Below are 71,076 nucleotides of genomic sequence, written 5' to 3'. Positions count from 1 at the left end.
GTAAATCTCTGACAAATTAATTTATTACTATGATTGTAATTTTTTGGTAACATTATTTATCTTTTGAAACTGAAACAAAAAACATGCAACTTGGACGATCTAGTCAGCATCTTTCTGTTACTTTTTTTAAAAAAATTAAGTTTAATTTTTATTTTAAATTCTTAATTACTCAACACCATTAATGAGTTAAATTTTAAAATCGAGAACTCTAATTAAAAAAACATATAAATAAATTAGAAGGTAAAAAAATGAGTGTATCCAGCTCACCAACAATAAGCACAAAAATGTTTCTTAAGTTTTCACTCCTTTAAACATGTTTAACATACTATCGAAAAGCTAAGTTTTTGAAAGAACTTGAGATGGACAAACTTAATTAATTAACTATATAGTCTTTTATTTTGGAAAATCGTAAAATTGAGTTGTCAACCAAAAATGCACTAATTTTTACAACAGAAGTAAAAACAGAGCAGTATCTATGTCACTCTGTGAACTTTAGTGGGGTAAGCAGTATTTAAGCTCTTCTTTTTCTGTTGGAAAAGCGAAAAAGATGGGGATTTTGGATTGATTTATAGATCTGAACACTGAAAGTGGTATGAAAAAAAATCACGTGAGTGACCTCTCTCATTAATTCACACAATTAAGAGTAGGGGGGACGTTGACCCTGTAAGAGATTAACTATTGTAATGAGTATGATTAGTGCACAGATCCCAAGTAAAGTAAACACTAATAAATCTACATTACTGTAATTTGATTTGATATTTATTTTGAAGGAGTGAATAGTGAGGAAGCAAAGTACAAAAAAAAAATCAAGAGGATGGGAGTGAGCAGAGGGATGTTGGTAAGGAAGGAGAAAAAGTCACGTGATTGGCAGCACTTACTCACTCACTCACTCAGTGCCCTTTCAGCTCTACCGGGGAACGCGGTGCTTCTCTCTTTATCTCTCTCTTCTAATTTTTAACATCCATGTGCTACCCAGATTCTCTCTCTCTTCCTCTCCGTACGGATCAAAAAAAATATGATTTATTCTCCTTTCGTTTAAAAAAAAATGATAATAATTCTATTTTATATAAAAATTAATAAATCTTTTCAGTGAAATGATGTTGATTAACATTCTTTCATTAATGTCCATTTGTTCTTAGGTGCTTTGTTGTCTTTGCCTTTGAATTTGTCTAATCTCATCAATAATAATATTATGTAATTTTACAAGTAAAAAAGTGAATAAATAATATTTTCTCTAACTTATACGAGTGAGTTTTTGAATTGTAACATATTAAGAAAATAATTATTTAATGAATTAAAAATTTCTTTCTATTATTACTTTTTTAATTATTTTTAAACTAGTTTACTAGAAAACGTAAATGTAGTACTTAATCACATTAAATATAAGGCAATAAAAGAAAATTAAAATATATATATATAACTTTAACTAATTTACTTATATTGATAAAACCAATTCACTTAATGAACCAGAAGAGTATTGACATATGCGTTATGACTCGCTGTGCCAATAACTACTGATAGTTTGTTCTTTTATTTTAATTCAAAATCTTTAATATATCTCGAAGAAATTAAAGTCTTTATTACAAATTTAATTTTCCGAATGTTATATTTCTTCAGAGAAAAGGTATATGCAGTAAAAAAAAAAGTTAAAAGAGTTAATATGCTCAGTAGTGTTCACTATATATATCTATTTTGTACTATACATGCATCACAAGTCAATTGGACTAATATAAACAAAATAAAAATATATATTTGATAATTACAAGAGTACATCAACTAGGCAACTAATCCATCACATCAAAATAAGTTGTTTGCTTGTAATTTTTAGATTAGGGATTCTGAAATATTTATTTAAGAAAAAATAATGATAGATAGTTCAAAAATGGTTGTTTAGTTCCGACAATCAAGGCAAAAGCATTCACATTAAGATTAAGGTGCACACCTACAACCGAACAGGTTGTCATTATCATACAACTAATTATATAAGTACTAACTAATCCAATTAATTTAAGCTGTATAAATAATGTCTCTTTTTGCATATTAATTAGTTAATTAATAATTATCCCTTTTCGAAAAAGTATAAGAACATGGCTCCTCTATTTTTAAACTAAAACTACCTTTAAGTAGCTTCCATGCCCTCACAGGTTGTATAGTAGCACTATATAAATTCTGTAATTTGGACGTATCTAAACATGAATTAGTTCATTTTTTATTAGATAATCCATTACATTAGTGTTTGTGTCTGGCTTCCACAATCCATTATGTCATTCATCATTTCATTTCTTTTATTTTTTCTATTGTATTATACTAACATATGTTCATCGATACTTAATTATATTCAATACACGTAGTAAATAATAATAATAAATATATTTATTATAAATCAAATCGTGGTAAAAAAGAATGTTACATTTTTATAAATAATTAATTTAATTTTAAAATTTTAATTATCTAAGCACCATTTATTTTTTTAAAAAAATAAATTTTATTATATCAATTCATAAAATGCCGCATAAATTAAAACAGAAGGAATATAATATTCTCATTTCGCGAAAGAAAACGCCCTTAGCTTTTGATATCTATAGCCTAGGGTAACATGCAGCATCGTTAGGTACTTAAAGTGCAATGTTGTATATATTAAAATTTTAAAAAAAAATCCTAAATTTATATAAGCCTATATCACAACAAATCATGTGATCTCAACAGTAACTTATGGGCTGGCATTAGGAATAGACCGTACCTTCTTATGTGCTTTCATCTCTTTTAGGTACATTCTTAACCTCTATTGTGCAACTCATTGTTCACTCCACTTCTTTTTATCGCTACGTAATATCATCGTGCACTTCAATTATTAATCAAATATTTTTATTCATATTAGATCTAATCAACCGTCCATTTTATTATCTCAATATTAATTTTTTCTTCAGCATAGCGTGTTTTGATCATCTTTTCACCTATATACTGAAAGTTAGTCATTCATTGAAGATTTTACATTTTTATTCAGCTTTATTCCCCTTTAATTTCATTCATTGAAATAAAAGGATGGTACTATTAATTAGCAGGTAAGTGGGCAGTTGTGATGGACAAATATAAATACTATGTGGTCACGTATAAAAGTAAGGCATGTGAGTTAAACACTACAACTCACGTGCTCACGCACAATATATACGACAAAGCGGCTACTTGTTCTAAATTGTACTGCCACTCCCCCACTTCTACTGGTCGGAAGAATCGATAACAAAATTAGTTCGTGAAAATATAATCAACATTTAAATTAGCTTATAAAAATCTATGAATAATCAATCAGCGATTCATTCCGTAATGTATAGTAATATCCGAGTCTCATAACATTTTAAATCATTAAATGCGTGTAACAACATATATTTAACTATAGTACTTTCTAAGTATATTTTTAAAAATATAATATTTTTTCTATTCATTTTTACCTGTAAATGTTTGACTTGACACACTCATGAAAAAATTTATCAAATTATCTTAAATCTAAAGTCATTTCTTAATATATTTTTAAAAATAGGGAAAATCAACAAGTACTCCAACAATATATACCCGAAATTCTAGAGACATACTTATACTATACTAAGATCTAATTACTCATTGAACCTATTCTATAGGTAATTTTCTATTCCTTTTCGACCTACGTGGCACTAGCTTGAAAAAAAAGACAATCAGCATTGGACCCATATGATAGTACCACGTAGACCGAAAAAAAATAGAAAATTATTAATAAAACAAGTTCATGAGGGTAATAGGATCTTAGTATAGTATAAGTATGTCTTCGAAATTTCGGACATAAGTTGAAGGTATACTTATGCGTTATTCCTTTAAAATATAATATTTTTCCTGTTTATTTTTACTTATTATTGTTTTACTTGACCTATCCAATAAAAAACAATTATGTTATACGAAACAACAAGTAGTAAACTTAATTTAATTTAGCGTTAAAAAATTATCAAATAGAAAAGAAATTATTTTTAAAAAAATATTACAAGTATTTTAGGAAAGAAAGAGTGTATCAGCAATCTTATTACAAAACTCAGTCATGCACAGTAGAGTTACTTAATTATCTACCAACTGCTTGTCGATTTAAAACCAAGGATTAAGACTTTACTTAGTCAATGGAAATACAATAAGCTAAGCTAACGTGATTTAATTAAATTAATTATTAGAGCTGAAGATTACATTTATTTATTCATATTGTCTAACTAAAAAAAATAAAAAGTTTAGATTCCAATAGTACGCGAAGGCCACAAAGGTTCATGAACACAGCAACGTCAATTACTTTTTTTCCAAAAAATAAAAAAACGGAAATTCTTTATGTAGGTCTAGGTCCTATGAATAATATATGCTCAACTCCTTTTTAAGATAATTTTTTTTGTTTTTTTTTTAATAAATAAATTATTTAATATAGTAAAGAGATTCAATGATTAGTTTTATGATTTACTCTTTCAAAATGAATTGAAATAAAAATTATTACTCGTACTAATAATAATTAAAGTAATTGTAAATAAGAAGCTTCCCTGTAGCGTGGACATTCTTTACTTAAGGTATCATTATAGGGATCAGTTAAATATTGTTTTAGTAGTGTCGGAGGATTAGGATAATCCTTATTATAAACACACTTCTTTTTCTTATATTGACGATTTAGATTTTTAATTATTTGTGGGATAATTAAAGTTCGCGTTACGGTACACGTGTCGAACTGACCGTAAAATCCGGTGGAGTCACGTGATTTTAAAAATGCCTAGTTGATACATCGTCCGCCTCCCAAAATCACGTGGCCAACTCACGCGGTGATGTGCTGGTCCCACACAATATACGCGAATCTCATCTCCTTTTCATTGTTATTGTTAGAGTCTAACAAAAAAATAAAGAAAAAGGCAAAACTAGTGTTTAATACAAATAACTAGGTTGAAAAAGGAATGTCACCTATAAAATTACCCCATTAAATTTTTCTTCCATTTCGTTTAAATTCTTCTATTCCCTTTAGTTTTAAAAAAGAAAATATATTTCTTTTTACTTTGTTTTAAAAATAAATGACTTTTTCTTTTTTGTTAATATCTTAATTTTAACTTTTCACGTAACATGTTTAGGACCACAAGATTAAAGGACATTTTGGTACATTTGACATAATTTTAATTTAGAACCACAAGATTAAAAAGTTTTCTTTTTTTTCTTAAATTCTGTTCCAAATCAAACTAAGTAATCCTTTTTGAAACAAAGAGTTTTATTTACTCTACCATCTTTTTATTAGTGTCTGCATCAGTGGGAGTGTTTCACTTTTAACCAAAGCTATCAGGTTCAAGCCCTGATTATGGAAAAAATTTTGTTGGGAGCGCCATCTCTTAATTGAGCCCTGCAGTGCGCGATCCTAATTTAGTCAAAGCTTCATTAAAGACTTCGAACATCCAACGAAAAAACAAAAAATAATAAAAAAAATTTGATATATTTATTTATTTATTAAAAATATTATTTCAATCTTATCTTATGTAATTTTATTCTTAAACTTATCTCTCCTGATATGACAAAAATCGTACGAATCATACTCAATATTTGTGGTACATAATCTTCTGAACATGTGATTTTGATGAGGCAACACCATGTCCTGTACAACATAGTAGGTTTAGACATTGGTATATAAAATTATCACTAAGCTTGTTAATATATTTTTAAGGAAAATGATATATAATAGCAAATTAATAATCTAAAATAAATGAAATAGTTAGGGTTTGATTTAATTGTGCTCCATATCAAACGTTTGCAAAAAAAAAGCCAGACGCCTCTATCCCAAATATTTCGTTTGGCACTCTCCTCCAATCTCTCGCTCGCTTCCTCACTTTTTATACAAACACAAGTGTATAAAAAGTTGTTTCTAATTGTATAAAGCAGAGAAAATTGTATAAATACATATATTTTTGTTTCCCTCTTCCAGATCTCGCTCGTCACTCTCTCAAATCTCGTTGTCCACCCTCGCCTTTCTCACTTATACAAACAGAAGCAAAATGTATAAATTGTGTTTTTGTTTGTATAAACCGTGAGAAAATTGTATATACAAATGCAAGTACATATATTTTCGTCCTACACTTTTATAATCATACAATAAAAATACTCCCCTGCCCAGTTTCTTTTGTTTTTTTCTCTTTCTCGTTTAATACAATTTTCAAATTGTATCTAATTTCTCTCTTTCTCGTTTTATACAATTCGATTCAATTGTATATTCCTTGTCAAGTCTCTTTTGTCTTTCTCTCTTTCTCATTTTATACAAATTAAGATTGTATATAATCGTTCCATGCACTTATAATAATACAGTTCGTTTTATACACTTCGTTTTTATACATTTCTCTGTCCAAATGTCTTTCTCTTTCTTGTTTTATACACTTCGTTTTATATAATTTCCTTCAACTGTTCATATGTAGCGAATTATACAATTTTTATATATTTTTTATAAAGCGCAATTATGCAAACTTTGCTATAGCATACAAATATGAATATTTTATTTGCTATATGTGAAAGTTGCCATATTTTTATCACATAATATTCTAACAGCGATGGATCATCTCACAGTCAAATTGTCTATTTCCTTAAATTATAGACTCAAGAATATTAGAAAAAGTTTTTTTGAATATTACATGTGCATCGATGTTTACTTGTACATTCTCTTTACGTGTAATATCACCAAACTTCCCTTCAAAGATATTATGTTATAATCATTTTTAACCTAAAATTTTTAGAATTTCAAAAACGATTTACAAATTTTAAATCTACCATTAACTTCACATATATGGCATTCAAAATTACAAAACCATAAAATCAATTTTTAAAATTTTAAGTTAAAATAAAAATAAACAAATAAATTAAACGAAATAACTTTTAGTTTGGATGGTGACGATCTTATTGTAAGATAGGGGAAACAAGGAAATAGACTGATGTTGGACATACACTAATATTGACTGGACTTAGGAAGATGGGCCCATCAAAGATGAAATGGGGCCCAATACTAAAACGGTAGGGGCCGAAATCGTGATGCAGAATTAAGGGGATACGTGGTAGGGTAAAAAAAATATGTCACGTGAGCTGAGAGAGTGTGTCCCAGCCGCTCACGTGCGCCCATTCCCTGCCGTGTTTCCCAGCTCGCGTGCGGTGGGGACCGCCGTATACCTTTTTTCTCTCAACGGAACGGCGTTACTGCGCCGTTAAGTCGACGTTACTTGCTACGGATATTTAGTGAAGTCGTTATGGTTAGTTCAGATGTCTTAATTATCAATTACCCTTCTGAACACGATAATACAATAAACAAAAACAAAATAAGTATAAGAAAAATATAACTTCGTTGTTTAACAACAAAAATTTATTGGTTAAATTTATATTAACTTCGTTGCTTAGATTTGTTTTTGCTCACTAGTGCCCCTTTGTTGAACTTCTAGCAAATATATTTATTCATATTGTTTACAAAGTAGTTTAATATTTCTCTTTTTTGTGAATAGAATATTTAGAAAACAAAAGATAAATATGAAAATGGTCAAAAAATGTCTGTTCGATTTTGGTTTTTCACTAAGGGCTCCATTTTGAACTTTATTTTATGTTGTTACCAAAAAAAAAAATAATCTGGTTATATTAACACCACAAACCAATACTTTTTCACTGAGAGATGATTATTTTAATTCTAATTATCACTACGTGAACTTTTCTAGCGGCTGCCCATAGGCCATGGCAAATATGGATAAGCACCTGTGGTGTAGCGAATATGTTTGCATTTCTCTTAATTATTAAAGTTTTCGAGTTTCAAGTTTGAATTTAAAATAATTTTTTTTTATGAAAAATAATTTTAATGTCGATATAAAACGAAATGCATACATAAGCACGATTACAACGAAAAAAAACATTGCCGGGTCAATATATAGTTGGAACTTGAAGTGTCATGAAACAATAGTGGCATTGTCACTCATGACCTCGGTGTGTAAGTCATATGATATGATATATAGGGGTACTTTTGGAATCACATATGAAGAAGCAACCAAAAAGTGAGGTGTTTGGACATGAATTGGTTGAGATTCGAAAAGAAATTGTACATTGAAATTGAAAGAAAAGGGATACATGGAAGTTTAATACGTGACATGAAAATATGACTTAATAAGTAAAAAATTGAATTATCTTAAAATTTTTTTACATATTTTTAAATTTTGTATTTTTTGAGTTTGAAATTGAAATAATGAGTTAAAAAAATACATATGTGTAAATTATATGCCTCTTCTCAAAGTAAATCACAAAAACTTTATGACTATATGACAACTTTTAATTCTTTTCAATCATCCATGATATTATGTGAATTAATATAATATATTCAATATTATTTTCTTTTAACTCGAATATAAAAGTATTGTACTTAAAAAAATTTTCAGATCTTTTTATAATTAGTTCTCTTGTAATTGTTACGGAGTATATTATTCTTTTAGTAGATGTGTCTAATGTATATTCGAATTAATTACGCATTAGATTTAATAATTCAACTATTAAAATGAAATAGAGATTAAGAAATCAAAAGGATATGAACAACATGAATTAAAATGACAAATACATTGCTTATATAAAAAAGAAATAGAAAAATATCAATAATACATTCAATTTATTATAGATTTAAATGGATAAGATAAACCAACTAAACAATGTTATTTCATTACTTTCTATTATGGAAAAGAAAAAGTAAAAAATCATTTCATATTTGATCCAATTATAAATAACTATAAATCAAATGGAAAAAAAAGCATATATTATGGGCATAATTTGGGAGATACATGAAAAACAACATTACACCAACAACAACACAAATAAAGGTACGTGATAGCACGTGCTTCTACTCTTCTTTGGCGGTGCGTCGTTCTCATTCTCGTGACGGTGTCACGTGGGGAGTAACATTACGAGATTGCGGGTCCCACCATTTTATGTTTTTCTTTGATAAATAAAAATAAAATTTGGTGTAGAATAGGTCCCACCATTTCATTTCACCAACGAAAAGAAAACACCAAAAAAGTTATCAAAAATACTTTTCGTTTTTTTTTTTCTTTTACAAGTTGGGGCATGTGCGTTTTCTTTCGGAAGTGACCTGTCGTTTCTGGGGTCCACATTTTTAATATTCTTGATGACGTGTCTACCTCACGTGTTTAATGTCTCGTGCTTTTCAACTGCTTCTAATAGCACTGACGTGGCCCCACGACATCTGTCAATCCTATTTTAGGCTTCATCAGTATTTGGGCTGGTTAACAATGGGCCCATGTTATAGGTCACTATTAAAAAAGGCCCACGAGAGGGAGATTATGGATAAGCGTAAACAACACAAATTTCATTAGCTTAAGTTTAATTATGTATCCTCTCGTGAGTTTTCAAAATTATCATTCGTATCAGATTTGGGTCCTCAAACACATATATACGATGCATTAAAATAAATGTATCTTCACATATATAAAGTCAAAGTTATGTATGATTTGTTCCTAATACACTGTATATAAATTCATCCATATATATGTTTTTCAAAATGTACTCTAAAATGCCAGATACATATACAATGCGTTATTTGCATGTATTTCGGATATATCAACTCTCTCGATTGTCTTCCTCCTATCTCACTCGCCTCTCTCTCTATGTATTTTTATTTTAAAAAGTATATGATAGCTAAATTTTATATATTCATGTATGTCTAACTTGAAATCTGGTATGAAATTAATAATTAGTCAAATAATATATAATTATTTTGAACTATAAAGATAATTAATAAAGGGAAACTTTCACATATAACAAATATAAAATTTTTAATTTTATGCGATGACAAACTTTTCAAAATTGCATTTTGTAGAAAAGTTATAGTTTGCTGCGGATGAATAGTTGTTTGATGAATTGTATAATTAGTATATTTATATAGCGCAGAAGAAACTGTATAAAGTAAAGAGAAAAGTGAAAACATTTGTTTGTAAACTATGAATGAATCGTTGTTTGGTGAATTGTATAATTAGTATATTTATACAATGCATGAGAAATTGTATAAAGCAAAGAGAAAAGAGATAACATATGTTTGTGTATTTATTTAGTGAAGATTCGTCCTTAGTTTGGATGTATGATATGCACAAACAAATTTCAATTTATGTATGTGTATGCGTTTGTGCAATTGTATATGTCTAAATGAACATTATACAAAAGTATCCTTATACAAATGCAAAAACTTATACAAATCAATTGTGTAATTTGTTTGTGTATAAAATGGGAAAGAGAGCAAGACAATAGAAAATTAGGCAGGGAAATATTTGTATTGTATAATTATAAGTGTATAGGACGAAGATATATATGTGTTTGTATGTATATATATAATTTCTTCTCGCTTTATACAATTTTCGCTCTATTGTATAAAACGAGAGAGGCGAGCGACCGAGAGCGAGCGAGAGAGGGAGAGTGGCGAGCGAGAATATGAGGGAGAGAGGCGACTGACAAACAGTTTGCTATGGAACAAAAATAAATCAAGCGATAGCTACTATATTTATTTCACATAATTAGTTTGTCATTTTATTTATCCCATTAATAAACATGATAAAATATTTGTATAATTAGATAGTTTTTTTTGTAGTCAAAACTGATATATCTGGCTGAGTTACGAAATATCACCTTTTAAGTCTTCGTTCATATTTTTGTCCATGTTCTTTAAAATTTATGTAAATATGAATCTCTAAAACTGACAAAATATTAACTTACCATCTAAAATCTGTAAAATTTTAGATTGTGAAATAAAGTTTTCTTATAAGTTTGTTAGCTTGATCAAAAGCGATCTTTAGGCCGTAAAATGTCCTTAAATTAAATTGGGTTTAGTAAGCCATGTGATGGTCTAATTTAGCAGGCCCAATTCCAGAGGTTTTCAAGCACAATATTTTTCAAAGTTTTGCTTAATCAGAACCAAATCCTAATCCTTCGTAATATCAATTAGTTAGAAATCAGTTTAATTAAATGTGCCCGAGGTTTAGTTGGGCAAGGGAGATTATTGATGATTAGTTGGTGTTATTTATTTGTATTTACTTCATGAAAGTACTATAGATGTTTTGCAGACATAATTTGTTGGAATGAGCTGAACTATGTAAATAATTGTGATTCAACTGATTAATTATTGTTGGCTCTTTGAATTCTTGTTAGTACATGCTAATAGTAGTTTTTTTTTAAAAAAAAATTTATTCAAAAAACATAATACTCAACGTTCTAGCCTAAATTTGACTGTTTGTTCTCAAAATTCATATTGTGTCACAATAGCTTTTGCATGTGTTTTTTGAATGACAAATAAGTCACTTCAAATCCTCTGGAGGTTGAGGATGAGAAAGTGATGGGAACGACGATGCTAGTTCAAAATAAGATGACGACTGACTCATTTATTGAACCAACAAACAATTTGATATTACTCGTTTAAATAAAATATTACTCGCGTAATTTAGTTAAGTCACAATAAATATCGTTAATGCGCCTGGGATGGAGTAATAATGTTGATAGAAATTGTGGGCGCAAATAAGTTTTGCTTGTTCCCTTAATTAAGTTTTCTCTTGTTTACACAATCAAGAAGAAACTTCACTATTGTGTCCTTGAATGAACAATTATCGTAGCCGTGATTGATGGTTAAGGTGAATTTATTGTTCGAGTATATATATAATTAGGTATTGAAATTTACCACAATAACAAAAAATGTGATGATTAGTGTGCTACTTACTATCATTAAATTGATTTGTTATCTTCGTTGCCTTTTTTAATTAATAAGTACGCATTATTACCTTTTTCGTGTATGTCCTTGTGGAAACAATTTTTTCCACCCTAATTATAATCAATTTGATGTAGACGAATGTGGAACTTATTAAAATTTACTATATTGTGATATAATTGACTTGAGATAAAGTTTTGGTAGTATCAAAAGACACTGTCATATTTCGAAATCATTTTTAGAAAATGTATCTTTATTGATTATTTTGTCAAATATGTGATATGAATAAAATATTAATAGTATCATTAAATATTCATCAAAATGCATACATTATTTTTTAGAAATTAATCTTAGAAGATGTATGGTATTAATTAGAACTTGATAGATTTTTAAGGCTACTAGATCATTGACATCTATATTAAAACAGAAGAATACTTAGTAGGCGTTTGGCCATGCGACCGTTTGTACATGTCATTTTATGCGGATTTCATTTTATGATTTCGTATTATAAGATGTGATATCATATTCTCTAAAAATCATAATATGGAATTACATGGTGATACCATATCATGATTCGAGATGTTTTAATATAAAAATTGATTTACGAATTTATATTTTGTTAAAATAATCCACATTTCGGATTTCATTTTATGATTTCGTATCATAAGATGTGATATCATATTCTCTAAAAACCATAATATGGAATTACATGGTGATACCATATCATGATTTGAGATGTTTTAATGTAAAAATTGATTTACGAATTTATATTTTGTTAAAATAACCCACATTTATAACTACTAACCATTTATTTCACATATAAATAAAATTTATGATCACATCATTACATTTTTAAATTTATTATTCTCACCGACATAAAATTTATTATTCTCACTAACATATAGTCACTTTAACTCACACTTCGCGATTGTAGAGTAATAAAATCTTGAAGAGCACGTGAAAGGTGTTTCATTTTTACTCAAATATAATGATGAAATAATTACTTAAGTGGACAGCAAATAACTTTGTCATACTTTATTATATGGATTATGATTTTTTTGATTTGATAATATTGAATAAACAATTGGGGCTATTTTAATAGTTTTAGAACTTATGAGAGTTTTATATTTATAAAAAAATAAACAACACCAAAATTCCATATAGCATATCCAAACAAAGCTTAAATTTCGTCTCATAATTCAATATCATGATATCATATCGCATGGGACTCTTAATTGATTGGTGAAATCAAATATTTATAGAATATAAGATAGACATAATTTTCAAACTTGATCATTTTTAAAGTTATGTTTCCCTTGAATTTATAAATTAAAGTTCTTAAAAAACTTGATCATTTTTCAAATCAAAATAATGGTGATATTTTAAAAAGAAAAGAGGAAATATGATAATTAAAAAGTGTTTTAACAAGTATTTGATTACAATTCAAAGAAGAAATTCATATACTCAGTAATTTAATATGAATCTGCGTATGAAATTATACAACTTTGATTGATATTTGTCCAAATATTTTTGAATCCACGCAAAAGGTTTGTTTAAAAAAAATGAACTTAATAGGTATATTTCGATCTAAACATTTATATCTTAATACACATGCGTATTTAAAATCAGACATCTTAATTTTAATGAAAATAAGGAAAGCCTTAGTTGTCACCATTTTAGATTTCACATTATTTAAGAAATGAGGTAAAAGTTTCAGTAAACATGAATCGATTTCTTTTAATTAGTTAATTTGACCAATGAATGTGAATTATTTATCTCATTTTTTATGTTGATCAAATTTCATATATTTTAAGTTTGATAACTTGCAAAAATTAAGTAGAAAAAATAATATCATTTATGCATTGAGTTTATGAAATTACAAATATTAAAAATATATATACTTTAAACAAAGACGATAGGTAAATAAAAATATAAAATATATTATTTTAAATATTACTCCCTTCTTCTATTTTTAATTGTCATAATTTAATTTTTTTAATATCAAATTATTAAAATTTTAGTGAAAATTGTACTTAAAATAAAAGACTATCATGGAGTATTAATTACTTTTTGAAATGGGGGAGTAGTATTAACTTAAAATAAAAGACTATCTTGGAGTATTAATTATTTTATTCTTTTTTTGAGGAAAATATTCAAATAGTAGTCAATGGTCAAGATAATAATTAGTTGAATGCGGTCGGTCAACTACTGAGTTATCGACTCCTATAAAACGTGGTAGAAAATCATTTTGCATTTGCTCTCTAAATTAAGTAGAAATAACAAAATCAGACGTTTGTTTCTTTGGCTTTGAAAGTTCAATCACTTTCCCATTTTCCCGGTGGTCCGGCGGCTACCTCATCGGCAACTGAGAAAAATGTCTGAAAATCACCCTCATGTTCTCATCTTTCCTTATCCAGCACAAGGACATATGCTTCCCCTTTTGGATTTCACTCATCAGCTAGTCAACAATGGAGTATACATCACTATTTTAGTCACCCCCAAAAATCTCCCCTTCTTGAACCCCCTTCTTTCCAGGAACCCATCAATCAAAACTCTCGTTTTGCCTTTTCCATCTCACCCTTCAATTCCCGCCGGCGTAGAGAACGTCAAGGACCTTCCTGCTAATGGGTTCCTTTCCATGATGTGCAATCTCGGAAAACTTCGAGATCCCATATTGGAATGGTTCCACAACCATCCTTCGCCGCCGTCAGCTATTATTTCTGATATGTTTTTGGGGTTTACTCACGAAATCGCCACCCAGCTCGGTATTCGCCGGTACGTATTCTCCCCCTCCGGCGCGTTGGCCCTATCTGTTGTTTATTCACTTTGGCGTGAAATGCCCAAAAGGAAAGACCCGAACGATGAAAACGAAAATTTTCACTTCCCCAATATCCCCAATTCCCCGAAATTCCCCTTTTGGCAGATCTCTCCTATTTACCGGAGTTATGTTGAAGGGGACCCAAGTACAGAATTCATCAGAGAATGCTATCTCGCTGATATAGCGAGTCACGGAATCGTTTTCAACACGTTTATCGAATTGGAAAATGTGTATTTGGATCATCTGATGAAAGATTTGGGTCACAACAGGGTTTGGTCTGTTGGACCAGTACTTCCTCCGGGAGAAGAAGATGATGTTTCCGTCCAATCAAACAGAGGCGGTTCGAGCTCTGTTTTAGCCAGTGAAATACTAGCATGGCTCGACAAATGTGAAGATCACTCAGTTGTATACGTCTGTTTCGGCAGTCAAGCTGTGTTAACAAACAAACAAATGGAGGAACTAGCCATTGCTTTGGACAAAAGTGGTGTCCATTTCATTTTGTCAGCCAAAAGAGCCACCAAAGGACACGCTTCAAATGATTACGGTGTGATTCCGTCTTGGTTTGAGGAAAAAGTGGCTGGACGGGGCCTGGTTGTTAGAGACTGGGCCCCACAAGTGTTGATTTTAAAACACCGAGCTATAGCCACATTCTTAACTCACTGTGGTTGGAATTCGACTCTCGAAAGCTTGACAGCAGGAATACCATTGTTAACATGGCCGATGGGTGCTGACCAATTCGCCAATGCAAACCTTTTAGTTGACGAGCATGAGGTAGCTATTAGAGCCTGTGAAGGTGTGCAAACGGTACCAAATTCAGACGAGTTGGCTGCGCTACTGGCGGAAGCTGTGCAAGGAAACAAGGTAGAAGACCGGAGACTTCGTGCATCGAAGCTACGAAAAATTGCAATTAATGGCATTAAAGAAGGCGGGAACTCATTTAAAGAATTGGCAGCGTTCGTAAAACATTTAAGGGAGGAGGCTACAATAATCGAAGCGTAAAACTAACTTTTGAGGCAATTAAAAATTCTAGAAAGTCCAAATCATTAGATTTATCGTTTACGATACAAATATGTAAGCATAGATTATTTTATGGACAAGTGTTTGCAAATTTGAAACTTCAATCTAAAAATATGCAATTAATATGTCAAGTGAAAAAATGCTTCTGTTAATAAGTATTTTATTTTTCAAATATAATTGTTTAATAGGAGTACTATATTAAGTCAAATCGTTTTTATAAATCAAACCAACTACCCTCATTTGGTCTGCCTGACCGACTATTCCACTGTTGTAGGTCAGGCTAGTGGAAATATTTGGTCTGCTTTTTTGTATTTTCCACAAATTTTCTTTAACTTCAACATATTATATGGTGTAGTATTTTTCTTGTTCAAACTTCCTAGTCTGTTGCTTTTATCTTTTATTTTGAATGACGGGGATGGTGAGGAAAAAAATGTTTATTTAATGAAGTTGAAGTATCATTTTTAAGTTAGTATCTATCTTGTCTGTGGTTGGAAGAGTTGGTGTAGGGCTAGGGCGAAATGTTAACTGATATTGTGAACGAGGGCGATAAGACATGCTTCGCCAGCTGCATAACTACTACAATTAAGATTGCGAAAATTTTACCCTTCAAGTCTCTACGAGAAATTATACTGAATATGTTATTTTACGGAATTTTTTTGAATAATGTGTATGCGAAAGTAATTGAAACATTAGTTATATCAAAATCAGGAATTATATAGGGCCCTACTTATATTGTTATGAGTCTTCCCAGTTCATCAAATCACTAATGTGGGCTCGGGTTAATTAGTGTGATTTTGAGATTATACTAATGGTGACAGTCTAACAGGAAAATAAGGGAAAAGCTAAAAAGAAGAAATAAAATGGCCTCTACCACTATTTAGAACTGTTGTGATACTGATGTACTTCAATTAAGAATAGTAATTTCAGGCCAAAAAGATGTGGTCAAATTTGAGGTGGATTTTTTAAAGTTGACATTAAATTTTAATTAGATATTTTAATTAAGTAAAAGGAAATAAACAAAAAAATAGCAAACGGAAAAAAATATTTTTTTTAAAAAAATACAAATGTGATTTTGAGTTTAATGAAAAAAAGATGATTTTTAATGAAAAAGACAGATAAGGTACCATTACCACTCTCAATCTTTTTCGTCGAAAAAAAATACGAACACACAAATTTTTATATTCTTTATTATCTCTTCCTCCCTCCTCTCTTTTTCTCTCAATAAAAAGAAAAAAGAAACATCTAAAACAATTTTAAAAAATAGATTAAGAACAAAATATTAGATATAAGGGAAAAGACAACTAGCATCGAGGCGGAGGGGGTGGGGGGTTAAATTTATATTTTTAATAATATATTAATTATATTTACTAAATAGATTTTAAAATATTTTTTAACTTAAAATGATTCATATAAGCATTTAATTGATTGTTTGTTACGTCATCAACAAGTGTATTATACTTTTCTTACAAATTTTTTGTTTATTGTAAAAAATATATTAAAATGACATAGCGGGAACCTCTATGAGGTATCTAATATAAACATCATCCCGTTAATATACTATGTGAAACTTGATATCAATTTTAGGGGTCAACAATGAATTTTATCGATGACTATTTAAAGTGATATCTAAAAGGTTTATCATTAATCATACAAGAAACTTTAGGGTTATAAATAAATAAAGATAATTGTTAAAATTACACCTAAATTATACCCTTTTTCTATTTCATACCTAAATAATTGCTTGTTTGAATTTAATACCCAAATTATTATTTTTTAGTTTGAGAAACACACTTCTCTCTTTTATACAACTGTCGTTATTATGTGTATGATACACTCTCTTATTTATTTTTAAAAATTGTCACATCACACTCTATATTGACAAAACATTCAACCTTCACAAAATTAAATAAATTATTGGTATTAATTAAAAATAAAAATTATTATCCAAAAAATATATATTTCTGTTAGAAAATAAAATGTAAATATTTTTCTTACCCATCTCTATCCCTTCCTCTCACGGTCCTTGTCCCTACCCCCCACCCCAACCCCGGCCATCTTTTTTAGTTTCTTTTTGAAAACAAAAATCATTTAATAATTTTTACTTCATCTCTTCCCCCTCCCCCCAAACCCACCCACCCATTCAAATACTAATTTAGATATTATTTTACTTTTTTTAAAAGATAACCCTACCCACCATATCTAAAACTCTCCTTCCAAATCTTTATCTCATTTTTGTATTAGATATATATATCAAAAATATTTTTTACTTGCTGCAGCAATTTTTTTTAATTTTTAAATTATTTACGTTATATTCAGTACACTAGTAGAATTTTTTCTCTAAAAATATATGAACTTACATATTTAATACAAAATAAGAAGAAGAAAAATTTGAAGCGGAGGGTTAAATAGAATAGGGTATAATTTTTATTTCTTAAAAGGTAACATAATATAAATATTTTTTTGGGAAGAGGAGGGGGGTACGTGAAGTAGGTGGTGGAGTGGGTAAGAAAATAATTTAAATTTTTGTTTTTAATATTTTTTTTTGTTATGGATAGTAATAATTTAATCTTTAATTTTTAATTAATATTAATAATTTATTATTTATTTTTTGTCAAGGTAGAATATTTTTTTCACGGAGAATGTCATGTCTGAGAGAGTGTGCATTACACACACCTCAAGTGTTTGTTAAATTTAAAAATGATGGTTTATGCATAAAACTCACACTCTCAATAGTTTAGGTATGAAACTAAAAATAAATAATTTCGATGTGCTTTTGACACACATCTCTAAAAAAAATCATTTCAAATTTCTTATGAGTAAAAATAAAATAAGTTTGTAAACCATGTCATGTTACAATATTTTAGGAAAGGATCATAATTGTCCTTTATCTTTGAGTTAAGAATCAAAGTAGTTTTTATCAATTAGCATGAAGCAATTTTGATCCTAGGTATTTTGAGAATTTGTATAAATTTTGTCTTAATCCAAACACCCGTCTATTTTTTTAATCGGTGTTTTCTTTGCACGTTCTCCAAAACTTTCTTTGCTTCCATTGTCACTGGATAATTAACTTTAAATATCGATTGATATTGTCAGAGATTTGCCGGTGTTATTGAGTAATTGATATTTTTAGCACGTTAAAGAATAAGAATATTGCAGGTGTAATACATGAAAATATGACAACATAATTTGATTAATGTAATCAAGCATGGAAATATATTAAATTTCTGGTGAATCCGTTTAATATCTTTGAAGGTTTCTCCTTATTGATTGTATAAACTGGATGCAATATATGACTTCCATTGATTGTTTGTATAGTTGACTTGATATATAATTTAAGAAAATTAAGAAAACACCGTAAAAGCCAAATTCAAAATGTTTTTGCATTTATATAGAGATCTTCTCCACTCTCAAGAGCCAATTCGATTTTAGAAAAATTAACAAGGTGTTTGAAAGAAGACTAAAAGTGTATCTAATCTTGAAATATTGAGGGTTAAAAGTGCTCTATATTAAAAGATAAAGGATTACTTTAAATATTAACAGAAAGGTAAAAGGACTATTTTATCCTTTTCACAAGTATTTCAGTGGCGCCAAATTGAACTTTAATCATAAAATACTGTCATTCGGAGATTCTTAGCAGTAGAATTATTTTTTTAGAAAATGTAGTCTTTCTGTTTTGTCAGTGTTACTGTATAGAATATTAAGGAATCAAAATAAATAAATATTGTAGTACTATTAACACCAGTACATGAAGGCACATGCCACTAATCAAAATTGGGTTATTGTTTAATTTCCCTCCCATGAGGGGGACTAAATTGTTGAACCAAAATCAAAAATAATTGTGGAGAGGCTGGAAATTATTTATAAGGGTATTTGTGGGTTACTTGTTACAATTTGATTTTTCGAGTCATGGTGGCATTTACTATATCCTATCAATAGGTAAGTTAACATATAATCCAAAACATCAAGTATTGAGTGTAAGGACAAAAATTAGAGAAAATAATAATTTAAATAAGAATAACAAGGCGAAAACAACCAAAATAAATATATACAGTTGTCCCTTCCAGAATTTGGAAGTCACTAATACAGAGCTATCTAATAAGGAGTACAAGTCCAATAGGTGGACCACAACAAAGCGTGTCTCAAAGACAACAATACTAGCTTAAACAAAAGAAGACAAGACAAACTCAAAACGTCAAGTACTCACCCTTGTCTCCAAGTCACACCCGCAAAAGAAGGATGGAACTAATCACCATTGGTATCTGGTACTAAGACCTGCATCACGAAATAGATGCAAAGTGTATTTCAAAGTAATTAGAATGTCATGTGAAAGTTTATAATTACAAATCAACGGTATAAATTAAATGACAAATTTATACTAAAAACATAATAATATTATATGAAGGGAAATATGACAAATATATTCTCAAACTATCGTAAATGATATGCAGATACCTTCGTCATACATTAATCCCTCTAACATAAAAACTAATATAAAAGAAAATATTAAAACGATGGAAAGAAAAGTGTTCTTATAAACAAAGCTCTTATTAAATGTCAACATTGTAGATGTTTATGTATGAGAAAATGGGCATTCAAATTTTATGGTTTCATAAGTTCTCCCTAAGAAAAAGATAATCAGATATTGAATAGAATTTTATCTTTTTCAGAAAAAAATAAAAATATTTATGATAACAAAAATTTACTTTGAAAGAAAGATAAAACTCAAAATATGATAGGAAAATCAGAACAAAACCTTGTGACGAGGTCTTAGCGTTCCAACATAATCTTTTTTTCGTTGTGAAAAAGTCAGTCGCATCATCCTGAAAATTCTCTGACTCAAGGTTCTGAAATGTTCCATTATCATCAGATGGATCATCGTTCTTCGAGTTGTGTGTACTTGCTGAATTCTTCGAATCCCTCTCATTGCTCTGATAATGAAATTCAAATTAAAAAGCAGTAACAGAGAAATCACTCAAACAAATAGTAAATTTACATATACTATTTAAAAGAGGAGAAAATCATGACCAAGAAGCCTATCGTAGTTTCCTGCATTTTAAAGGAGAAAATGCCCAAATTGAGAAATAATTTCTTTTCTTTTCTGTTCCTTTGATCATTTCCAGCTCACTAAATGCAAATTAAATAGGTATTTTTCCATCTAATTAGATCTACCAAAAAGTTTTTCTCTTGCACTTGCCGCACCTGATGATTCAGTTTTCTTCACTTCTTTCATGTCTTTCTTCCTTCCATTTTTCCAATGCTGAAATCCGCAGCTACCGGTACACCATCCAAAACTTCCTGAAATTTCAATTTTAGCTTTGAAAAATAACAACTAGTGGTTGTACAACTTCATCATCAACGAGTGAATTTCGAGTCACACGATGATAAGTCAAAACACAATTCATCATCGTGGAAAAAAGGGGAATTTAACAAATCAACTTTAGTACCTACTCCACACTGAGATGACTCGTCCTTGCGTTATCATTTTCAGCTTCATGTACCATCTGTTCAACTTCATAAGAAAGATCAACTATAAACTAAATTATAAAAAATGTATTGAAGATTGGAAAAAAGTACATACCTTGATCATCAGTATGAACAATTGTATCCTTTATTGTAAGAAAAATGAAGAAAAACATAAATGAACCAAAACTTAAAGACACCATTTTTGACCTTCTCTTTTTTTGGTATGTCTGTTATAATCTGCAATATAGAAGAGGGATGGACATGAAAGGAAACAGGGGAAATTTATAGAAAGCCCAAGTTCCACAAAGCTGAGGGTTAGAATTTTTTAACTTTTTCTTGTTTAAAAAATTGATAGTCTAGATGTGTTGATGTTAGGGAAGAATCGTTGTTAAGTTAGTATGTATCTTGTCTGTGGTTGGAAGAGTAGTAGAGAACTAGGGTAAATGTTAACTGATATTGTGAACGAGGGCGAGGACATATGCTTCACCAGCTGCATGTTATGGAACTTATTAAGCTTAACCCCACTCGTGAGATCACACTGAGTATATTATTATTTGTTGCTTGTGGAAACGCATTGATCATGTGTATGCCAATGTAATTGAGGCATTAGTTATATCAAAATCAGGAATTATTTAGGGGCCTTAGTTATATTTTGCCCCAGCCGAATAAGGATATCCCTCAAAATATATTGGGCTGAGATTAAGCAACCGGGTCAGGTTAAGTAGGGATCCGGGTTAATCAGTGTTATTTTGGGATTATACAATGTAATGGTAACAGGTAAAAGAGGAAAGCAAAAAAAAAAAAGAAATAAAAATATATTCTTCTAGTATTTAGAACTGTTGTGATACTGATGATGTAAAAGATATGCCAATGACAGTAAGAAGTGTACATCCACAAAGGTTACCATTGATCATTGCAAGAAACTTTAGGGTCACAAAAATCATTTCAGATCTTTTACGAGTTAAAAAAAAAGGCGTAAAAATGACATAAAACTAAAAAGCTACAAACTAACCATGTGATGTTATACTGTTTCATCGGCACCAAATTGAGCTTTAATCATAAATTACTGTCACACTGAGGTTAGTAGTATTATTTTTAAACAAAATGCAGTCTTTCTGTTTTGACCAGTGATACTATATAGAATATTAAGGAATCAAAATACTGATTCTTACACATCAGTACAACACACCTAGAAAAAATAAATTATAGTATTAACTAGTACATGCCACCAAGCAAAATTGTTCCAAAATTGGGTTAGTGTATTGTTTAGTTTTCCTCCTATGACTTATGGAGTAGGCCAAAATTGTTGAACCAAAACCAAAAATTTTACATAATTTTAAGGATTTGATCTGTGGAGAGGCTGGAAATTGTTGATTGGGGGCTTGTGACGGGGTTTGCTTCCTGATCCTGGACCTCCAACATAGTCCTTGTTCATCATGGTGAATAACTCAGTCATATCGTCCACAAGTTTCTCTGATTCAATCTTCTGAAATGATCCATTATCATCAGATTGATCATCGTTCTTCAAGTTGTGTGTACTTGCTGAATTCATTGAATCACTCTCATTGCCCTGATCATGAAATTCAAATTAAGCGGATAATATAGTAACATAGAAATCACTCAAACTAGTATCAAGCAAATAGTATATTTGCGTACAATTAAAAGAGGAGAACCTGATAATGTAAGTTCTTTCGCGAGTCATGACCAAGAGGCCTATTGTAGTTTCCTGCATTTCAAAGGAGAAAATGCCAAATTGAGAAATGATTTCTTTTCTTTTCCTTTCCTTTCATCATTTCCAGCTCGATATAAGCTTAGTTGAGCAAACGAAACAATTTAGACACTCGATTAAGCTTGCAGTGAGGAGTTGATGGATACGAAAAAAGAACAGAGGAACAACATATTTCCATTTCACTTAATTTGCTTGAGAAATAAAAAAAGAATAGATGGATCAACTACAAAGAATTGCATACTTTTGCACGTAATGTGAATCTGAAAATTCGTGCAACTTTCTATTTATACATACATACAAGTATATATAGTACTATCCTTTTTTCACAAGAACATCTAATTAGATCTACCAAAAAGTTTTTTCTCAATTGTTCTTAGGTGGGTGTGGTCTTGCCATGTGATAATCAGCATTTAGAGCCACAAAACTTCCTGTATTGGCCTTCATCGAATGACTTTTACTAATTATACCGCTCATTTCTCTCAACTTCCCCTGCCCTTTACGGTAGTTTAAATTTCCAACAGAATGAACACTTGCACTTGCCGCACCTGATGATTCACCTTTCTTCACTTCCTTCATGTCTTTTGTTCTCTCTATCATCATTTTTCTTCCTCCCAGTCTGAATGCAGCAGCGGCGGGTACACTCTCCAAAACTTTCTGAAATTTCAATTTTAACTTCGTAAAAATAAAGAAATTTGATCAACTAATAAGTAAGTGAAGTTCGAGTGAAAACACTAAAGAAAAAGGGGAAATTATCAAATCAACTTTATTACCTTTTTCACACTAAGATAACTCTTTAGATCACTGGCGTTGTAATTTTCAGCCTCATGGACTATTTGTTTAGCTGCATATATTTTACTTTCCATTAGAAAGTAAAAATTATACTCCATTGAAGAGTGGAAAAGAAGAGAAAGGAAGTACATACCTTGGTCATCAGTATGAGCAATTGTATCCTTTATGGTAAGAAAAATGAAGAGTAACATAACAAGCATAAAGGAACTAAAACTTAAAGACACCATTTTTTGACCTCTTTTCTTTTTTTGGTATGTCTGTTATACTCTGCAACAATAAAGGAGAGGGAGGATTGCACATGGAAGGAAACAGGGGAGATTTATAGAAAGCCCAAATTTCAAACCCAAGTCAAAACTAGGGTTAGAATAGTTAACTTTTTCTTGTTTAAAAAATTGGTTAAGAGGTACAATTGAGCACCTGGGGAAACACAAAAGACTGAATAGAAAAAAAAAATGGTCTATATGTGTTGATGTTAGGGAAAAAGGGCTATAATAGCGTGGAGCTGAAGATACGGTTGTTTTTTTCCCCTGTCTGCCGCGCCATGCATGCAAACGAGGAATTCTTTGTTTTGTTTTCTTGGCCTACCTAAATTTACACCTATCACTAAGCCTTCTATTTTTTCGTGTGATTCGTAGGTTATAAGTTTAAGTTACAGAATCAATTATTAATAATTGCATTAGAGTCGACCGTCTAAATTACACTTCTTAGGGTGCGTTAACTATGATGTCTAGTTTTGAAACTTTTAGTATAAGAAGCTGAGAACTTCAAAACTAATTCAAACTATATGAATCAGAATTAGTCGAGTCGCTAAATAAAGGTTGTTTTTTTTAAAAAAAAAACAAAAGGCGAGGAATGATTTAGGTTTACACAAAGTGGTCCAAAAGTATTTGACTTTATGAAGAACTGGGGGAAAATCATAATTCCCCTAGCTCCTATCTTATGAAAAAGAACAAACTGTTAATTAACAGTTTATTTTATATATAAAAGCAGTGTTTATCCTTTACATTTTTAAGTTCGACTTCTATGTTCTTTTCGTCTTCTTTCATAAAGTTGTTCATATTTCTTCTTTGCTGGGGAATAGTATTATTTAGAGATACAGTCACACACACTATAATTGTTTCTTGGTAAAACAGTGAACCTAACTCTAGCTAGGATTAATTAATTAGGTAACCTTTACAAACCTAATGTTAACAGGCACCACCTGGCAGTCCTGGTCAACAAAAATTTCTCCTACCACTTATTGTTGTTACTATAGTTTTAGTTTTGTTTGTTGAACACACATGATTAATGAATTCTCTCAGATTTCCTTTTGCCAGATGTAAATGAAAGGAGCAGTGTATTATAAATTCACGAGTGAGACACGTATGTACTCTCCTCGTCACAAATTATCCATTGTGATTTTTGTAAATGATTGCCTAACATTATTTATTATTTTACTGTTATTAGTAATTGTTCTTGAAAATTACATAAAGACACTTCAATTATGAAATGATAATGTATAAATAGATTAAATATATAATAAAATATTTTTTTCAAATGTGTAAAAGATAAACACGACGAATAGTTTGAGATAGACGAGAAAGTATAATATTAGGTAAATGAGGATGGGTGATTATCGAGAGGAAGGAGTCGGTGAGGGGGAAAACCCAAAATGTTGAAGAAGAAGGAGAAGGAGAAGAACATGGGCAAGTGGTAAAATCTTGAATAACTAAACACCTAAACTATGATACATAACATTATTATAATATACTCACTTAACAACTCTTTTAACTTTACAGTTAGGTTTTAACAAACAAGTTCAGAACACGAGAGCTCGACCTCCCATTTTTTATTTATCTTTATCAGTGGGTGCATACCCCTTGTTCTTTAGTGTCTTTTAACTCTTATTTTACTAGTTTTAAATTGACGCATTAAAAAAACTAGTAGTTATTTGAACTAATTTAAACGTTTGGCTTTGATCACGTGTAAACGTAGAAATTGCTCCTAGATATCTAGCTTTCATTTTGTCATTTATAATGCCCAATATTGAGCAGAGGATACTTGTCCATATGTTTTTGTGAACGATACAAGTGTTCCATTTTTTTGAATGACAAGAATACTGTGTATATCTTATTTTATAATTCGGATATATTTGTCCTTTTTCAGTTATAAGTTTGGTGCCGTTCAGCTCTGTGTAAACACAGTGCAGTTCTTTGGAAAATGTAATTACCAAGTTACATTTCAGTCAAAAAGTGTTAACACACATTCGTTTACCTTGAGGTGTAAACACACAGTATTTGCAAACATCAAGCCATATTTATTGGTCCACTCTTGGATATTGTTACGTATTGAGGACAAATTTTAATATCCAAATATGTATTTAGATTTAGATTTCTTAACTTAATGAAAACAAATGAGGCCTAATTGTATATATAAATTCATGAAATAGAAACAAATTAATTGTTAATTACTCCCTTTTGCCTCTATTTATTTGTCTAATATTTCTTAGTTTGACAATTAATTTCACATTGTATCTTCAACTTATTAACATCAATGTCTTTGAAAAATATACTACCTCTGTCTCATATTACAACTCATCTTTTTTGTTTTGAGAGTTAAAAAAATCTATCTTTTATTGTAAATTTTTTATAGATCTATTAAACATTTTGAATTATTAATTATTGTGACTCATAGTACTTTTTACATAGTTTACAAATATATAAGTTTCATTCCAAAAAAAATTAAAAATTTGATGCATAAATTTTTAGACAAACTTAAATTATTTGACTTTCAAAACATAAAAAATCACTCATATTCACTATAACTAATAATATGTCAATTCAAAATATGATAAGTCAAATGGAATGGAAAGAGTACTTTTATTTGTCTAGCTAGTTTGAAAAATTAAAAAAACAATTTATAACCCAAGTCCAAATTTATTTATTATTAAAAACAGTTATTTTCGATGCATTAGATTTATTATATTTAGAGGTGATATATGATCAAACTTTTATATGAAATCGATCTTAATAAAATTAACCTCTATAATCATTTAGTTATTTATTTTGTGCATATTTTTATTTATAACAACTAAATGAGGTTTAAACATTATAAGAAAAATAATTATTAGTGGCAATTTATTTTTAATTGTGGTTAAATATGTATTTTTTGCTGATAATTGACACTTTTTGTATATGTTTCTCAAGTCTTTAGCGTCATTGGTTCTACTGACACTTAATTAATGACGGTAAAAAACTTTAATACTCTTTATTAATGTAAATATTTAACGTCGCTTAAAGTTATTTTTGTCATAGTGAAATATTGAATATTAATATATAAACGTTATCACTATAAAGAGGTGTGACCGTAGGAAATTTATCGTTCTATTGATGGCTCTTTAAATGATATGTCAAAATCATGAAATATTTGTCGTTCTATTGACGGCTCTTTAAACGATATGTCAAATTGATAATGGACAAGTAATTAAAAGTGGACGGAAGAAGTTTCCCTTTGCCCGTCTCTACATATGTACTATTGTAATGCTCATTCAGTTTATAAAATCAATAAATAATTTATCATTACGTGTTTATTTTACTCTTACTATTAATTAATAATGTCCAATTTCTAAAATTAATAAATAATTTATCATTACGTATTTATTTTATTCATACTATTAATAATATTCATTTATCAATCTTTAGATGACTACATTTATTAAATATGGGTGATTTAGTAAAATCAATCCTATCATTTGCTGATACTTCATTCCTATGCAAGTCAATGATTGAGAATTATTATTAAACATAAGGATTACTAACGCTGTTCATTTGTAAATGTCATAATTTATCTTTTTTAGAGTTAAAATTTTATGATGTATTTTTTCTAATTATATTGCTATGCAAAAAATTGTAATTAGTACTTTTTTATATAGTTTTTGGATATTTTTTTCTTTTTAAAAATAAATTGATACAATATAATTAAACTTTAAAACTAAATTAAACTAACTTTCGATAAACGGAATATGACAAAAAAAATTAGACGAAAGGCTTACTAAACGATGTTCTCTACTTTGTACTAAGATTGATACTCATATTTTGTTTGTTTAAGCTGACAAGTAATTAAGTATATCACTATGATTGGTGATTAATTTTAATTAGTGGGATCGACAATGAGAAATGTGCTAATAGAGTCAGATATTACAGCTGAAATCAAAATGTAATTTCTAAAATCGAGGATAATGGAGTATTGAAACTCGTTGACCGTTGACTATATGCTTAGAGAAAAAGCTGTAAAGTACCAAATTTTTAACGAAATATTTAAGAAGATTACAAAAGCATCGAGACAGAGTGTGAACTATGAAGGTAACTTTTGCTCCACCATTCCCCGTTGACACAGTCTAAAACTTATTCATTTTTACTTTATCACATTTTATTTTATAAGAATTATTTGATTATTGATGAGAACTAATACTCCATATCATAATCATATAAAATGGGTGGGACGAAGAAATATTACACCACAAAGCAATATTAAATTATCTGATTTGATTGCACTACACTAGGATGGAGGATGTTGGACAATTAGGGATCGTTTGGCGTAAAGAATGACATCAAATTATCTTAAAATTGCATTATATATTGTAATACTTAATTTATTATTTGGTTGGCAAGTTCAGAATAACTTATCTCGAGATTAATATCATTTGATGGTATAATTAAATATATAACAAACCAATTGTTCTTTTAACCTAACTTATTTCATTATAACTAGTCTCATCAATTCATAACTTTGAATTCATAGTCTTGATTAGGGTTGTAGGCTTTGTTTTTGGGGTGTGAAGTACTTTTTGGTGTTCAAACACTGGGATTTGTGAAAAGGGAAAAAATATGTTTGGGTTTTCAAGAGTGTAGCACATGAAAGGCAATTGGCATGGCCACCGTGGGTGTCGCTGATTTCTCGATCTTCGGACTAAAACTTCATGCCATGACAAACTTTTTGCCAACAACAATTAACCCTTTTGGAAACTTGCAATTTACTTGCTTTGTCACAAGTTAGACTTGGCAAATCTTAAATATAAATAATTTATTTTTGTTGAAGTTTAGGGCTTTTTGTCTTTAAGTTGACGCAAAATTGATTTTTGTAGGTCAGACAGTCTTAATAAGTTTGAATGCTTAAAGTCAAATTTGATAGAGAATTTTTGTTTTTTTTAATTGACATATATATAAATTGAATAATTATAATATATTTAGTGTATTTTACAAATGAGGTTCAGAGATAGATTTTACATGGTTCGTGGACATTATGAAGTAAATATGTAAATTTTAAATTAAATAAAATTAGAATAATAAAGATTGACTCAACAATTTGAAAAGTTTATATAATGATATCGAAATAGTATTGCGCTAAATTTGATATAATGATATTAAAACAGTAGTGATTAGTTTTAGTACTTGAAATTTAAAGAAGATATCAAAAAATAAATTTGATCTAGATTTTGCAAAATATGAAAGGTTTAATCGCTTGAAAGATTTTAGAATATTTAATGAGAGAATAAGAGTTGGGAAAGGGCAATAAAGAAAAAGTAAATATATAATAATAATGTTAGTTCATGACAATTGTTAGAATATAAATGAGACAACAAAATAAATAGCAAAATAAGAAAGAATGTTACAATTAACAAAACACTATTCTATTTTGCAATTATTAAAACGTTCCTTATATTATCCAAAAATTTCTTTTCAAATTTATCAATACACAATTTTTTTTAACTATACACACATATATATTTGAGAGAAAGGTGGAACTCAGCTCCAAGCGATTGCTTTAGTGGCTGTAACATCAAAACGACCCGTCATACGTGCTTGAAGTTCAAGTGAAATAATTATATTTCAGCTGTGTATACTTAACTTCCAGCTATGATGTCTAAAAATATGCGTTACATATCCGAAGTTGTTTCGAAATAAATAGACTCTGCTGTATTGGTAGTCAAAAATTGAATATACGTATGCTTCGGCCCAGAAAATAACTGACCCGGCAGTTTAAATAGAGCCCAATCTAGGTAGGCTGCAGGCCCAGTAACAGCTACACCGAGTTATTGACTAGTGAAAGGGCTTGGCCTAGTAACTTTTTGTATCGGGTTCATTAAAATGGCGCAAAAAAAGCAAATAGATTTCCAAATTTGTCCTCTTTTCCCGCTCTCGCTAACGCAATTCACAATTCCATTTCCCGCCAAATCCAAAACGTTTTTTACATTTATCCAAAACCCTAACATTCGAAACCAGTAGTAAAGTAAAAATCCAAATCATAGGAAGGAAGAGAGCAACAATCTTTAATCGACAATGAAGATCAGATCCATTAAGCTTAGAGAAGCTCACAAGAACAGCAACGGTGTTGGGTCATTCTGCTCGGTTTTATGGGATCAGCAGGGCGAACACATCGTCACTGCGTCTTCTTCTGATTCTTCAATTTGCATTCACGATGCTATTTTGCCAGCTAATCCCCCTAAAGTTCTTCGACAGCACAGAGATGGCGTCACCGCTTTGTCTCTCAGCCCTAATTACACCTGTCTAGCTTCTGGATCTATTGACCATTCCGTCAAACTCTACAAATTTCCTGGTATTTTCTCTCACTTTTTTTCTCTCTCATAACAGGTAATTTATGTCCACAATGGAAATGGAAAGTAGAGTGATTTCAGTTTAGGAACAAGGAGTTCGTTTTAGTTCATTTAGTTTTTGCTTGTTGTGTTCCTGTTGTAGGCAAAATGAATAGTTAATCCTTAAGTTGACCGATGAAAGCATTGTGACACATTAGCCGCGGACCAAAAAAGGAAATTTATCTGACTTAGGGCTAATTTAGTAAGAGTTATAAGGGATAATGATGAATTTTAGGCTGAGTTTATCCGTGTTTGGTTGTGATAAAATCACGTGATGACTTATCCCAATATTAGTTATCCCGTGATAGTATTATTTTTATCCCACATTGGGAGTGGATAACAATACCTGGATCATGAATCCTGGGATAACTTGTTCCCTTACCAAATGAGCCATTAGAGTTGACAATTTGAGTGCCATATGTACTATTTCTGAAATTTGTTGCAACTTGTTATGTTATTCATATCATACTATTTTCAAAACAAGAATGTTCGGGAGAAATGATCTGGAGATGTACTTCTTTCAATGCCTTAAATTATCGCCTTGTTATTTTATATCATAATCTCTGAAATGGCATGGAGTTTAAGATGTCGATTTGACTTAATTATCATATTAGTGTTAGTGAAAAAATAATAAAATAAAATATTAGTGTTAGTGGAAGAAAATACAAAAAAGTAATGGTTGAAAACTTAGTTTGATTGGGAATACATCACATCAAGGTTTAAAAGTTGAATGAATTTGAATTCTTGGAAGTTCTGAAATAGGATTATATATGAAATAATATCAAACAGTTCAAAATGTCTCGAATCAGGAAGACTCATATTGATCGAAATGGAGGCATATACATGAATAGTTGTAGAAATTTGGAATATTTGTTTTTTCTAGTCCAGCTGCTCATCGATTTGCTGATTGTGATCATCATTTGATTTGTTTTTTGTCTTGATCTTGCATCAGCTGGGGAGTTCGATACAAACATTACTAGATTTACATTGCCAATACGGGCGCTTGCATTCAATAAATCCGGAACTATGCTGGCAGCTGGTGGTGATGATGAAGGCATCAAACTTATAAATACCATTGATGGCTCGATTGCAAGAGTTCTTAAAGGACATCGAGGATCCATCACTGGCATAGCTTTTGATCCCAAAAGTGAATACCTGGCTTCAGTTGATTCAATAGGGACTGTTATGCTCTGGGAACTCCAGTCTGGGAACACAATTCATGTCTTAAAAGGAATAGCTCCTGTCATTGGTTCTGATTTTTCTTCTACAAATATAGTTAGCTGGAGTCCTGATGGGGAACTATTAGCTGTTCCTGGCTTGAAAAATGATGTGGTGATGTACGACAGAGACACTGCAGAAAAACTGTTTTCTCTTAGAGGTGATCATGTACAACCCATTTGCTTTTTGTCTTGGTCACCAAATGGAAAGTACATGGCTACTTCTGGACTAGATAGACAGGTTTTGATATGGGATGTTGATAAGAAACAAGATATTGATCGGCAGAAATTTGATAACAGGATAACTTGTATGGCGTGGAAACCAACTGGCAACGCATTGGCAGTAATTGACATCATGGGAAAGTATGGTGTTTGGGAATCAGCTGTACCTTCTTCAATGAGATCTCCCACAGAAGATATTCCTGGTTTAAGTTCTAAAAGTGGTCATGGTCTTCTTTTCTATGATGAAGAGGAAGAAAACCCAAGTGTATCTGGTAGTTTAAGTGATCTTGGAGAAGATAGTCAAGATGAATCTGAACCATTTAGCAGAAAAAGATTACACAAACACCATAGTTATACTGATGATTGGGAAGAGGACACTAATGAAGAGTTGGAGTTACTTCCAAAAGTTGAACCTCGTAAGAAGGCTCCTCATGGTCACAGGGATGGTTCAGATAATAAAAGAAATAAGCTCAAGGATGTGCCACTTTCTACAGGGCCAAAAATGCAAGAAGCTATTCAGCCAGGTGCAACTCCGCAGCTGCCAGGAAAAAGGCGTTTTCTATGTTACAGCATGCTTGGCAGTATAACCACGATGGAGCATGAAGGATACTCTCACATAGAGGTATTGTGGCTTGTTTGCTTGTTTTGTTTTTTGTGTCTGTCTGTCTGTTTTTCTATCCTAAAACTATACCCTCATTATTTATTTTTGTTCTTATTATACAAAATTGAACTTTGTGTTTGTTTCCACAACCATCTTCAATCACAAGTGTTGTCCTTTAATTGTCACGGCTAGAATCTGTAATCATCAATTCGTCAACAAAACTAATAAGGGGAAAACAGCTAGTAAATTTTGGTGCATACTATGTTGAGAGGAGAATTTATCCAATCTTTTATAGATCTATATATGAATTAGTTATTCAGCTAACATGACAACTTCAATGCAGATTGATTTTCATGACACAAGCAGTGGTCCCCGAGTCCCTGCAATGACTGATTATTTTGGCTTCACGATGGCTTCGTTAAATGAAAATGGAAGTGTATTTGCAAATCCATGCAAAGGTGAAAAGAATATGAGTACACTCATGTATCGACCTTTCGGTACCTGGGCAAATAACAGTGAGGTTAGTGATTTACTATCATTCCGTATGTGTATATCAGGAGTATGTGTATGCCAAAATGTTTTGGAAATGTTATGAAACTTATAACTTCAGTGACTTACCCTGATTTCCTTATGCAACATTAGTGGTCAATGCGATTTGAAGAGGAAGAAGTAAGAGCAGTTGCACTAGGAACTGGCTGGGTAGCTGCCATAACTAGTTGCAATTTTCTTCGCATCTTCACAGAGGGTGGCCTGCAGGTATATATATTCAGATATTGTTTCCTGGAGATTTTTTTTAAGTTGCTTCCATTTGTGTCAATAATAATCTCCCTTTGCTTCAAATTAACTGTTTTGTTTGATTTCATGCAATTTTAAGAAAGTAACATTTGTTTGTAATAGAGTTAATGGAGGTTCAGCTTGAATTTGTATTACTTCTTGAAAGTTTTTTGCAGTTTGTATAATGGATTGGTTTTGATTTGTTAATACCATTTGATTATTTATATAAGTTATGAAAAATGGTCATTATTTTAGCATTACCTGAAATAGACTTAAGACAATCATCTTGATATAGATGAAGTATATCAAATGTCGTAACAGATCTTTTGATTATTCTGGAAATGATATCTGAGACAGTTCTGTTTCTTTATTTGGATTGAAATACAAGAGGCATATTCTTTCCCTTGATGGACCAGTGGTTACTGCAGCAGGCTTTAAGGATGAACTTGCTGTTGTCACACATGCATCTCCCCCTCTTCCCTCGAACGAACAGGTATAGTCCATCATCATGTCATGTTGTTAATATCTTTTGTTTGATGTTATTTCAACAAGGCTATATAGTGCCTGTTTGTCTTCACTTCCATTGAACTTGGATTTTCTAGTTGAACTTAATATATGCAAGTATTATTTGGACTGATCTATTGATGACGATTGGAGAAGAGGTGAGCTGGTTTATTGATGATAGAACTTTTTAAAAATCCATACAGATTCTTGAATTTAGAGTCTTCAACATTCGTACTGGAACACAACCTCGCCGAGGAAGACTTCCATTGACTCCTGGTTCCTGTTTGTCATGGTTTGGTTTTAGTGAAGAGGGATATCTCAGTTCTTTCGACTCAACGGTGAGAAAAGCATTGAGCATTAATTCTGAGGCCATTATTTTTGTTAAGATTGCTTCATCAATGTCAGTTGTTTAATTGCAAATGTAGGGTGTGCTAAGGGTCTTTAATAATCAATATGGTGGGAGTTGGCTTCCACTTTTCAGGTATAATAACCTCCCTATTTTTCCACTAACTGCTTTGGAGTAATAGATCTTGTTCATTTACAAATTAGAAATTTCAGTGCCAGCAAATTGAAGAAGTCAGAAGAAAACTATTGGGTTGTTGGGTTAAACACAAGCAAGCTGTTCTGTGTCATTTGCAAATCTCCCGACTCCTTTCCAGAGGTATGATGCTTTCTTGTTGTGTTTCTTGCATATATATGACCACACCTTTCTAATCCTCTGGTTGTATTTTCAGGCTACTCCTAAACCTATTCTCTCACTGTTGGATCTTTCATTCCCTCTTGCTTCATCTGACCTTGGATCAGAAATCCTGGAGAATGAATTTATAATGAATAACACGCATCTCCACCGGGTATGTGTATACTAAGATTTCATTGCAGCTTCAAAAAGCAGTGAAAATTCATGTTGATATGCTGTTTGCTGGATTTATATTCAGATTCAGAGCACAATTGAAGAAATGGAAGCTGCTGGTGAGGACACCAGTTTGCTTGATGATGAGGCTTTTAATACTGAAGCTGCTCTTGACCGTTGCATCCTGAGGCTCATTGCGTCCTGCTGCAATGGTCAGTTTTCTGCAAAGTTGGATGCAGCAAGTTTGGAATGCTTCAGTTTCCTACTTCTCTTTTCTGTTTTCTTAAATTTTGATATTGGTTTCTTTCCCCTCTCTTATCAGGAGATAAGCTAGTGAGAGCTACTGAGCTCGTAAAGCTTCTGTCTTTGGAAAAATCAGTCAAAGGTGCTATAAAGCTTGTCACAGCACTGAAACTGCCAAATTTGGCAGAGCGCTTTAATGCCCTATTGGAGGTAGGGACTGTGACCTCCATGGAAGCATATGACTGTCATATTATTTACTTCACGTGTTATTCATGTTCCATTGTATTTCTACAGGAAAGAATGAATAGAGAAACAACTGTTGGCAAAATTTCTGCATCTACTGAGTTGAAAGGTGATAACTCCTTTAATGCACATGCTGCATTAACCAAGTCCCATGTTATGGTTGAAAGCAGCAAAAGATTGGAATCACAGGATTCTCCATCCCTAAATTCCTTAGCTCCTTGTCAGACGAAAAAACGGCCTCTAGAGGAGCCAATCAAGGATGTAAATGTAGAGGCAGAAAATGCTAAAGCCAGAAAATTGGAAATGGCAAGGGAATTCAAAAATGCATTTGATATGAAGAATGCTAAGAACGTGAGGGATGAAAAGGACAAGGTGGATGAAGTGAATAATGCAAGAAAAGAAGACGAAGTGAAAAATGCAAATGGAGTGGAAGATGCACAAGATCAGAATGAAGAAGCCATCAAGGTGACAGCACAACGCCCCTCTAATCCATTTGCAAAGTCATCAAATAACAAACCAAATACATCCTTGTTTGATTCCTTAAAGAAAAAGGTGAAAGCTGACCGATGATGCCTTTGTGACTGAAATGACTGGGCAACTTGCTTATTATAGAGAGGTTTTTTGATGTATAATATTAGGTTTGTGGTAGTTCTTGTATCTATTTAAGCAAAAACAATGTGGAAACAATTGACAAGACTTGAGAGTTGAATCTGATAATCCTCACTAATATGCAAATAAGTATGCACTTACACCGTAAAGTTGCTACAATCTTGGTAGTAATTGTCCAATATTTTTTTATTAAAAAAATAATAATAAAAATTGTCCAATGCAACAACAACCCATTGCCCCGTTATTATGTTCAACAATTATTATTAGTGCGAGAAAGTTAGCCTTAAAAATATCAAAAGGTGTGGATGGCTATTTTTGAGATGGTATGTGATATTATGTCTTTCGTAATTTATATTAATTAAAAAATTAAGCCTTAAAAATATTAAGGTTTCACGCCATTGTATCATTGAGCTGGCACTGTGGGTTAATTTATAATAAAGGGATTATTTTTCAAAAGGGCATTTTTTAATGATTTGAATAGTGCAATTCTCAGATAGTTAATATACATATTTAAATTCTTTTATGATGAAATAACTATATAATTGCTTACATGATTAAATGCAAATATCTATTGAGTAATAACTATGATCTACATTTTGATTTTTTGAGTAGTTTATGAATATTTAATTTATAATTTTAAATTATTAAATTTATCTAATTTTACTTTGTTTTCCAAAATAGTTAAGATATTAAATGTCACTAGTGTTATAAATACATTGAATTAAGTGGATAGTCCATAAGGTTGGTACATGAACAACCATTCATATTCACTAGGTTACATGAACCTTTTTGGATAAGAATGTATCTATTTATTATGATACTTAATATGGTGAGCTTTGGAGTGATTTCTCACTCTATAAATAGGGTTGTTCATTCACTATTGTAACAGATACAGATGAGACACTTGAATAAGAAGAAAATTCCTCTTCTACTATCTACTTCTCTTGTCTTCTTCTCTTTATGATTATATTCTTATGAGTTTGATTTTATAACAACTAGTACTATTTGTAATTTTTCCCAAACCATTTAAAACCAAACACTCCAATTTTCAAACAGAGTGGAAAGGACGGGTATTTTTGATGTGTTTAATAGAGTAATTTCACACGCCAAGAAAATCAACTGCTTACTCAATACACGCACACACCTAACCAGAAAACCATCAATACAAGGAAACCAAAAGCCACAAAACGCACTTCTTCACACACACAAAAAAAAACGTATTTTCTCCGCTTCACCGATGGCTCAGGTTTCCATTTCGCTGCTTAATTTCCTCAACGACGGCGAAGACGATGTTATCGAACATGAAAACGGCGTCGTAGAGGACCTCGACTCTTCTCCTTACTGGCCTCTCAGTTTCGGTGACTTCGATGTTTACGATCCCTCAGATCTCTCCGATTTCCCTTCCCGTTCCCAAATCTCTTCGTATTCTCGTGGGAGGACTGGTTTGGCATTAAGCGACGATGTTTCAGAAACTGATTCGGTTGTCACCGTCATGGACCGCGAGAACCAAGTAAACTTTGTTATGGATATGTTTCAGCAACGGGTTGAGCAATCTCAATCTTTGATCCGTGTGGTTTCCAACCCTGATTTGCTGCATGCGGACCCGGTATTGGAGACCGATTTTGGTTTGATTGGAGGGAATGAGTTTACGGGAATGAGTAGCTTAGACGTTGATTTTGGGCTAGGGTTAGGTTTTCGTGGGGATTCTGATAATTCTGGGTTCCATATTGAAGATTGTGATGGCCCTGAACAGTTTGTCAGTGGGTTGAGGGTTGTGGATTATGAATCTGACTGGGACCCTGATGATAACTGCGTTTCAGGCAGATTGTTCAATCTGGAAGAAGTTGATGGCGAAGACGAAAATGAGAATATTTGCGACAATGAGAGTGATGACCCGAGTCTTCGGCTGTGTTGGGGTTCCTTTCAGTTGGAGGATCATAGGGATGTGAATGAGGACTTTGAGTGGGAAGAAATTGATGGAAGAGTTGATGAGAGAGAGATTCTAAGCATGTTCTTAGATGTTGAGGAGGTATCTGAATCTCCTGCTCCAGAGGATAGAGCAAGAGAGTTGGAAAATTTGGAGTGGGAGTTTCTGTTGAATGTTCAGAATTTGGAGCCAGACCCGGAAATTACAAATGATGAATTCGATTTCGGTCGTCATGTGGATCGAGACGATTACAATTACACTACTGAGTATGAGCTATTGTTTGGACAGTTTGCAGAGGGCGATCATGGTTTTCTTGGAAGACCACCAGCTTCCATGACTGTTGTTAGAGACCTTCCAACTGTGGCTGTGAGTAAAGGTGATTTAGAAAATAACAATGCTACTTGTGCTATCTGCAAGGATGAGTTGAATTTAGGAGAAAAGGTTAGACAGTTACCATGTGCTCATAGGTATCATGGTGACTGTATTCTGCCTTGGCTTGGGATTAGGAATACCTGCCCAGTTTGTCGGTACGAGTTGCCCACAGATGATCATGGCTATGAGAGGAGGAGAAGGGTCCAGACAATTCACACACTTGAACTTGATCAAGTTGATTGAAGGTATATTTTTTGCATTTATGTAGAAGGTATATCAAGCCTGGGAGCACTCGACCTGCTCTTTGTTGATATGATGTTGGAAGTTCTTTTTGGTTTTGGTTTTCTTGAATTAAGATTGTTAATATACTAGATGATTTTGATGTCAGACCTATGTGGATGTCTTATTGCCTTTGAAACTCTACATATGATGCAAGTTCCGAAAAAGAAGGCATTGTTATTAATTTGAAGATTAACTTTACACCTTATAGATTGTATAAAGCTCATAGATATTAACTTTACATATGAAGCAAGTTCAGGGAAAGAAGGAATTGTCTTTGTAATTTGATTTTTCGTTGTAAGATTAGCTTTACACCTTATAGATTGTATAAAGCTCATAGGTATTAAGACTCATTGATATGCATCAATCAGTCTCTGTAGCTCTTATGTTTGAACCATGAAGAAATACTTTCTTCGGAGGGAAATAGCCCCTAAAAAACATTTTGTCTGCTTGATGATCCAACTTAACTAATGACCTGATAGACACCCACCCCTCTTTGACAAGAGTATGTCAGATGAGCACCTCATACCTCATGTTGACATAGAAAATAGTGTTTAAACTTACATTTGAGCGTGTGAAAAGCTATACTTTTGATTTCTCTTCTAAAAAATCTTCCTCCATTTCTCTAAAATTTTCTTGTGACAAAAAGAATAGAAGAGAAAAAACTAAGAAGTGATAGGCTAGCGCCATTAGATGCGTCTCAAGGAAACTCTTTTTCGGTGATGGTGAAGGTGATAGTACACTGTCTGGAAACAAAAGGAAAAAGAGATAAGATGCAAAGGGTGAGTATTTTTTTCTGCGCGGAGAATTTTCACCCAGATCCGTTTGGGTAATAGCGGTCACATACAAATTCGCTATCCAAATGATTCTAAATGGATTGAATTAAATACTTCCTATACTACCATCTATTTAGAATGTATATAAATGTTACAATGTAGAAATGTAAATAAACTCTAAATCTAAGAACACCAATAAATAAGCTACCAAATTCCAAAAAAAACAAACACCAATAAAAGATAGATAGATTGACACAAAATGGAACTAAGAACCCTCAATTAAGGAAATCCAAAACAAGCACCTTATCTTTTTAGATACCATCAAGATGGTGGGATAGAAAGGATTTCGTTCTTTGACACCTCATCAGGAAGTAGTTTTCATGCGTCTGTTTTTGCTGACCTATGTGTTTAAGAGATAGTTTTGTTGATTTGAAGTATCTGCTTGGTCACTTGTTAAGTTGGATTGTTTAACATGTAAATTGTCCCAAGTTTGAGGGGCTATCAAGGGTATTGGCTCTGTTCTCTCTTTCTACAGATGTTTAAGATGGGATATTCTTGCTTGTTTTGATGATGGATTCTCAGTTGTCTCTCAAGACAGGAATAGTTGGAAATTGAGGACCAATGAGTCATTGGTGGTGAAAATCCCTGCTTAAAATTGAGCACGAGTAAAATAGCAATCGATTTGGAAGACTAAAATCGGATACTTGTTAGGAAATTCAGATTTTTCCAAATATTTGAGAAGTCTTAATAGAAGCTAAGTGTGTTGGACCTGAGAGCATGTATGAGCAAGCTTGTGAATATATCATGATAGTTTCTGATCTGAGCATGTCAATTAATGAGGCTGTGGATGGCTACATAAGAATAAGTCTTGCACTAGTTCAATTTATGCATGTATTTTTGCTGTGTTTCTATTTAAAGCTGTGTTTGTATTTTGTAGATATCGGGATATCACGCCTATTTCGTTTATTCAGTTCCATGTACTATACTATGCTTTTATTACCACATTACTATTTGCTGCAAATCAATGATTTTTTGAATGTGATCTAAAGATTGTATGTCCTCATTGGTGCATGGAATTTAACTCTTTCCCTTTTCGGCACATTGTAGGTTTTGTTCATCGTTATAGTTTCAGTTGCTTCACAACTTGGCAGGGCAAAATCAGAGTTCTTGCTGGCACTGGAATGCTTGCAAATAGACCACCACCACCACCCAAATGCCAGGGAGGTTGGAGAGAAGCTCTATGGCATTTGCTTGGATAAGTTTTGTTCTGGAGCCAATGGTACATCATATCCCATATCACTGTTATGATACACAACCAGGAACTCTCAATTTGTTTATATTTGTAAGAGAGTGAATTCGTTAAATTACAGATCATGGGCAAATTTTAAATGGAGCTTGCTTGTTGTTGGCTAAAACGTCCATAAGTGCAGAATCTGTCTCGTCCAGTGAGATGTATTTTATTAATATAAGTTTGGCAACTTGTAAATTGTTCTTGAATTTGTAGTTTGATTGTTGAAAATCAATGATATGGAATAATACATGTTCAAATTGGTTGTTTAGCTTGTTTTTTTTTTGAAAAATATGAAGATCAACAAAAAGCTCATTTCCTTTATTTCCTACGTATGTAAGATGGTCCCCTTATATTTGTAAGAACATTTTTCTCTAGAAACACAAATTCTTTCAAAATGATCAAGTTAGCTTTAGGTTACTATTTTTGTTAAGTTATACACAAAAGCTTTTGAAGTAACACAAAATTAAGTAAAAAGCTCACTTATTTTCCCGAAAAACATTCTCCAATGTTTCCAAACCTCACTTGTATCATGAAAAACCAGAGCTCCGAATGCTATCTTTGTCCTTGCATACAACAACAATAATAACACCTACAACCATGCCCAATCCAAAGTAAGTTACTTACCTTTTTTTCACATATAGTTCTAGAAATTATACAAGTCGCTAGTTGATTTACTTGAAAATTTTCAGATTTAACCCTAGTCCAGGAGATTTCTACTGATCAAGAGGACGGTATCGATTGAAAGAAATTTCAAGATTGGGAAGGTTGATGCCCATTAGCAGTACTCTGGGATGGAGTTTCCATTGTAGAGACTGAGTCGCTACTGTTATCGTCATCAAAATTAGCAGGATCTGCGTAAGACTGGTACCCAGGAAACCTGACCAGAAAAGGAGATTTTGAGGCAACAACACAATACATAACATTTCAATTAACATGCTGTATATATACTTCATTTATGTGGTAAAAAAAAATTTACGCACCTACTTACTTTTACTTGCTCTCCATTTATACCCATTTTAACATCAAAGATGTTTCCTGCAAACAATTTTCATTGAAGTTGATTCATGTCAAAAAGTAAATCATGTTGCTACTTCCGGGATGGAAAACTATTCAATGGTTTCAACAGAAACAATTCATAGCAATCAATGCCACAACTGCAATTGACCTAAGAAATTCATAGGGATACAATTGCAACCCAACAATATACGACATAGTAATAACCTTTTCCTGATGCATGCGGAGTGATAATAGCCTCTTCTAACTCAAACGATGTAGCACATTCACGACTCATACCTATAGGAAAAAGGTTATCCAGACATGCCAGTTCTGAGTTTGCAATAACACATTTATAGATGTCACAGATAGGTTAGAGTTAGCTAATCAAAAAGAAGAGATTGATTCAGTAATCAAGTGAGAGATAAGCATTTGGTCTGCCTTAATTGTGGAAACATGATATCTCGAACAAAGATTACTACCTCTCAGTTAATCTGCTTATTGGTAATTCAAATATGCCGACTTTTACTTTTCTACTCCCACTCGTTGATTGTGTACACAGTCTAATCAGTGTCCCAGTAACTTGTAGCTCGGCTATGCTAAATAGCAGATGATAGGGAATGGCACAACTAAAGTAATCAAAAGATGTCCTGGTAAACCACTAGACTCTTCCAATGATTTCGCTTTATATTTTAAAGGAAAAAAACCTGTCATTGTTAAAAGCCCTTAAATTTTGTTTAGGTGAGTTTACACTAGTTGCTTCTCAAAATCACATGCATCAAAGGACACAAGGACATAATTGTGAAGCACTGCAATAAACATGCGAATCTCCATATCACATAAACTTAAAAGTGATACTTAGATTAGGCAATGGATGGTGGGGGAACCAATAGACCGATATATCTCTAAAACATGTTAATGTTCAAAGTAATATCGCTCAAATAAATGCAATTCAATGTAATAATCATAAAAATTCACTTGCAACAAGAAGAGAAAACAACCATGCTGATTTAATAATCAGAAAAATTGACCTTATTATAGTGCTTTCTCGGACTATTTACCTCCAAAAATAGTCTTGTCTGAAAAGTACTTGGACATTAAGTATCTCCTAGCCTCAACTTCATACCTCTTGAACTTCTCATCCTGTTCAGTCTCCATATCACTACATCACAGCATGGAAAGAAAATAGAGAGTTAGGACCTCCATCATGTTCAGATTACATTCATATAGATAGAGAACTTGAGCAGAACTTAAAAGAAGTGCTGTAGCAGGATAAATAGACTTGCTTTTGTCTTTTTTCCCTTTATCAGTACCATAGACTTAAGTTTTTTCTTTTTTTTTCCCATTTATTTGCCCTATAGACTTAAGATTAACCATCACGGCCAGCTAATAACTTGATAAAAGCATACCAAAAAATCCCTTAGATATGCTACCAGATCATGAAAAAGATAATGTTTTTATTGTTAAAAGGATGTCCAGCTAGGGATGGCCTAACATGAAAACTTATAATTTCTATACAATAATGGAGACACAACAAGTTGTTCTCAGGAACTCCTCACAAATAAAATATTTTAGTTTGATTAGCCATAGACATGAAAGACAAAATTGATATTACTATGGTTACGAGAAAACTGGGGTATAAAATAAAGGTAGATCTGGTTTTTGATGGGATTAAGATTTTGACCTTGAAGTAGTATCAATATTATAGAAATAATGAATACTGTATAAAGTATATTTCAATCAAAGGAAATTTTATTACCTCTAATGATACAACAATAATGGAAGTAAGATAATCTTTCTCCATACATAGTGAAAGATTATGAACTAGGAGATAGAAAAGCATTTTGTATCAATTTAATTCAAAAGCAGACTTTTGTAACAACCTTGGCTAGTTAGTAGTCCAAACTCCAAACCATGTGCTAATTTCCATCATTGCTCCCATTAACAGTTTCGGTTAAGTTTTTAAATAGCAGAAGACTCAAAGCAATATAAAGCAATCAACAATTCCATAAAAAATCCCACGTGGGAGGGGTTTCACATTCTTCTCCTATCAAAGCTTTTATTTCTTTGCCCTGCCTAATCCATAATATTCTCGAGCACTTGAATCTATACTTTTTGGTAAGCATGTTGAGACCCTCAACGTGACACCTGAATCCATCGATTGGTCAAGACACCTTGTTAGGTATAATTTAACTTTCAGAAAGCTTTAGCATAACTTTTCAAGTAGTGGAGAGCCTAAAGTCCTGTAAACATTTCAAATATGCTATACAAATTTAACATAAGATGATACCACTAACGTACAGGATTAGTGCGACTATTTTTACCTCTTTATCCCTGTACTACTAACAAACTGGTAGGCCCTGCAAATCTAGGCATGTGGAAATAATAATGCATAGTTATTCATTATTTGATTCATAAAAAATAGAAATATTTTTGAGCTTACTAATTTAGCTAAAGTGGATAATTCAAGATATTCTCTAATAAGCATGCACTTAACAGATGCCATTACAGAAAGCTGTTGCTATTTCAGTTAAATGCTGAAGTACTAATCTACTGCCATTAAATATTGAGCATGTATTCTGAGGATTCACCAAAAAATTGTAGTTTTTAACATCGAATTTACGTTGCACGTAGGACATTAACTTGGGAGCAGATAATAGAGTAGCCAACAGATTTTGTTTTTCAACTACTACCTTACAAGAGAATCAATTAAGCATCTTACTTTTTCGAATCTGGCTGTCGCACATGATGCCAGATAAGCTCTATGCTATCTTTACAAGAAGACCAACATAACTTCAGTTGGGCTCCAAATCAATCAAATTTATCCAACACCTTCCATAAAAACTAATCATTATTGAAAGCCTGTTATGATACATACCCTTTATCATCATACCTACCAGCTGAATCCAAACTTTCACGTCAATAATATTCTTGTTGTGCCCCATCTCTGTATCTTACCATCATTGGGCAATGTTTATAGGTGATAAGTAACTCACAAAAGAATGCCACATTATTATCAGCCATGAGTATATAAATGCCACATGACTATCAGCCATGAGTATATCTTATTTCCCATTTTACAACAACAATAAATACCCAATGTAATCCCACTTGTGGGGTTCGTGAAGGATACATAGTCTTACCCCTACCTAGTGAAGCAAGAGAGGCTGTTAAACAATTCTTTGTGAGTCTATTCATCCTTATATGAAGGAATTAACAACAAGAAATCTCTTAAATCCTGCCAATTGCATTTAGAACCATAAAATCACCAATTATACAATAAATTTAAAAATCAAACAGAAGGCCGAGCAGACACTTCAACCCCAATTATTATTTTTCAAATAAAAATAAATCACAAAGCAGTTATACAAGAAAGCCTAGACATATACTTACTCAAGAGGATCTTCAATCACTTCCTCCTTCTTCACAGCTTCAAGAACAGTGAGGTTTGAGACCTCCTACAGAAAAAAAAAAAGGTAACCCATAAAAAAGAGGGAAAAAATGAATGAACGGTTAAATTAGATAAGCGAGAGAAACCTGATGCGGTTGCGACGGAGGCGGAGGCCGGGGAGATTGAGGAGCAGAGGATATAGGGGAGTTCGACACAGAATTTGCCGCCGAAGAATCCATTTTACCTATGAAAGCTCCGCCAATTTTCAAATGCAGCTAAGCCAGAATTAAGGTTGAGTTATATAGTGGCATTTCAGATGCGTAGAGCTTAGAGGCACTTTGCGTTCTTAAATTCAGAAAGCATGGATAGGAAAAACCTCAAAATAATAGCAGTTACCAAGTAGCAACTAGCAAGACGATCGAGTGAAAGGCACCGCAAGATTTTTTTTTGACGACAAGAAGTATTAATTATAAATAAAAATAGTTCAAAATTAATTAAAAATAAAAATAAGATTGCACACGTGCCCTATTGAGTCTTTCATTTGAATGTATATTATTTATGATAATTTAGAAATATATTTATCCTTTTCCTTTTATTTATAACGATTTCTATAATGATCTTGATTCATTCTTTTTTATATGAGATTATCTTGTTTGGTTGAGTTTTCTTTAATGGGTTAACTATAACCAGATGTAAGAACATAATTATATTACATTATTTGACATATAAAGTCCTTGACTTAAATTTAATTTCATACTTTTATTTCTCAATCCTTTAGAGGTTTTGAAATTCTACTAGGCATTCATAGTATTTTTGAGCAAGATGCAATCTATCAACTCATTTTATTTGATTTGTTATCTTGTTTGTAAGTGATTTTCTATAACTTTTTTTGTGTGAAATTATAATGATTAAACCGATAATACTTCGGCTGACAGATAAAGTAGTATCACGAGAGAAGAGTGAATAAGACTTCCATGGAACTCTTGGTTCTTGGTATATCAACCTCGTCATTCTCATCTTATTTTGAGAAATGACTTGAGTTTCAGATGATTCTTTGAAAACTTAAATATCATCATGGAAGAATCATTCTTGAAATAAAGCACCCATTGCTAAGAAGGAATATCAAAACACAAGCCAAACTAGAGTATAAGTAATATGATATCACTAGATATATACATCCTAACGATTAGGGTGGCTAACAAAAACAGGTGAAATCGACTCATTTATGTACCCAGAGAAACCATCTTAGAAAAATGTGAGAGAGTGCCTCTCATTCCAACTCCTTGTGATAATCTCCTTAACGATCACTGCCATCACTAACTTAAAGCACATTGACGTAATTTGTGAACTTCTTTCCCCGAGGAAAGATTTCGAGTCATCAACGAGAAGAACGTGAGTCAAGTCATAAGTGATTCTAAACAGTTTGTTGTAGCTGCCTCGATTTTGTTCTTTATCCTCTACACTTAAATGCTGAAGCACCAAATCATCTCAGGTACTAACCAATTCATTTGTTTCCGTTTGGTCACATCAAACTTCACTAGAGCTTTTATGGCTTGGAAAACATATTGCCAACAGCAAAGTTATAGTTTTTTCCTCCTATTTCAATCTGACTGCAACCAATTTCTTTTTGCAAGCCTAATTCCTTCATCTTGTCCCTCACCTGTCTAACAGAGTCCCAGTCCCCATATCTAGCAAAAAAATTGGATACTAAAACATAGATTTCTGCTCTCTTTGGTTCCAATTCCAGTAACTTGTTAGCGCATTTCATCCCAAGATTTGACTGGGCGTGAACTATACATGAATTGAGCAACGAACACCAAATTTGAGAATCTGGCTGCATAGGCATCTCAGCCATGAGATTTAGGGCATCATCAAACTGTCCAGCACGAGCCAGCATGTCAATCACACATGCATAATGCTCCAATTCAGGTTTGAGACCATGCAATGTCTGCATCTCTTTAACATATTGCCGACCTTCTTCAATGAGCCCTGCATGGTTACATGCCATTAAAATAGAGACATATGTCAAGCTGGCTGGGATGAAGCCCGATTTCTGCATTTCCTGAAATAGCTCGATGGCCTCCATTCCAAGTCCATGAACTGCATATCCAGTAATCATAGCTGTCCATGATGCTATATCTTTGAGTGGAATATAGTCAAAAACATACTTGGACATTCCTAAGAATCCAGATTTTGCATACATGTCTATGATTGAGCAATGGACAAAACTATCCTCTATAAGGTTGGATTTCAGTGCAAAGCAATGAACTTCTTTCCCCAGCCTGACAGCAGACAATGTTGAACAAGCCCCTAAAACACTTGTCACAGAAATTTCATCAGGTTGAAATCTATGAGATACCATATCACGAAGCAGACAAAAGGCTTTATCTGGTAGTGCATTCTGCAAATAACCAGCTATCATTACGTTCCAGGATACCACATTTTTATCTTCTATCCTGTCAAACAGACGTTGTGCTAGCTCTGGTTTTCCACAAGTCATGTAGAATGAAACTAGGGAAACTAGTGTAGACATATCTGTTTCTAGACTATTTCTAAGTACAAAACCGTGAACTAGTGTACCACAATGTAGCAGTTTTAAGTGGGAACAAGCAAACAGAAGGCTACCAATAGTGAACCAGTCAGGACGCAAGCCAGACTTCATCATTTTAGAGGACAGAGTCAAAGCCTTAGATGGATCCTCATTCTGAGCATAGCCTCTTATCAGTGCATTCCAAGAGCTTACTGTCTTGTTCGCCACTCCGTGGAATACAAGCTCCGCATATCTGAGCAATCCACAGTTCGCATAGGCAGCTATAAAAGCATTTGTTAACAACTCATGGTATTCAAGACCATTTCTAAGCGAGTAGCCATGCAGTTCTTTCACTATCAACTGCTCTGACTCCTCTAGGCAAACGGACAAAACATTCAGTAGAGTAACCTCATTCGCCTTCATGTACTCCTCAGTACTTTGCATCCTTCTCATAAGATGAAATGTTCCTCTATCATCTCCTTCTCTTGAATAACCCCCGATAATGGAGTTCCAAGAGACCGCACTTTTGCTCTCATTTTTCTCAAACAGAATTTGTGCATCAGAAAGGTATCCAACTTTGCAATACATATCCACTAAAGAATTATTCACTGTTAACTCGTCAGATAATCCTAGCTTTACAGCTAAATCATGAATAATCTTCCCAAATTCCACTTCTTCTGCTGCTGCACAAATTGGCAGCATAATAACCATGGTAGTCGTGTCTGGAACAAGAACTTCATCCCCTGTAAATATATTTCTGAAAAGATCAAAACTTTGTTCAATATATCCATTCGCTGAGAACACAGAAATCATGGAGTTCCACGAAACCAGATTCCTCTCAGGCATATACTCAAACACTTTCATAGCTTCCTCAGCAAGACCAAACTTCCCATACATGGAAATTAACGCATTGCTTACAAAGACATCGCCAACCAAACCCATCTTTGATGCCATCCCATGAATAGCTTTCCCCATACCCACATCAAGAACCCCTCCACAAGCCTTGATAACCAAAGGAAAGGTAAAATTGTCTGGCTTTTCCTGGGTTGAAGTCATCAACTCAATAAACAAACAAATAACAGCAACCCAAAGTTCATTCTTTGTGTACCCACTCATAAGAACATTCCATTGGTACAGTTTCTTGCTTCGTAATTGATGGAAAACAGAGCGAGAATCAGAAGGATACCCACACATGGAGTACATCGTGATGAGCCGCGTACAGAGTATAACGTCATCTTTCGATCGGGTCAACGAAGTAACCATTTCATGGACTTTACGACCCGTTTCAATGTCCTTCTGTTTACCACATGCTTGTAAGAGTACGCCTAAGGCCTCGGATTTTTCCGACGAGTGGTAGAAGGCGTTTTCGAGGTATTCTTGAAATGTACGGAAAACTTCCGACAAACTTTTGGTTTCGCATAGTTGCGTGATCTCTTCGGATAGCGTTAATGGGTTCTTGAGCTGATTCTTCAAAGTTGATTTTGCAGTTATAGAATCTTCCTCAGGTGTTGGGGTGCAAATTGAACCTGCCGATTTTGAAACGGAGGTAGTTGCAAACGAGCGTAATTTGTTGGGTCTTGGACTAACTTTGACGGTTTGAAATTGGGGCTGGTGGCGGCAGCATGAGTTCGACGCAGGCGACGGCGCAGCCGTGGGGAAGCTCGCCAGCGTGAACATTAAACATACATAGCAAAGCTACCTACGGATACCCGCGGCGAAGAAGTATATGGTGGTGGCCTTTAGATCCCTTATCCTATTTTGAATTTAATTTTGCAAACGTCAATCTCAAAGTGAAATAGTGCGTCGTATTTAGCTTTTATAAAATTATTCTCAAGTTTTATGTCATTGTTTGTTGTCAAAAAAAAACATCATATATTTGAACGCTTTTAAAATATTTTTTTCTTCGTTCAATTTATTCAACCTTGTAGCTATTTTGTTGCAAATGAACAAGTAACATTTTCCTGCACACCGACCGAATTAATTTTGTCTTGTAGCAAGTGCATTTCACATGCTATTTTAAGGCATTTTGCAATGCCTTTCTATTCAATGGGCTAACTAGTACGGCTAGTTTTCGTGGTGCCTTCTATGATTTTATTTCACTGTATTTAACAAGAAATCATGTGCAAGTATCAATGGATTTTTCGGGAGACTCGTCTAACCTTTATATCGATTTTCATATTCATTTTTATTGCTATTGATGAATTTTACTTGACTAGAATTTTTTTTTTTAAATTATCATTTTTGTCCTTGTAAGATAAAATAACATTGCCTTTTCACTTTACTGGTGGGATTATTATATTAAATTCAACAAACATTAAAAAAAAAAACTCCACGCTTCATGTTAAACTGTGCTTTTTGAACCATTAAAGAATATCCCACCGAGAGGCCAACCAACTTGGACTGAATATTTTTTAGTTATAATAAATATAAATACAAAAAGAGATGAATCACATCCACTTTTAGTTTTAAGGAGTGTACACTGTTGATACAATTAATAACCGAAAAGCAAAGAAAAATAAACTAAAATTTTATAAAACACGAGAGAGATGATATATATTTGTTAACATCGTAATTAAAGGTAAGAAATAACAAGAAAACCACTAGCTCATAGTTTTAACTATACAATCTTATTAACCCAAAGTAAACCTTCCTCATTATTATAAAAAAAAAAAAAAAAACTATGACCACGATTCGTTTCTCTTCCCTTCCAAATAAGAAAAATTTAGAGGAAGGATTGAGTAGAGCGAGAGTGTATTAGTAATGGTTGCATATAGCTATAGCAAGCAAGGAGAATAGATAGACGCCCCAAGAGCAACCTTTGAGAAACAGAGAAAAGGGCATTGTCATGAAATGGTAGAAAGCTGTAGTCGCAAATAAAATACCTGCCCGCTCTAGCAATTCAGATTCAGCTGGGTAATTGCTCTTTATAAATCTTCCCACGAAGAGTAAAGTGAAAGCAAGTAAAATAGCAAATGACAACAACTGGAAACACAAAGGAAGCGAATCATGATCACGGCTCCCGTTTCCAACCTGTACAAAATTAAGAGTTATCTCAACCCCTGATGTTAAACAGAATGCCATGAATAGCATCGACTTATCGATATTATTGGTTTCAGCAGCAGCAGCAACTACAGGGCTACTCTCTTCCACATCCAGCTGTAGCTCAGCTGGTTGTGTCACCGTGTTAACAGTTTCAAGGGATAAACCTACAGTAGTAGTAGGGGAGTTGGGTGACACTCCTGTAGTACTACTTCTCTCTCTAAACCAAAATACATACTTTTTGACAAAGTTTGGGAACTCCATTGGCTAGATGTGGTTCACAAATGGATGGGGCTTATTATTTATAGAGAAATCCAGTCAGCACTGAAGCAGCAAAGGTACAAATCCAACTTCCCCAGAGAAACTCCGGTCAACAAAACTCCAAAAATGATGGCGTGGCCATCATCGATGTATTACAACATAATTTATTAGCCGCTTAGCTGTTGTATAGGACAAACTACTGGGCTGATAAAACAATGCTTCCCTTCCGTATCAAATACATTCGTTATTTAGCTAATTGCGTAAAGAAATACAGTATATGTCATCATAGTTAACAATGTCAAAAAGAATGAAACCTTTTTTTTTCCAAGAATCAAAAAAAATTGATGCGAATATGATGATCTTAAGCTACAATGTAATGGTGGCAGACACTCAATTTATTACTTTTAACTATGGAGTAAAAAAGTAGTCATTACATGTATGAACAACTTCTGATAATACATTACATGTTTATCTTTTATCTTACTCTCTATTTTTTTTTATATTTGGAGAATAAAATAGACTTTTTTTTTTTATATTTGGAGAATAAAATAGAAAAGATTATTTTTTTATTATTTATATTATATATAATTTGTAACTAACACCATGTAAGTGTAAAATTAGGTCTTAAACCTAACTCACACCTCAAAAGCTAAGGTAGCTAACATCTGATCCTACTCTAATACCATGTGAAATTAGGTCTTAGGCCTAACTCACACTCCAAACATCTCATTAACCACCGATGTGGACTTTTGCCATTCTTCAACGGTAAAACCATTAATTAAATCAAACACAATTTAATTCCTAAAACGTTTTTTAACTTTTCTTTATAGTTTTTTTTTAACGTCCAATGCCCAAGTATAGAGACGCTTAGAACCTAGTGACTGTTGAGACTGAAATCTGGAACCTAGCGAGATATTCCAAATGAATATCTGCAGCCTGTCTTCTTGTGCGTATTGTTGAGCTCACAAGCTAACAACTGTGACATAAGCCCTATTTTTCAATTCTTCTTCTTCTCTCAAGTTTAGTTTAGTGGTCAATACTACCACAATCTAAACTGCTATGCACCCTCCAGTCTAGGGTTATCGCAAGCAATAACTCTGATTCACAAATTTCAATCTTTAAATTAAAAAGAAACTCATTAATAATCATCTTTTTCCCCTTTTAACCTTCAAAGAGCTGAATACTAGATGATAAACCACACCCACTTCCTTTTATTACAATGTTTGATCAACTTGTGTGCATCTTGACAACCAACCAATTCCTACTGCCTCTTACTAGTATAGCAGCAATTAACTCTACTCGGCAAATCTTAGTGGAGGAGAGAAGGATTCAAATAAACTGAACTCCAATTAAACAAAAAACTCTCTTACTGTCTAAGAAGTGATTTAACAAGGATAAAGTAAGTTGTACTCCCAATTCAACCAAATACTATCGCTTATCTTCCGTCTCTCCTTCCTCACGATTCATAAGAAACTGCATTTTAAAGTCAAGGATCTGGATTGAAGTCACAATGTGATATGAGCACATTAACCATGTGACTTCCGGATATGGTGTGCAGACTTCATTAGCCTGAAGTAATATCAGGTGGAGAAAGCAACCGCAATTGATTACCCATATTCTTCTGCGAAATGAACTGATGAAGCTATAGCTATATACCTGTTCTAAATATCAAACTACCTCTCCTATATTTTCCTCTAATAACCATATACCATGACCAAAAGAATACATGAAAGTTATCTACACCACACTCCTTGAAAGCAGTTGACAACTACTGAAAACACATAACATGAGGATAGTTCTCTTTCGTCATGTTATGAAAGCTTTCTAGTTTCTCTTAATCCATATAGGCGTAGTGGAGTGATAAGTGTTCCTTCATTCTCAACCAAAGGTCTCGGGTACCGAGCCCTCGATAAAGAGTCACCTTTTATAAGGAGCAATTTATCACCCAATGTGGAGCTCCAGGACGCGAATTCGGATTTGGTTGGGCCCCGAAGAACGCCAGGTGGGAATCCTAAAAAAATTAAAACCGTGCTCTACCTCTATGCACAAAGCTTGAGCCTTGAAGCAACAATAGTTCTACTGCATTTACAAAAAGAAAGGAGTTGGAGAAACAGATAATGAGAATGTTCCACTTCTAAATTGTAAATCTGTATTTTTTACATGGCCGTTGTCACAATGGATCTATCTGTTCAAACAGAATGACTCATACGGAAGTGCAAAGTGGAATTGTTTCGAAGTTACAGTAGTTGTATATAACAGAATGTCATGATACTAATTCGTGTAGTACCTCCATACCCTTGTTGAGAACCACCCATCCTGAATTAAAATCAGCAAGAGCTCATATATACCACCCTGCAACCACTGTAACTTAATTTAATTACTCAAATAATTTTTACAAGTATTGGTAGTGCCAAATATATTTTTAGCACTATCAACTTTAAGGAAGTAAGGAAATTCAATCTTTTGTTTACCACCTATCTATTTGTTTCACTTACTCACCGACCCAAGATTTGAAACAAAAACATATCGGAAGTTCTATACTGAAAACAAGGAAAGGAAGTAAGTACCTGATTTTTTGCTTTTGTCCTTAAGTAGACATACCGAATTCTGCATCCTCAACAAAATGTAAGATCCTTGTATGAACGTTGTGCTTGAGCAAATAACAAAATGAGATATTTCTGATACAACAGCAGCAGACAGCCTTTGACTTAGAAGGAACTGAGGCAATCTTTTATCAACAAAAACAGGGGATTGGTATAAGCAGCTGCTCCTAATTTCTCAAACATGACGCCGTCCATACGGGCTTGGATCCCATCAGATGATGCCACATCATTTAGCAACTCTTTTAAAGTTCTATCTGCTCCGGCCAAAGAGCTTCCTATGCCGCTTAAAACTTCTGGTAAGGACGTGGATGGCCTTGACAGCTCAACAACAGAAACCTGCAGTTTTAACAATTTATTAGGAAGACCGAGAAAGTTATCTCCTCTACAAATCCCTTCAAAAAATATAGAGACTGAGATGAACATACAAACAAAAAAAAGGAGGAACTAACCCGATATATTGTTTCAACGGTATTTTTCTTATCAAATCAAACTTTATCGCCTCTGACTACTTTTTCAGTAACCAATGATAGAAAGCAGCTTCCAAGATTTGTTAGGTATTATTACCACTAAACTAGTTGGGCATCAAACATCATCAATTCATCATGCATTTCATTTTTCTGAACAGAAGACCCTGGGATGAGTACCATAATGGTTCACATCTGACTATGAAGACAAAAACTATTATTCAGATTTCCAAAATGTGGCACAAAAACAAAGCTAAATCTGCTGTTTGACCACAGCACATACTGAAGTATCTTGCAGGTAAAGTCGTGAGTGGTCCATTCTCAACTTCTTCTTTTTTGATAATTCGTAAAAAAGGAAGTTGAGAGAAGACTATTTCTATGATGTAATTTTCTCAGGAATTCTCCTTTGACTACATATCTCACTTCATGTTATCTCAAAAGTTGTGGCAACTTCCTCATCTTTCTACTTTTTTATTGATGACAGATGCAGCTGAGATTTTCTATAACTTGGTTTTGGCAGGAAAATTCACCAGCTCTCTTAGAAGATCAAGAGATTCGGATCCTTAGGTTCCCAACAGAGCTCCAAAATTTCACTAGAATGACAGTTGACAAAGATCCAATGCATAAACTGATATACAGACTTGAAAATCATGCTTCAGGCTGCAGAGCACTACAATCTATGTGCTCAGACTGAAATGGCTGTTTTAACAGCAAAAATAGATTTACTTATGACACACCTGTCTATCCTGAGGTATATTGGCCTTCTGTTTTGCAATTGCTACAGCACGAGAGAGACCACCGACAGCATCAACTAGACCTCGTGAAAGAGCATCCTTTCCAGTCCAAACTCTCCCTTGTGCAACCTCCTCCATTTTATCCACCTAAATGGAGTGCTTGGTATTTTCAATCAACTGATAAATAAAGTAACGACTGCTTTCTTCTAAGCTGTCTTCTTTACCAAGTATCATACCGTCATTGATCTTGAAAGGGCAGCCTTGTCTCGGAATTGGGTATATGCATGCTGTGCAGATTTGGCAAACAGTTCTGCTTCCTCAGGCCTACAGATGAAGTTCTATCTTAGAAAATACTAAATCAAAAGACAATCTAAAATCCAAGATTTGGATTTTCATTTGTAGGCTTAAAACAACTAAACTCGAAAGCCACAAAGCGAGAACCAACTGGATGCATTAGTAGAAGTGGAAAAGTTCTGATTTTGGTGTTAGGCATAAGAAGTTATGCTAGTCTCTAAGATCAAAATTCAGCTTGTTATAAAGAGCAGTAACAACAGAAGGATGTAACATAAAATTCATGATAGAAGTTTATGTTCTTATAATGGGGTTCAAGCCTTCTAGGTGTAACATGTATAACCCAAGGAAGACGAAAAAAGTTCACCTGAATGGTCGTTGTTCAGCCGCAGTAAGCTCTGCATATCTTCCCCTTGATATTGTCTCCTTATTGAAGCCAATTTTTTCATATAATTTTCCCAAGTTGAATTTCCCTGTTGTAATTTTTAAACATTGAATCTGATTTAGAAGTTTGCTTGGGCATACATGTGAAATAGCATAGCTAGCTCATAAGGTCAATTCCAACTTTGAAGACCTCATTACAAGTAAATTTTGTGAAGATTAAGGACCAAAACAACTAAATGTAAGGGGCATGCAGCGGCAGAATAGAGGACTTCCAGGCAGTGCAGAAAGGAACAGAAAACCCAGAGGAACCAAGAAACGGATAAACTGCAACTATAAAGGATTGACACTCGTATTAAAGCAAATACATGAACCAACATAAATATGGAGTAAACCAAAGAGTTGCCTCTCCCACAAACCAAAATCTTAAAGAGTTCATCAAGATACCAGATCAACTCAATCACCCTATTTGCAGGAAGACAGAAAGGCATACACTCTTACACACACACCAAAGAGAGTTGTCATCCCAATTTTACAGATATCAGTCCAAGCTCTTCGGATCTAGAACTGTGAAGACAAATCTGGTTCAAAAAAAAAAATCTGAGAATGACGTGTTAAGATGAAATTGGCGGCATCAGGAAGTGGGTGGGTGAATGGCAACGTTGGGAGTAGGGAAAGGTCCTAGTGAAGAGATACAAACAAGGAATCAACCTCTGAGCTACCTTTTTCTAATTATATAACCTACCTGTAAGAAACAGTTAGTCCTCTGTCTTAAATTGTTAGTCATATTTTTGTTTTTATTTTTGACATGACATGTTATCTTGTGAAACAGTTCTTCAATTCCCACATCAGGCTAATTACATGGACAAAGCATTAATATAGCCTCTTCCTGAAATGATTATATCATTCGATAGTTGGAATTACCTCCTAATACCTTCTTCAGTTCCAGAGCTTGAGACAAATTCTGTTATTCCATTCAATATAGAACTATCTAGTTACACTTCAATATATTTTGAGCTGGTACTAAGTGGATCTAAATATGGTATACATTGAGAAGGACTGACTATTTGGAAAATTAGAAGAATCTTGCACCCTCATGATACAGTTCTATGGCATAACCTGAAGTGTGTAAAATAAATATCAGTACAATCAGCCTTACAAAGAGCACCAAAACTGATACAAGAGCATATAGTTGAAGCATGTGTTCTGAATTTTTGTACTTGGGAGTGATACCTTATTGAATGGCACTCAAAAGGAGAACATTTTGATTAATTCTCAGGTGAAGATAGTATAGGATTTTGGAATCAGATAAGATTCATTTATGCAAGGGATCATTGACCACATTATGGATCCCAGTAAAGCAAGCACAAAGTTTTCAAAAAATTTATACCACACAAGGAAAAACACCTGCCATTCAAGATACAAATGTTTTTTCCTTAAAATCTTCCTTTGAAAGATAGGAAATTGTGGATAGTTCAACTGGTGGTCTAACATGAGTAGAAACCTTCGCCAATTTGGAGATAACAAACAAATCTGATCAATTGATTTCCAATCCACACTTCTGCACTTTATAAAATGTATCCTCAGCCCACACGTGAAACATTTAACTTTTTTCTTTTTGTTCTTTTGCTAAAATAAAATTTTATCCCGAAACCCTCAGACGAAAAAAAGCAATCCGACCAACTAATGATGAATAATCCAATAAAAATTGAATTGTGAAGCCAAAGAGATATGGACGATGAAAGAAGCATCAATTACACACAACCAATTGAGTTCTACAATTTTTCTTCTAAAACAACTAGGATTAATGGAGTTCCTGAAGAGCACAGGTCATTCCTGAAAAGCAAGGTGATGCTTTCATGTGGTTGAGAGCTGTTTCTAATTCTTAAAAATGGATGGTAAATTTAAACTACATTTCAGTTCCTGAATTATGTTTGGGTTCAAGTTATACAAACGTATCTCTTTATCAGGTACAAACTTTTGGGAGCTGATATATCTGTGCAGAAGTCATCTTGCTAGTGCAAAAATACAAGAACTAAAGCACAGTACACCACATATATGAAACATAAGGTTCTTTGGAAAATGATTCCAGATCTGAAATTAGCACCTTAATTGGGTACCACTCAACCACAGTTTATAGAAGACAAAAATTCGTTGTAGTATTTAGATTTACCTGTCACCACACCTATTGAGCCTGTCAATGTAAGGTTCTCTGCCACAATAGCTTGTGCAGCCATTGCCATATAATATCCTCCACTGGCTGCCACATCAGCCATAGATGCTATAACAGGTTTAGATTCTGCCAGCAATCTAATTTCTCTCCACATTCTGTAGTAAAAAGCATCCTAATAAATCAACATAGAATTTGGTCCGAAAAATAAAAATAATGTTTGTCAGAGTCTACACTACAGAAGCTTTTACATGTGGAAAATAGATTGACTGCTTTGAAGACAGGAAAACATCACGTTCCTATTTTACAAGCTGATTTAACTAAAGTATCATGGGAGCACACAAACAGCAGATAAGTTAAGATTTCCATTGTACAAGACAATCAATTAAAACAGTTAGGATCTTATGTTAATAGTTTACCTAAAAAATAGTTAGGACTCTATATATCTGAAAGAAGAGATATAAATGCAACAATCATACAAGTTACAGAGAGAAAATTTAGACGGCAAAGTGACTCCTTACATAGTGCATAAAAAGGAAAGATCCATAACATAACAGGACTTACAAATCAGAAGCAAGAGCGTCTCCTCCAGGGCTATCAATTCGAAGGACGACAGCTTTAAACCTTTTCGACTCTGCACAACATAGAGACACACATGAAAAACAATATAAAGAAGAAAATTGGCAACCAAAAGGAATAACCTAAAAGCACGGAGACCACCTAAACCTATCAAAAGCTTTTTCCTCCTTTCATTTTTAAAATCTACACACAGAAGCATCCAAATCTGCTGTGATTTGAGAGTTCACCAATGAATAGTCCCCTCCTCTCAAACAGGAGAGAGAAAGGGATGAGACGAATATGGGAAATCTTGCACCCTAATATCTCTAATGAAACAGCACATGCACGAGTCTTATTGAACTGTTCACTGACTCCCATTAGTTACCTGAAAAATTTACATACTGTTCTTCTAGCATAACTTATGTAGCTTATAGCCAGTTCATGCATTAGACGGCAAAAATAAACCTGCAACTACCACTAACCAAACTGGCCTTCCCATCTCTAAGTTTTACTATTAAGTCTGAAAAAGAAGAAAAATTGAATATGAAGTGTAGCACTTTGCTTATTCAATCAAATCTCTAGCAACATAACAGTGACAAATTCCTCACAAGAGTCTTTCTCCTTCATACTAAGCAAAAGCCTATCAACAATACAAGTCTTTCCACAATATGAGTTGGAAACAAAGCCAAAGAGAACAAAGCAAGAAAGAAAGTATCCAGAACTGCGCAGAGCAGATAATGCCTTGTGTCTGCGAAGTGTCTTTCTGAGACTAAAAAACTTGGTATTCACGATATATGGCTAATCAGGATTTGTAATGACCTGTTTTCACATATTTTGACAGCTTGACAAAGTGCACATATAAGGACACTTCATACCTCGTACACTACGAATTTTTTCAATCAACTTCTCTGCTATTATTCCTGAACTAGATGAACTAAATGGACCGCGTGTGCGACTAATACTTCCGGAGGCTCGAATGACAGCTATCTGGTCTTTATAACCTGTTAGACCGAGAGTCCATCTCCTAACTTTTGAATACTTCCTGTATCAGAATATAATAATCACAAAATGTTAAAAGTTCCAAAGGGAAAATAGTGCATAACAGCTGAGACAAAGAATATGTGGAGAGACAATACTAGAATACATGACAATTGATAGTTGGCAAAATCTCAAAATCGAACTGATACAAGTTATTACACTTTCCTTTAGCCGCCTGGGATGTTTTTTCCGTAAAATTACATAAAATATATTATTTTAAAGTATTGATGTTCTCTGAAAATTCCAGGGCCATTAATTAGTCCAAGCATAAGAAAGAAGTGTCATGAAAAGCAATGTACATAATAATTGTACAAAACTATTGCTGCAAAATAAAAAAAATAAACCCTGAGAAAAATTATCCAGGTGACTTGAAATTCAAAAAGACAAGACCTGTAATCAACTTCAGGGAGATTTTCATCCTTGGAAATTCCCAAACGCTCTTTCAACATTGACATTACCTGAGGATATGCATAAATTAGTGATTCCTTGATAACCATGGGAGAAAAGGTGTTAAGTTCTTATGTCAAGTTCAAGAAATAATTTAAGCATTTTTATGGCGGAAGTCATAAAATCCAGATGGCCAGATACACAAATGAAACAAACTATTTAAGCTTAATACATACAAGATAATCCAGAGATTAACAGTGCATGCCAATCTTGTTTTCAAGGCAAAGATACTAGTATACAACTTAGTTGCTCTCGATATAATCACATAAGGACCTGCAATACAGATGTCTGACAAATACTGACTGTCTAATCATTAAAAGGATCTTTTAACTTCAGCTGATTTCCAAGATTTCATCCATAAACTAAAATCAAGATAAGAGAAAAGGTGAAAACACTGGATACAAAGGGTATATCATCATAAGGCTGTAAGAGGGTGCATAGATTGTGATAACCTGTGCAGCTATCACTTTCTTATATATAGAGTTCGCTATATCCCACACTTTCATCGTTCCCAGTAACAGTTCAGGAAACCTAATTTGGCAAGGTTCCAATTTGGACGTTGTTTTTTTGAACATTTTAATCTAGATTTGCAACACTTGGGAACTAGATAAAACATATTATATACTCCCTTCATCCCAATTTATGTGGCACCATTTGACTAGGCTCGGAGTTTAAGAAATTAGATACTTGTGTGATTGTCAATCATCTCATTAAGTTAAATTGTTTCTAAATATAAAAAATGTGACATTATTTTTGGGATAGATTAAAAAGGAAAGGGTGTCACATAAATTGGTACAGGGGGAGTACAAATTTTTATAGACAAAAAAATCCAAAAAATATATCTAAAAATTGTGGTCAAAGAAAAAGATCTTTGACTACATAACAAAAATAATAGTGTCATATAATCAACATTCCATGAACAAAAGAATAATATCATACATACAAATGCAAAATTCTTCATTTAAATTCTAATAAAGAGAAAGAGGTAAAATCATCCTAGAACTCAAACAGAATGGTCACATGAAATGGCACATACAAGTAGTTGTCTACATCCTTTTCCTTTATGATTTTTAAGAATTGATTTTCCCTGGAAAAGAAGTAAATCCATTACCAATCCTAATTCATTTGAAAAGTAACCCCTCCCCTCCCTCACACCAGAAAAAAAAAAGAATTCACCTAATAAATCAGTTGAACTTACAAATAATCAAAGAACTGTTTCTCAAGTAATACCTCAAGATACCTAGCAACTTACTATACCTCATCATCGTACTTTATGTCTGTTATCCAGCTTTCTTCCTTTAGCCTTTCAACTTGGTAGACTCCATCATTAACGAACTGCTCAATGTCTTCTATTTTCTTCCCTGAGTAAGAAAACAGATCATGAAAATCCCCACTGGACTTCAAATCTCCAGTATGAAGTTCAAATCTGAAGTCACCTTTAGTAAGAGCAACTTTTTCAAGCCAATTTCCATATATATTATCAAGTAATGCAGTTAGCATCTCCCGATTTTCATCAGATATACTTTTACGCATTAGTTGATCTCCAGCACTTTTATATTTACCAATTCTTTGCACTTGTGGCTCAATTCCAACTTTCTCAAAGACACCTGCAGAGCAATAAATTTGCTGCAGCTAAGGGCTGATCATAAGCAATTGAGATCACATATGCTCTGGAACTAGCTATATACAATTAAGAAGCATTGTTCAACAATTTCAGGCTGCATTCACGCATACTCTGAAACCCTAGTAACACTGGCTAGCAAATTCCAGCAACTTCAAATTTAAATAGGTTTTGCTTTTTGCACTTTCACTTAAATTGATGAAAAATAACCATTACTGCAATGATGACCAACTCAATATTCCAAAGAGGTAATTAATCCATACATTCAAGAACGAACAGAACTTAGCACATCTGATATTTAAGAGGAACTTATCTCTCCAAAAAATATTTTGTTTCAGCTGGGAGGCTAAAGAACTAACCTCCCAAAAATGATGCTTGAACTGTTAAACCATACAACGCAAAGTAAGCACTTGGAGGGACATAAAGCTCTTGACAAGCGCAGCCAATGTAGTACTCCTTTTCACCACAAGCAGGTGCATAGCCAACTATGAATTTACCTGAAAAATGACAAAGATTAACGCTCTTCTTTACTTTTATATTTCCCAATTCTAGATTTTAAAACAAAATGGATCTCATATGGCACTCCTTAAACATAAGAAGCTTAATTAATCCAAGTAACTTTCAGTCTATACAACATATACTCATTTGAAACTTAGATTTGTTGTGTGATTAGATACCTCAGCTGCAACTGCAAAGGAAAATACCATAACATGATGATCCATAATAGAGAGATGGCCTCATAATCCAAGACATGATAAGGTAGTGACATTGATCATTTTATTTAGCATTTTACAATGAGAAGGTAAGGAAGATAATTTTTTTTAGCATTGCGTAATATTTTCTCCTAGTGTCTTTAAAGTTTAGGTTTCTTATAAGATGGTTTTTTAGTCTAATATTCATCTTAACTGAGATATTGCATTATCCCAGTCTCATGACTTAGGAGGTCCTGAAATAGGCGCATACTCCAAGATGCTCGACATACTTGAAGACTTATCACACATGTTGTGTGAGATGTATAGAAAGGGCCAAAAAATTGTCATTCATATGCATTTAAGAATTGGGACTAGTTGGCACAGGATAAGATGGGGAATCAGGACTACTAGACACATGGTTAGTTTTCCATTAAATCATACAGGAATGGGAAGGGTGTAATTTTATTGTTCCTCAAAGAAATGAGCCAAAACAGAAAGGAGTACTAGATTCTAGTATGTTGATCTTGCATAGTTCTGACAGCATCCAGATTAAACAACTCCCAAGGACCTTAAAATTCCCTTCACCTCTCAAATTAGTTCATGACAGTTTTCGGCATTGATCTCAAATACTCATTTATCTTATTTAAATATCCTCATCATATAGGGCTAAGAATATGATCTCCCCTCCAGTCCCTCAGGCTAAAAGTTCCCAAAGTACAAAAAGGCTTATATATAAGGATACTTTTCATCTATTCACTACGTCCTTGTTTTTCCAAATCCTTCATGGATCAAAATATCTTTCTTCCCTGGTTCAAATTCAACCCTACAAGCTTTATGCAGACAGACATAACCAAATGTCATCCTTTTCCTCTTTCCAAAGTATGATACTTATAATCAAGTGACAAGCCCATGAACCTTTTCGGATCTCACCATTTCATAAAAGTACAAAGACGAATTCTTGCCTGATTTCCTGAAGTCCAGTATATGCCTCCGAATTTCTTCAACTTTGCCCCAGCCACAACCTAAAGGTTCAATGTGGAGATAAACACCAGAGATTCGAGGATCATAAGCGGCCTTCATGAGGTTCTCACAAATTTGAGGTAGGGATAATCCTGAAGAGAAACGGCTCTGTAACTGATCAGATATCTGAGAGGACAAAAAACAGTGCAAGAGTTCAATTACCTCAACTAAACAGAGAAGAAATATCTGAACAAGAATTAGCAAATTAAAAGTATTATGTGCCGATAAATGTGTAACTTCCCATTCTCTGCCTCTCTATTTAGCTACACTTAGTAATTTGATCATAATTTTACCCTTTTAATGATCAGATGCAAAACCAGAGGACAAGGAAGGAGCAGAAGAAGATTTGGAAGACCATCCTTCTTTGCATTATGTAGACTGTTTGGTTGGAAAGGAAGCAAGGGAAATGTTGTAATACTTAACAATAGATGCATTCAGAACTTAAGATTTTGGTTAATGCTGATTTTTCACTTCATTAGGGGTCGTTTAGTAGAGTGCATTAGCAAAAATAATATTTGCAACTTGCATTAGCTTTAAATATTAGTAGTCCCTTTTTTGAATTTTTAACCAAACTAAGTCATTATATAAAACAATTTACCAAAGTAATACATTTTTCTAAAATTTTACAAAACTAGTATAAACGTATTTCATGGTAACGTTTTAGGGTATATTTTATTTTTTAAAAACTAACAGCATTAGGTTGATATACGTCACTGTAAGTAACGTTTTACTTTTAAAACGTTATTTTCAGTAACGTTTTACTCCTAAAACGTTACTGTGAGTAACGTTTTAGGAGTAAAACGTTAATGTGAGTAACATATATCAATCTGACGCCATCAACTTTTAAAAAATAAAATATATGCTAAAACGTTACTGTGGAATACGTTTATACTAGTTTTGTAAAATTTTAGAAAAACATATTATTTTGGTAAATGACTTTATATAATGGCTTAGTTTGGTTAAAACCTCCCCTTTTTTGGTACACTTTTTCTAGGTATAAGTAATGTAAAGGGATTTAATACATGCATTAGCATGGTTAAAGACTCAATTACCCTCAAAAGCCACTTGTACATCTTTTCCACCACAATTGTAGAAGATATATTATAGGGAAAAGGGTCTGATATACTCTTCAACTTTGTCATTTAGAGCTGATATAGCCCTTGTTATGAAAGTGGCTCATATATACCCCTACTTGTAAACAAATGGCTCACATATACCCTTTTTCTCTAACGGAAATGAAAAAAAAAATTAATCTAAATTTTTATTATTTTTTCTAAAAAATATAATCTCATATGAGTAAATTTAATCCTCGTCAAACATATTTTTTTTTGTCTTTTTTTTGTTTCAATGACTAATTTATAATCATTATTTTGATAATCAAATTTATTTATGTTTCACTAATATTCTTGTAAAACTTATTGCAAATGACCAAATTTTTTCTTCGAATACGAAATTAAATTACAATACACACAAAAAAAATAGTTAATTTTTTTTTCTTTAAACTAAGGAATGAAAGAAAAAAACAAAATAAAAATAAGAAACTCAAATAATTATAATAAAAGAAGTCAAAAAAAATATGAAAAAAATTAAATATACCTTTAACTTTGATAGAAGAATCATATATAACCCTAAATAATTTTTTTTTAAAAATTACAAGTAATAAATATAAATTTAAAACTAATTTTTTAACTTCCGTTAAATAAAGGGTATATGTGAGCCATTTTGTAACGGCAAGGGTAATGTGAGCCGTTTGTAGAACGGTAGAGGCATATATGAGCCACTTTTATAACGAGGGGTATATCAGCTCTAAATGACAAAGTTGAGGGGTATATCAGACCATTTTCCCTATATTATAAATAAATATTTTTATACAATGCATATTATTTTTAATACACCAAACCAAACAATGAATAGGAAAAAATACATGCATAACTAACGCGAGCATAACTAATACAAACATTACTAATACACTCTATTGAGCAATATTTTTATACACTCTACCAAACGACCCCTTTCAGATATAAAAGGATCCATGGCCAGCTTTTCTGCATTTTGTATCTGCACCGTAATATTCTAGTACTATGTTTCAACAATAAATACCTAGTGTAGCTCCATTAGGTGGAGTTTGGGGAGTTTAGGATGTACGTAGACCTTACCCCTAACTTATGTAGGTAGAGAGGTTGTTTCGAAGACCCCAGCCAAATACAAGAACATACCAAATGAAAGAAATAAAACATGTTTAGTACTATGCTTCATCACAAAAACTACCTTACCAAAATAATGATCAGATGCACCAGAATTAAAGTTAATGACACTCTTCGTTCTAAAGCATGTATATACTTGCATATTGCAAATTCAATTGGATAACAAATACTGCAGCTCATCATTAACTCTGTGATGCATTGGACAAAGGTTGTCACAGGCACGAGTTATAATTCTATTCGAAAAAAATCACTACACTATTTTTATACACATAGGAACTCGCAGGAATTCGACATTGCTAACATGATTACTAAAATTTTCGATCTATATTTAAATATCAAATAGCTCTCAGTACTGACCTCATTGCGCAATTTCATGGTGAGAACACTTCCCTTGCGGACTCGCTCCCAAGGAAGCGTAAAGAGCATTCTAAACTTCACAACTAAGCTCTTCCAAACACCATACTCCTCAAATTCGAATTCCCCGGTTGGATACTGATCTTCTTTCGCAATATCATCGGCTTTGATTTCAGCAACAGGCTCATCCTTAGTCGATGATACGTCCTCATCCTTAGTGTCACCTTTGGAAGACGGTGATACGTCCTCATTCTTAGTGTCGAAGGCTGAAACGGAGAAATTTCGATGAATATGGGAAGGGTTATCGATAGAGCGAAGGGTGAGGAGAGGAGTAGTGTAGAGGGAGAAAAAGAGGGAATTTGAGTGCAGAGAAATGGGGAAAACGGTGGGAGAAGAGTGAATTGCAGAAGAAGAAGAAGAAGACTTGGAGAGACTGGAAGCGACTGTGAGTTTGTGAATGGAGGTCAGACGAGGTGTGGATAAAAGCTTCGCCATTCTCTCTTACACTATTTTTCTGCTCTTTTGGACTCCGTCGGGATGATATGGAGAAATCAGACTTCCCCAGTATTTGAACGCGGTTCCCTAAGCGCCACGTAGTCCTGAATTTTAAATTCTTTGCACAAGAGGGTTTGCAGATTTTTTGAACCAATATCTCTGATACTCCCTCAAATATTCTTTATTCACTCAAAAATTCATCCACTTTTAATTTTTTTTTCAAATATCTCCTCTTTTCTTTATTCAAAAAGTCACTTGACTTTAAATTAACTCAAAAGTTATTCAACATTCTATTTATTCCTAAAAAAAAATACTTAATTATTCAGTGTTTATTCGAAAAAATACGCAATTTATTTAATTAATATTTTTTATGTATAAATTATATTTATTTGAATCATTTAATGACCCGTCCATTTAAACAGACCCATTAATAATACAATGTTTGCCAATTTTATTTTACCTCATTCTTCTAGCAAGGGGATTTTCTTGGGTACACTAATCTCTTCAATTGATTCAGTACACATTTAATTTAAATATATTTATCAATTTTAAAATCTAATGGTCCATATTTATTTAAATAAAGTAACCTTTAAACCATAATTATATGAACTCTAGTTAGTAATTCTTTCTCTTCAATCTTTTCTTGTTCTTTTTACGGGAAACAACATTCCTATCTATAAAGGATTTCTTCATTAAGAAAATTCAATTGTACAAATTTAAACTACGAAATTTATTTTTTTGTACTTTTTTCACCATTATCAAAAAAAGAATTATTATTTTTTACTATTATCAACCGAAGATTACTTTTTACCCTTCTAAAGCACTTTAGTAAAAGCATATAACAAGATCCAAATATATGCATTTAGGTTATGAAATTATACAAATCCAAATAAGAAGATTGCATTGAATTCGTTTGATGGTTTAGTGACTTAATGAGAAAAAATGGATTATTGAATGACTTTGAGTTAGAAATTCAAAGTTTATGATTTTCAAAGAAAATAGTGGATAGTTAAGTAATTTTTTGAAAAGAAATAGTGAATAGTTAAATGACTTTTGAATTAAAATTTAAAGTTGAGTGACTTTATGAATGAAGAATACAGAATTAAGTAACCGTATGAGATATTATTTAGTTTTTTTTTAAAAAAAACTTACCAATTTGAAATAAGCTTAATTTGAAATTGAAGTTTTATTCGAAGTACTTTTATTTGAATCTCAATGACTAAACATGAAAGAACCATGATTTATGAAAGTATCAAATTTCTACATTCTCGTAATCTAGCCGAATGAGAAAATCATAATTTATAAATGGAAGTGTCAAAATATTTTAAGACATGCCACATAAATGGCATATCTCTAGCTAGTATTATTATATAAATACATAATTGTAACTATATGTTGTTTTAAAGTTTTAAGATTTATATAGTTTTACGTAATCCTTTGATCTAATAAAATGGAGTAGCTACTTAATTCTTTAATATAGTCTTTTCCACATTTACAATTATACGATTCATGATTGCCAATCATTCACGTTTGGTTTCATAAAGGCACAAACGGGATGATGTATGAATTCGATCGGTTTTATTAGATTTCATGGAATCATAGAATCTATGCAACTCTACTTGGAGAGAAAATCAGTGGAAGATAGAAGAAGAGGAAAAAATATTATGGATTAATTACACATCCTATTTATAGAAATCACACATTTGAAACAATAATTGGTTATAACTAACTAACAATCAGTCTCACCTCTTTCTTTGACAGATTGCTAATTACTGCCATAACTACTTTTTGTACACTTTAATCATGTGATTCCAATAGATCTAAAGATTTCACTCATACAACAGAAGTGTTAAGAGTTTCAATACACAAAGAAACCAAATAGGCAGCTGTTCACCTGAACTCTTGATATGAAGATACTTTTTAACTTTTTTTTCTTGGAACATGGTTAACCAGAAATTACGTACTATGGTGGCGATTTCTCATCCACCGATGGGTAAAGGAGTAGAAACTACCCTCAGCTTCAAAAAATGAATTCCTCCAATTTTAACATAAAAAACAAGGCAGTGAGTGTACAATAGAACAACTATATATTATTTGTGAATAAAGCTTGTACGCATCCATCCATCAGACATGGCACTACAAACAGGACGAAATCGTTAATCCTCCATAGACATGGCTCAATCGTTCGATCTAGATCAAGTGATAAGATTTCAACTCACGAAGAAAGCTAAACTCGATAAATGGTCATTAAATAGATATCTCCAAATAATTCATTTACTTTTCTGAATAATAAGGTTATTTCAAACCATGGCCAAAGAAAGCTTAATATCTAATGCAATTGGTCAGGTCAATGACACTCAAGTAGATATCTCCAAACTGATTGTGTACTTGAAATATCGAAACAATGTCTTACAAGTCAGATCAACCACGAATGAGGCAGAAATTAGCTCAATTAACATATATGAATATTAGTAACTTACTCCAATTTATGCATTAACCATCTTGAAGTAGAAGTAGAACTCATCTGGATTTTCGAAATGCTGCTTTTTCCTTAAGTTTCTGTAAATCAAATAAAAGATATCATAGTACATTTATCTTATCTATAAAATGTAAACGATAGTGAGGACAGGAATAATTGACTAATTGCAAAACATAATCAATGACACTGACGTAGCTAGAAAATTCACGAAAAGTGTTCAAATTAAAGCCAAAATGAGTAATTGCATAACACAACTTACATTCAACGAGGTCTTAACTCTGATCTCTTCTTTATATAAATATAAATAAATATTTATCAAATAACTTGTATAATAAGAAAAGATGTAGCGTTTTAAAAATAGCACACTAATATTACTAGCTACTATGATATTTTTAAAAATGAAGGCATACTCCTTTGGGACCTCTTAGACTTTGACATCTTTTATTCCCTTCATATTTAATTTATCTCCTAATTATCCTCGTATATTTAGCTAGCTTGGAAGCTTTCACCCCCTAAACGATTTCAACACAAAAATATGTGATGCACTAGTTATCACGTGAATATTTTTTGTCCCCTTCATATCTCTAAAATTATAATATATATTTTTGGCTTTTTGAGTCTATTAATCCTGTCGGATAATTTTTTAAGGCCAAATTTATAAAAAAAATCATGGAACAAATTGCTGCACCCAAAGAAAAAAACAAGTAAGAAGAAATACATATACTATATGGAACAAATAAACCATATATTGTATATAATTATGTGATAACTCTAGCTGCTCGGAAGAAACTTTATTAATTTTTTTTTATCCGTATTCCATACCCCTTCACCGCAACGTTGTTACACTCTTGGATTTTCCCTTTATCGGAAAATAACAATATTTATACATGATTAAATTTATTTTTTTTAAATATATAAAGTATACGCATATTTTTGTGTTTACTTTGATTCTGTCATGTTGTAGATAAATGTCTAGGCTAGAGCTAAAGCTATAAAAATGCCATTAGTTAATTAATTAGGACAAAAATATTTAGGTGTACCTAATAAGAAGTAGGTCCAAAACAAGAAACTAAAATTAAGGTTTGAAAGAGATATTTAAAAGAATTAAATGAAGATGAGGTTCCAACTCCGTTTGAGAAGAAGCATTTCACCGTTGGAACGGGTCCAGAAGTGGGCACAGTAGACACAAGGGATGTTGTTAGGCATAAGTGAAGTCATTCTCAACAGGGAACATAAGCCCCTAAAACCCAAACGGGGTTTCACAATCTATGTCCCCCCGCTACACCCACTAGGTAGCCAAGTTTGAGCCAATTATGAATATAAATAATGTGATCGATGCAAAAAAAAAGGCCAGCCAGCATCATTGATATGATACTCACATGCAAGTAGCCAAAATTAAAGGTACTTTTGGGCCTTTTGATTTTTGTCCAATACAGTGAAGATGTGTCCCAATGACATGGAGTCTGGCCTTCCAGGTTCTTCTGAGCTCACATTTATTAATAAGTACTCTCCACACCTGCATTAGTGCGCAACTCCTCTTCTCCGCTGGTTTGATTGTTACTGCTCATCCCTTCATTATATTCTATTCTTCGTCGTTTTCTCACTTTAATATTTTCATACTTTATATACGTCACAACACACTATATATTAATTACAAACTAGTAATGAATACGTTATATTGTATTCAATCAGCTCCTATATTATCTACTTTTGACTATACATCTTTTGATGATAATACACGTACTACACGCTACTTGACAATGATAACTTATCTATCTCTCCAAGGTATAAGACATGAGCGGAGGTACCCTAGGGTATCAGAAAAATTACATTATTTTTGTATATATAGTAGATATTGGAACATGTTTTGACTTACTCGCATGTTTTACTTTTTTTATATTTTAAATCCTCTTAGTGAAAATCCTACTTTCATCACTGTAGTTTTGTGTAAACTCTATCCTCTCATCGAATCCCATTTTATAGGATTACATCAGATATGTTATTGTTACCTATATTTGAGAACCACGCGGGTACTTTTTCCTACTTTGAGAACTCTATTATACCCGTTTTGACTTACTCATATGTTTATTTCGTTATATTTTCAATCTTCTTGATGAAAATCTAATTGCTTCCATCATCAAAGGTCTATGAATACGGTTAAAGCAAAAGGTCTCACATTGATAGTTAATGAGATGAGCAGGCTCCTTATTAGGCTTGGACAATTCACGTCCGTTTGAGCTAGCTTTTATAGTCTGAGTTATGTCCAAGACCTGATAAGGACTCATCTCTTCCAATATTAGAACCCAAAATTGACCATACACCAGATGCTAAGCAATGAACCTGCCGCATAGGGTGAAAAGCAAAAAGTACATTTTATAGGATTATGCCAAATGTTTTATTGTTGCCGGTATCTTTGAGAACCATGTATGCAGTTGTTCCTACTTTGAGAACTAGTGAATATTTTTATATGAATAATTTTTTAAGATATATACAAAATTCTAATTGAAAGTCATCCGTCTCTACTTCCGTCGCTAGGCCATCTGCAGGGTTAAAGAGGTCATGCCTGCCAGGGGTTGTAGATGTAAAAAATTTAAAGGTTAAACGAATAAAACTTAAATTCTGAATTTATCTATTTTATTTATCTTTATTTCTATTTAGAATTGTCAAATATTGGATGAATGAAATTAAATTGGAGTGGGTCAAATTTAATTGAGTTAATTTGGTATATCCGGGTGTGAGTCAAGATGATTAACTAATGACTGAGTCGTATTACTCATCCAACTCTTGCCAACTTATTTAATTACACCACCAAACAAAATTAATTTTTTTTCTTTATTATGGCTTCATAAATGTTAAACGGAAAAAAATAATTCTTTTTGCCAATTTTGTCAAAAATCTATTTTAGGTACATATTTAGCTAAAATCAACTCAATTATATTTTTACATGTAAAAGTAAGTCCAAATGAATTGAATTCTTAATAAATGGATAAATTATACTATAAGCTAATCTTATCACCCTACCCGACATGAGGATGTGAAGTTAGGAAGATTTTTCCATTTATTCATGCATAAAAATATATACACTGAATTATTGATATTTCAATGATAAAAGAAAAATATAGTTTAACCGATTATAGCATGTTCTTACTCTATTTTACAAAATTATTATGCCAACTAATTAAGCTTAGTATGAAGAGTTACCTAATATGCTCATCAAAGATT

The 71,076-nt window shown here is 32.7% G+C and overlaps 7 protein-coding genes and 1 long non-coding RNA gene across 22 annotated transcripts; 3 read left to right on the top strand and 5 right to left on the bottom strand.

The window, feature by feature from the left end:
- The first annotated feature begins 13,867 nt into the window (after window positions 1-13,867).
- LOC101263892 (UDP-glycosyltransferase 89B2) lies at window positions 13,868-15,941 on the top strand. Its single transcript, XM_004236033.5, has one exon. It carries the CDS (start codon window positions 14,109-14,111, stop codon window positions 15,549-15,551), a length of 1,443 nt encoding a protein of 480 aa, XP_004236081.1. The 5' UTR covers window positions 13,868-14,108; the 3' UTR covers window positions 15,552-15,941.
- Window positions 15,942-19,556: 3,615 nt separating this feature from the next.
- Window positions 19,557-21,614, bottom strand: LOC138347302 (uncharacterized). Of its 3 annotated transcripts, none has more exons than XR_011220110.1 (5): window positions 21,148-21,614; window positions 21,014-21,078; window positions 20,769-20,864; window positions 20,323-20,497; window positions 19,557-19,841 (listed from the first exon to the last, which is right to left on the bottom strand). It is a non-coding gene; the product is annotated as an uncharacterized lncRNA (long non-coding RNA). The 3 variants fall into 3 exon arrangements; XR_011220111.1 differs by having other exon boundaries at window positions 21,014-21,070; window positions 21,148-21,286; XR_011220109.1 differs by having other exon boundaries at window positions 21,014-21,153.
- A 530-nt stretch (window positions 21,615-22,144) lies between these two features.
- Window positions 22,145-23,869, bottom strand: LOC104646600 (uncharacterized). The gene is made up of 5 exons (XM_026030092.2): window positions 23,684-23,869; window positions 23,532-23,602; window positions 23,307-23,415; window positions 22,706-22,758; window positions 22,145-22,602 (listed from the first exon to the last, which is right to left on the bottom strand). The coding sequence occupies exons 1-5, from the start codon at window positions 23,775-23,777 to the stop codon at window positions 22,369-22,371; spliced, it is 561 nt and encodes a 186-aa protein (XP_025885877.1). The 5' UTR covers window positions 23,778-23,869; the 3' UTR covers window positions 22,145-22,368.
- A 5,831-nt stretch (window positions 23,870-29,700) lies between these two features.
- Window positions 29,701-35,573, top strand: LOC101264414 (protein ENHANCER OF LHP1 1). The gene is made up of 12 exons (XM_004236035.4): window positions 29,701-30,144; window positions 31,134-32,242; window positions 32,565-32,741; window positions 32,864-32,977; window positions 33,384-33,488; window positions 33,703-33,837; window positions 33,925-33,980; window positions 34,058-34,160; window positions 34,234-34,350; window positions 34,435-34,561; window positions 34,672-34,802; window positions 34,887-35,573. Exons 1-12 carry the CDS (start codon window positions 29,868-29,870, stop codon window positions 35,403-35,405), a joined length of 2,970 nt encoding a protein of 989 aa, XP_004236083.2. The 5' UTR covers window positions 29,701-29,867; the 3' UTR covers window positions 35,406-35,573.
- Window positions 35,574-36,504: 931 nt separating this feature from the next.
- On the top strand, window positions 36,505-40,357 carry LOC101264712 (uncharacterized). The gene is made up of 2 exons (XM_010320588.4): window positions 36,505-37,988; window positions 39,906-40,357. Exon 1 carries the CDS (start codon window positions 36,682-36,684, stop codon window positions 37,984-37,986), a length of 1,305 nt encoding a protein of 434 aa, XP_010318890.1. The 5' UTR covers window positions 36,505-36,681; the 3' UTR covers window positions 37,987-37,988; window positions 39,906-40,357.
- Window positions 40,358-40,552: 195 nt separating this feature from the next.
- On the bottom strand, window positions 40,553-44,993 carry LOC101265016 (uncharacterized). Of its 8 annotated transcripts, none has more exons than XR_003246103.2 (7): window positions 44,620-44,912; window positions 44,476-44,540; window positions 42,144-42,244; window positions 41,311-41,382; window positions 41,070-41,124; window positions 40,765-40,966; window positions 40,553-40,678 (listed from the first exon to the last, which is right to left on the bottom strand). XR_003246103.2 is itself a non-coding variant. In XM_010320589.4 (6 exons), the coding sequence occupies exons 1-6, from the start codon at window positions 44,710-44,712 to the stop codon at window positions 40,840-40,842; spliced, it is 513 nt and encodes a 170-aa protein (XP_010318891.1). In that variant the 5' UTR covers window positions 44,713-44,946; the 3' UTR covers window positions 40,553-40,839. The 8 variants fall into 8 exon arrangements, 4 of the variants coding, with proteins under 4 accessions (XP_010318891.1, XP_010318892.1, XP_004236085.1 ...); XR_011220107.1 differs by having other exon boundaries at window positions 41,078-41,124; XR_011220106.1 differs by lacking the exon at window positions 41,311-41,382.
- A 566-nt stretch (window positions 44,994-45,559) lies between these two features.
- On the bottom strand, window positions 45,560-49,513 carry LOC101244762 (pentatricopeptide repeat-containing protein). The gene has a single exon (XM_010320592.4). It carries the CDS (start codon window positions 48,678-48,680, stop codon window positions 46,020-46,022), a length of 2,661 nt encoding a protein of 886 aa, XP_010318894.1. The 5' UTR covers window positions 48,681-49,513; the 3' UTR covers window positions 45,560-46,019.
- A 404-nt stretch (window positions 49,514-49,917) lies between these two features.
- On the bottom strand, window positions 49,918-68,312 carry LOC101265322 (serine protease SPPA, chloroplastic). Of its 6 annotated transcripts, none has more exons than XM_069295298.1 (16): window positions 68,114-68,312; window positions 64,884-67,934; window positions 62,265-62,448; window positions 60,970-61,107; window positions 60,426-60,596; window positions 60,247-60,350; window positions 58,933-59,000; window positions 58,380-58,546; window positions 57,511-57,580; window positions 56,950-57,104; window positions 54,763-54,868; window positions 54,341-54,428; window positions 54,108-54,251; window positions 52,871-53,242; window positions 52,591-52,664; window positions 49,918-50,033 (listed from the first exon to the last, which is right to left on the bottom strand). In XM_069295298.1, exons 2-14 carry the CDS (start codon window positions 65,373-65,375, stop codon window positions 53,012-53,014), a joined length of 2,118 nt encoding a protein of 705 aa, XP_069151399.1. In that variant the 5' UTR covers window positions 65,376-67,934; window positions 68,114-68,312; the 3' UTR covers window positions 49,918-50,033; window positions 52,591-52,664; window positions 52,871-53,011. The 6 variants fall into 6 exon arrangements, with proteins under 6 accessions (XP_069151399.1, XP_019068603.1, XP_069151400.1 ...); XM_019213058.3 differs by lacking the exon at window positions 49,918-50,033 and adding an exon at window positions 51,322-52,382; XM_069295299.1 differs by lacking the exon at window positions 49,918-50,033 and having other exon boundaries at window positions 52,419-52,664; window positions 53,356-54,251.
- Between the last annotated feature and the right edge of the window lie 2,764 nt (window positions 68,313-71,076).

This window comes from Solanum lycopersicum, chromosome 3, assembly GCF_036512215.1.
Source record: "Solanum lycopersicum chromosome 3, SLM_r2.1".
NCBI lineage: Eukaryota > Viridiplantae > Streptophyta > Magnoliopsida > Solanales > Solanaceae > Solanum > Solanum lycopersicum.
This window is presented reverse-complemented; position numbering and strand designations above follow the sequence as displayed.

Bases quoted from the DNA above. Each gene is read 5' to 3' on its own strand.
- LOC101244762 (XM_010320592.4), bottom strand. From the start codon at position 48,680: ATGTTCACGCTGGCGAGCTTCCCCACGGCTGCGCCGTCGCCTGCGTCG.
- LOC101265016 (XM_010320589.4), bottom strand. From the start codon at position 44,712: ATGGATTCTTCGGCGGCAAATTCTGTGTCGAACTCCCCTATATCCTCT. The intron at 41,383-42,143 runs GTAAATAGTCCG...TTTTTCCTATAG, and splicing joins AGACAAGACTATTTTTGGAG to GTATGAGTCGTGAATGTGCT. The intron at 41,125-41,310 runs GTTATTACTATG...AATTGTTTGCAG, and splicing joins TCCGCATGCATCAGGAAAAG to GAAACATCTTTGATGTTAAA.
- LOC101263892 (XM_004236033.5), top strand. From the start codon at position 14,109: ATGTCTGAAAATCACCCTCATGTTCTCATCTTTCCTTATCCAGCACAA.
- LOC101264712 (XM_010320588.4), top strand. From the start codon at position 36,682: ATGGCTCAGGTTTCCATTTCGCTGCTTAATTTCCTCAACGACGGCGAA.
- LOC101264414 (XM_004236035.4), top strand. From the start codon at position 29,868: ATGAAGATCAGATCCATTAAGCTTAGAGAAGCTCACAAGAACAGCAAC. The intron at 33,489-33,702 runs GTATAGTCCATC...AAATCCATACAG, and splicing joins CTCTTCCCTCGAACGAACAG to ATTCTTGAATTTAGAGTCTT. The intron at 33,981-34,057 runs GTATAATAACCT...TAGAAATTTCAG, and splicing joins AGTTGGCTTCCACTTTTCAG to TGCCAGCAAATTGAAGAAGT.
- LOC101265322 (XM_069295298.1), bottom strand. From the start codon at position 65,375: ATGGCGAAGCTTTTATCCACACCTCGTCTGACCTCCATTCACAAACTC. The intron at 57,581-58,379 runs GTATGAAGTGTC...TATGTTGTGCAG, and splicing joins AAAAATTCGTAGTGTACGAG to AGTCGAAAAGGTTTAAAGCT. The intron at 53,243-54,107 runs GTGTGTCATAAG...TTAAAACTGCAG, and splicing joins ATATACCTCAGGATAGACAG to GTTTCTGTTGTTGAGCTGTC.
- LOC104646600 (XM_026030092.2), bottom strand. From the start codon at position 23,777: ATGGTGTCTTTAAGTTTTAGTTCCTTTATGCTTGTTATGTTACTCTTC. The intron at 23,603-23,683 runs GTATGTACTTCC...AAATATATGCAG, and splicing joins TGCTCATACTGATGACCAAG to CTAAACAAATAGTCCATGAG. The intron at 23,416-23,531 runs GTAATAAAGTTG...TTGAAATTTCAG, and splicing joins GTTATCTTAGTGTGAAAAAG to AAAGTTTTGGAGAGTGTACC.